This window comes from Myodes glareolus, chromosome 14, assembly GCF_982192425.1.
Source record: "Myodes glareolus chromosome 14, mMyoGla1.1, whole genome shotgun sequence".
Lineage (NCBI taxonomy): Eukaryota > Metazoa > Chordata > Mammalia > Rodentia > Cricetidae > Myodes > Myodes glareolus.
Window position 1 is genome coordinate 24,098,889 of NC_142039.1, and position 72,089 is coordinate 24,170,977.

The 72,089-nt window shown below is 38.9% G+C and overlaps 2 protein-coding genes across 11 annotated transcripts; both read right to left on the bottom strand.

The window, feature by feature from the left end:
- Nucleotides 1-1,416: 1,416 nt before the first annotated feature.
- Nucleotides 1,417-32,590, bottom strand: LOC125417261 (aldo-keto reductase family 1 member C15-like). Of its 8 annotated transcripts, XM_085699167.2 has the most exons (14): nt 32,571-32,588; nt 32,343-32,433; nt 31,851-31,960; nt 30,505-30,667; nt 24,166-24,250; nt 18,928-19,063; nt 14,624-14,791; nt 13,203-13,319; nt 12,328-12,405; nt 11,194-11,316; nt 8,509-8,618; nt 5,931-6,096; nt 3,886-3,968; nt 1,417-1,659 (listed from the first exon to the last, which is right to left on the bottom strand). In XM_085699167.2, exons 6-14 carry the CDS (start codon nt 19,006-19,008, stop codon nt 1,617-1,619), a joined length of 969 nt encoding a protein of 322 aa, XP_085555293.2. In that variant the 5' UTR covers nt 19,009-19,063; nt 24,166-24,250; nt 30,505-30,667; nt 31,851-31,960; nt 32,343-32,433; nt 32,571-32,588; the 3' UTR covers nt 1,417-1,616. The 8 variants fall into 8 exon arrangements, with proteins under 8 accessions (XP_085555293.2, XP_048316594.2, XP_085555290.2 ...); XM_048460637.3 differs by lacking the exons at nt 18,928-19,063; nt 24,166-24,250 and adding an exon at nt 29,139-29,262 and having other exon boundaries at nt 32,571-32,590; XM_085699164.2 differs by lacking the exon at nt 24,166-24,250 and having other exon boundaries at nt 32,571-32,589.
- Nucleotides 32,591-41,697: 9,107 nt separating this feature from the next.
- LOC125417263 (aldo-keto reductase family 1 member C15) lies at nt 41,698-58,611 on the bottom strand. Of its 3 annotated transcripts, none has more exons than XM_085699169.2 (10): nt 58,436-58,611; nt 55,286-55,453; nt 53,906-54,022; nt 53,020-53,097; nt 51,471-51,593; nt 49,566-49,675; nt 46,910-47,075; nt 44,684-44,766; nt 42,181-42,233; nt 41,698-41,938 (listed from the first exon to the last, which is right to left on the bottom strand). In XM_085699169.2, exons 1-10 carry the CDS (start codon nt 58,520-58,522, stop codon nt 41,907-41,909), a joined length of 1,017 nt encoding a protein of 338 aa, XP_085555295.2. In that variant the 5' UTR covers nt 58,523-58,611; the 3' UTR covers nt 41,698-41,906. The 3 variants fall into 3 exon arrangements, with proteins under 3 accessions (XP_085555295.2, XP_085555297.2, XP_085555296.2); XM_085699171.2 differs by lacking the exon at nt 58,436-58,611 and adding an exon at nt 58,143-58,260; XM_085699170.2 differs by lacking the exon at nt 42,181-42,233 and having other exon boundaries at nt 58,436-58,608.
- Nucleotides 58,612-72,089: the final 13,478 nt, after the last annotated feature.

Here is a 72,089-nt window from a genome sequence, read left to right on the forward strand (position 1 = left end):
TTGGTTGGTTAGTTAGTTGTTGTTTGTTTGTTTGTTTGGGTGGTCAGATGGTTGGTTGGTATGTTGTTTTTTGTTTTGTTTTTTTTTTTTTGGACACAAATTTGGATGAGTAGCAAAGGGGAAAGGATCTGGGAAGAGTTGAGGATAAGCATGCATTGCCTGAGATTTCTGTCCAGCCAGGCCCTGCTGCCATTCAGTCCTAAAGAAATACACAGAGGTCTGTGTTAATCATAAACTGGTTGGCCTCTTAGCTCAGGCCTGTTACTAACTCTTACAGCCTACATTAACCCATAATTCTTGTCTGTGTCAGCCACGTGGCTTGGCACCTTTGATCAGCAAGGCATTCTCGTGTTGCTTCCTCTGCATTTGGGTTACCACTGCAGACTCAGCCTTTCCTTTTCTAAGGATTCTGCAGTTTCTGCCTGGCTATTGGCCAATCATCATTTTATTAAACCAGTACAACTTACAAAACTTTACAGGGTACAAGACCATAGTCCCACAGCAAGTATGAACAAAATGCATACAAAATTCTCAAAGAACAGATTTTAAGAAAAAATAAATATAAAGAACAAAATAAGTAAATAGAAAACAACAAAGAAAACAAAAAACAAAAAAATAAATAAAACATCACAAAGTAAAATCTAAAAGAAAAAATGTAAGAGATCAAGAAGAATTAATTTCCAAAAGATGCTTATTGATTTCTTTTTTAAGTCTTATTTTTGCTTTTTAATCATGTGTATGTCTTTGGGGGACAGATAAGTGCACATAAATACATGTGCCTAAAGAGGCCAAACGATGGACTTAGATGTCCTGGGGGCAGAGTTACATGCAATTGTACAGTGCCAACATGTGTGCTAGGAACCACATTGCATAAACAGTACACTTTCTTACCCGCTGAGCCTTCTCCAATCGACCTCCTCCCCATTTCTCATTGAATACTTCAGGTTTTATTATGTTAGTAGCCTACTTTTTCCAGTAGACTTTTATACTAAAAATATTCTTTCTCTCTCTGCATCTCTCTCTCTCTTTTTCTCTCTCCTTCTCTCTCTCTCTTTCCTTTCTCTTCCCCTACTCCATTTATCTAAACAAAACTCCCCACTTAAAAATATTTAGATATAAACATAGTCTAAATTTTCCTAATTAAATATAATATAAAAAAGTGCCTGGAGAAAAAAAAGATATTCAACAAATTCTGCTAGGAAATAAAAGAATGTAATGCATTCCACTGCCAAACCTGTTTTGAGAACTAAGAAATAAGTTAATGAAACCTATTCTGTACAACCAGAAAAGTGCTCAAAATTCTTGAGTAAAATTTGATAATTTGAAAACAATATACTTTAAAAATATATGATTCGTGTCTTTAAATTTATTTTAATTTTGTAAATAACAATGAAATTACAAAAAAATCAAGAAAGCTACATCAAATAATTCTTTTTATTTTAGAAACTCTCTGTAATTTGTGTGTTATTTTTTAATCATCAGGAAAAACATTTGAGATTTTTGTAACATTTGACAAACACATGGATGCAAGAATCCTGCTTCTCAACCACTCCATCCAACACAGATACACATTGTCTGAAGAGAGGAAAGTTTCTGTAATGTTTAACAGCTTGTGCTCAGTATTCTTCTAAAAATGGATAGTAAGGGTGATCCACCGCACTGAAAGAGAAGAAGGAACACTGGTTGTTCATGAGTCACACTTCTGATAGACAAAATGAGGATAGTTTGATTTGAGAATCCATAAAATCTTCAGTGGACTCTGTCTTGCTAAATGCAATGGAATACATCAGCAATTAAGGCTGTGGATCAACTGATTTCATTATTTTCTTCTTAGAATTTTATTATAATTGTCTGTGTGCCAAGACATGCTTGTGGAGGTCAAAGGACACCTTTGATGTAGCTTGGAAAAGGACTGTCCCAGGGCAAATGTCATTGGACACCGAGAGGAGGAAGCTGAAAGAGATTGATGTTTTCCCTAGGACTTATTCATATCACCTTTGAGAGTTCATCTTCCACAAAGATTATTAAAAGTACACATTATACTGCTTTAGTATGAACAAAGTTAGAATAGGTTTTAGTGTAAACAAATTAAAATAGTCTTGATACATAGCTGTACATTCATTATTATTGAATTCTCTTTTATTTCTTTGGATTACAATAAATATTAATTAGAAAGTATTTTCATGGGCCTCTTACTATATCATGAACCATAGGTAATCTGTTCTCTGAGTCTAACGGGCAGGTGAACCCTGAAGACGTTTGTTTTGGCTGAATGTCAAACCGTATTCTTTAACATCAGTTCACAGTGATGCAACTTTGACCATTGAGGGGACAAGGTCACATGTATTCTGTGTTTCAGATGAATTCACTGTGTATCAAGGATGACCTTAAACTTCTCATCCTCCTGTTTCTATCTCCTAGGGGCTAAGAATAATGGTTTAGACCATCATTCCTGTTTTTAGGCTTGGGAAGTACAGAACCAACCAATCTATAGCCCCAGATTGGCCAGTTTTGAAATGGGGTTGTCCTGAGTCTCACTACATATCATGAACTTCAGAAGGAATTTCTCTATTCTGAGGTCCATAAGGATGCCTTTCTTTGTTGCAAACTTATTCTGAAAATCAGTTGTGTCTTCCGTAATGACACTGTATTAAAATACTCTCATGTGTTGTTTCAGCTCATTGAAAAGCTGGCTCTGGAAACAGAGTTGCCACTTCCTGCATTTAAAACCCAAAGTATTTTTGTCTCTATGTATCCTCCAAGGCCCCTTGTCTAGGGTTGGGATCCCCCCACCTCTGAAAAAACTCTGACAGGGAATGAAGAAAACAGTAAAACAGTCCAAGAATGAAAACATCATGCTTTTGAGAACATCGAGAGGTTTCCATAGTGTAAATTGCCTGCCATGGGAAAAGAACCTGGAAGTTCAGCCGTGGGAACTGTCTCATCTTCCCCTGTGACCTGCATATAATAATATACTGGCCTGCTGTGTGACCTCTGTTCCCATAGCACTTTGTGTACTCCCAAGAGGGGAATGCCTCCCACCTGCCAAGGAATGTCAAGGGTAAGGTGTGTCCCCTCCCCTTATTAGCTGTGCAGCTTTGTGTGCTCACAGACATTATTCAAAGAACCCCCTCCAGTCAAGAGATCTCCTGTCTCCTGAGCACTTCTATTGATAAGAAGTATTCTGAATGTTTTCCATCATTCCTCTCTCCCTCCTTTGAACTCTGAGCTTTCCATAATAAAGAAAACTTCACAGAATGCCAGTAAAGGCATTTTTGAGCAGCAGATCCTAGAGTCCCTGGTTCTGTTGAATCTTGAATTTAACCTCAATTCCTCACCACCAGTCATAGGTAGATCGTCGTATTCCCAGGTCTCTGCTGGATGTTATAAGCACCCATTTGGATAATGTTATCTCTCTCTTCTGGGGTTTGTTCTACTTGGAATCCTCACCCTCAGGGCTCACTCTTCTCTGCTCAAAACTGTCTATTAGGAAGTACCTCAACATCTCCAGTTGGATTTTGCTGGATGTTTTTAGCTTTCAGCTTATTAACACAACCTTTCTCCTGTCGTGTGCCCTTTTACCTAGACATCTCTCCTGAGTAGACCCTGTCCTCTGCTTGAGACCCTCTCTATTGAGAACTCAGACTGGTTGTTTTAAAGTTTCTGTCTCAGTAAACTTCTGGATATCTTGAGTGTACAATTTAATATGTTTGCAACCTTTCTATCTGTCACTACTTATTATATTATACTATTTATATATATAAATTCACTCATTCAAAAAGCAATGCTTAGCTAAACTGAACATTTCCTAGATCCTCTAGAACACCTTCATGGTTCACCTCCATGTTACAAAAAGCAAATAAACAATCTAGAGGCATTACGTACAATGACAATTTAATATATCGAAAATTTCTGTTGAGGCCATCAATCACTTTCATGTCCTCTGGGGTCAATTCAAAATCAAACACCTAGAAAGAAAGACAGATTCAGAAAAAATTAAAAATAATAAATAAATAAATAAGCCATTGAAACATCCCTCTACCTGGAAATATAAGGGTGATAGCACCAAGGGTGGCTTTAAGAGGAGAATTTTATTCACAATTGGTCTCCAGATGGCCTGGGTCTCAGAACTTTTGGCTGAATATGGCAGGCTCCTCCTTTCCCATTTCTTTCCTACTTTGAACCATTTCACAAAAGAAAGACTCAGCAACCCCTAATCTTAAGAAAGGCAAGGAAAAAGAATTCCCGAATTAATTTTCAAATTTAGATGAAATGATAGATTTAGTCTCAACAAAATTTTGAGCTTTTCTTCCTTTGCTATCCTGGAGTTTGATCCAGCTTTGAATTGACACTCATTCCCCGCCCTCTCCGAGCACAGATCATAATTTAACTCCTTTCCAAGACTTGATTGAGTTGAAGAAAATCTTCCCCTAGTCAACTGTTCAACCATAGCACTTGATCATCTCATTTTCTCAAACAGTATCAAACATTATTCTTTTTTATCAAAAGAACCTTTCTGATATTATATATACATACATACATATATATACGTACATACATAATTTATATTTATTTATATTATGTAAAATTAAATATATTTGTCTAATCATCTATATCTATTAAAAGTATCTGTGATGGTTAAAGTTAGTAGTCACCTTGACAGAATCTAGAACCATCAGTGAGAAGAGTCATAGGGCATGCCTGTGTAGGATCACCTTGGTTATGCTAATTGATATGAGAAGACCCATCCTGATTGTGGGTAGGATCATTCCGTGAGCAGAGGATCTTGGACTGCACACAGCAGAGAAGTGCTGAGCGTGCATTCAACCTTCTCTACATTTGACTGTGGATGCAATGTGACCAGCTCCTTCAGGCTCCTGCCACTATAATTTCCCTGCAATATTAGACTGTATTCTTGAAGTATGATTCAGAATAAACCCTCTCTACCTAGTGTTTCTTTTGCTGGGATATTTTATCACAGTAATAGGAAAAGAAACCAAGACGCTGTCCATCTATCTATCCACCAGAAGTCCTTCTGAAAAATACATTCTTTAAGTAATATGGCTGCCATATTGCAGGTGATAGTGCTTGTTGACACTTTGTTCCACCCCTGAGGTGCAGTGGTAGAAGAAGAAAAACAATTCCCTTAAGTTATCCTCTGGCCACACGCTGTGTGCTGGTGAGTGTGCCCTCAAACACAAATACATACAGAAATTAAATATAGGATAAATTTTTAACCATATGGAATTCTAAACAAAACAAATGAAAAACCACTTACTGATAGGAGAGACTAGCTAGTGCACATAAAGGAAAGCAGTAAAGGAATAACTTTTAATCATTGATTTCTTCATATGGTCAATCTATAAATTTATGTAGCTCCTTTTCTTCATAGAGAAACACCAATGATTAAAGGGGAAATGGCCATATATAACATCCCATACCTCAGAAAGCACGCCAGTATATAACTAAATAATTGTAAGTTAATGGGAAAACACACACAGACCCATGGCCAGAACTATGGAAGTTAAAAAAAATGTATTGGAATTGTGCAGTAAATTAGCCAGCAAGTAGTCATATTTGGATTTAATCTTAATACAAATTATAGTCCTTAGTACAAACAGGAATTTGAAAAGCATAGAATACAAAAAATAGAAATGAATTTATTTAAAGTTCTATGCCATCTGAAAAGACTCCCACAACCAACTAAAGAGATTGAGATACAATACAGCTTGTTAAAGAAATTGTAAAAGGCAAAACAAGTATGGAGAAAAACCAGGTTTTTACTGAAGGCATTTTTCTGCTGCCTTTTTAAGCTGCTGTCTGTATCACACAAGTGGTGGTGGGGGCAGCAATGCATGGGAGCAAATAAATAGCAAGTGTTCCCATTGCTCCCAAGGTCTCATTCTGGAGAAATATCCCTGGGCCTTTACCTCGAAGTTCTCTTTGATTCTCTTCTCATTGAAGCTCTTGGCCAAAACCACCACACCCCTCTGTAGCTGGTAGCGCAGGGCAACCTGGCCTGGAGTTCTGTTGTGTTTCTTGGCAATGGTCTTTAAGATAGGTTCCCCCAGGAGGTATGGGCTATCACTGCTTATCCTGAAAAAAATTCAGACATACACTCACATAGATAACAAATCTGGAATATGTTGCCCCCTTACCTATATTCTCAGACCTTTGAGAAGTATAATATAGTATAATTAAAGCAGAATTTTTTTAGTATTCACAGCAATTTATTTTTCATCGTAGCAATTATAAACAACTAAGTTATCCATCAGTAGATGGGAAGATAAATACTGTGTACGATAGGTATCCATATAGTAAAATATAGCAGAAATACAGAAACCCCCTTTTATCCTCAAAGGGTCTGGGAATAGCACTGATCCCAATGTGTACTATAAATATGTATACATATGAAATGATACTTTTTCCAACTTATGTTTGATGAATAAGTGGATCTTATATTCGTTGGTACACAAAGCTAGCATGAATTTCCCTTTTCTTCTTGACAGTTTCAGGATAGAAGATTCACTCTTAACACGGATCTTAAATTTCATGAAGCTGAGAACTTGCCCATTTTCAAATGAATTAAGTGTCTCTTTTTGCCCTATCCAAGTTTCAAGCACTCCTATTCTTATGCTTTTGAGACTTTATTAAGTAAATTAAAAGTTCCTTAAACGCAAGCCCTGCCATGCTATGATGGTTGTCCTGATAAACCAAACAGTGAACAAGTGACTAGCAAACATGGAGCAGATTTGAAGATACACTGAAAAAGGAAAATCCTTGTCCCAGACAGCATGTGATTTCATCAAGTTACTTAGAATAATATGATATTTCAAATTAAGAATTGCATATTTCTAGAATATTCCCATTGATAATTTCAAGCTACCATTAATTGATAACTAAAAGTATGGAAAGGAAAAGAAAAGAAAGAAAGGAAGGACAAGAAAGAGAGAAAAGACAGAGAGATGGAGAGGGAGGGAGAGGAAGGAAGGAAAGAATTCAGGAGAATTGTTAAAAATTTTAATGAGCTCAGGTAATTGTGATGACTCAGGCCACACAAGCATAGACATGTGAATTCCAGACAGGCACGGAGCGTAAGTCTGCAATCCTAGTGCTTGGGAGACTGAAACAGGAGGTCCCCGTTCATGAGTTTGAAGACAGTTTGCTCTATACAGCATGATCCTAATTCAATCCAGTACCCTTAACAAAAAATACAGCACTCCTATAAAAAAGGCAAAACTTCTCTAGAGCAAATGAACAGTACAAAATCTAATAGTCTGAGAAGTGGCGAAACTGTCTCAGAAGTAATAAGAACTTTAAAGGCATACAAAAACAATTTATTATTATTATTGATTAATGTCTGTTTTATTTTGTTTCACTTAAGAAAATCAAGGTTTTACAAATAAGGTTACACTCTATTAAAAGTTCAGGACCAGAGACAATGTCGTTGACAGTCATCAAAATGTCTTCTTTCTCATGCTCTGTCTTAGTTACGGTTTCTAGTGCAATGATAAAGCATCATGACAAACACAGCCTGGAAAGGAGAGGGCTCATCTCATCTTATACTTCCCCATCACAGTCCACCCTCAAAGGAGTTCACAGCAGGAGCTGAAGCAGAGGCCATGGGGGAAGGTGACCACTGCCTTGCTCAACTTGTTCTCTTATGTAGCTCCTGACCACAACGGTGACTCCACTCACACATCCAATTATTAATAAAGACAATACCACACAGCCTTGCTAATTTGCCAATCTTATGGAGACAATTTTTTTTTAGTTATAATTTCCTTCTCCTACCAGATAGGTCTAGGCATGTGTCAAGTGTGAAGTTAACCAAAAAGAACAAGAAAGAGAAGAAAAAAAAATATGCAAATCTATTGTTTCTGAGTTTACAAACAGAACTCAGAATTCACTGATAAATGTAATAGCAGTACTATTTTCATAAGCCTATGGAATTTTAACATATCAATGCACATACAACTATAAGTTCATGAATTCAGCTGCATATATCCTTTGAAAAATCTCTTATAACATCTTCGATACCCTGCAACTCAGTATCAACACTTGGAAAGACAGTTTTCTTCCGAGAATTCTCTTTTGGGTTTCTGTATAACATAGATGATATTATGAGAGAAGATGGTTCTAAGCCCCTCCTAAATTAAACATTAAATATTGTATAAATAAGGAAGTTTCTAGAAATGATATGAATGTGGGTTTTACATTCCACCTATGTTTCAAAATGACATGGCTAGGATATACGTGGTCTAATCTCTGTAAACTGGGCCTTAAAATCTATTTTTAGAACTATGCTTATTAGTGCTACAAACAGGTAGACAGATAAAGCAAGAATAAAAAACCACTAGAGAGAATGAAGTTCAACCCAGGTACATAGGAACTCCTGCACTGTTGAAATTGTTTCTTCATAGTTGAACTTTTCCACAAGGTTAAAAGTTAATGTTTGTCAACATGGAATTATTGACATAAGGAAATAAAGTCCAAAGGTCTCATTACCAGTTTGGGTCTCTGTGGGATCCCAGGGCACTGTGGGCAACTAGAACAATGTCTTTGGACTTGCAGAACTCCAGAAGTTTGCTCTGGTTGAGATACGGGTGACATTCTACCTGTAAATTTCCAAAACAAAATGGTATTAGAATGTATGAGCCAAAAAGGTCAAGATTTTAAAAGTACCTGAAGGGAAGATCTACTTGTATACTGACTTAAGTAGCAGCCTTGTAGAAGGACCAGATGTCCAAGGGGAACAAAGGAGGGGAGAAAGATAAAGAAGAGTGGCTGCCCTGGATGGGGAGAATTCATGCCTTTTAACCTTCAGGGACTCACATGACCTTGGTCTTCTGTTATCAAGCCTTTTGCTCTTATCCTCAATGTATAAGAAATTCAAAAGCAACCTACCAAACTATCACAATGATCAGTGACTAATTTCCCTATCATGTGGGGAACTTTAACAGGATAAATTGCTTGATTTCTTTTATAAACAGATCAAAAGAGAAAGAGAGTGAGAACAAAGGACAGCGAGAAGGGAAATGGAGAAGGAAGGATGGAAAGGGGATATGAACGCAAGAGCACATATCAACTGATTTCAAGAAAAACTTCATAGGCACACCACCCAGTGGCAATGTTTGGGCATTTTACCTCCCTACTTTGAATCAATTTGCTCAAAAAAAAAAAAAACAAACAAAAAAACAAAAAACCAACCAACCAAACAAACAAACAAAACCCCAGCTAGGTGTGGTATGGGGGGATAGCAGAGTAGTGGGATACTTGCCTTTTATTCCAGCACCCAAGAGAGAGAGGCAGGCAGATCTCTGTGAGTTCAAGGCCATTCTGGACCACAGAACAAGTTCAAAGATAGACTATAAAGCTACACAAGAATACCCTCTCTAAAGTAAACAGAGAACTCTCAAAAAATGAGTTTAAAATTGCTGAAAGGCACGTAAGGCAATGCTCAATATTCTTAGCTATCAGAGAAACACAAATCCAAACAACTCTGAGATTCCATCATATAAATGCGCAATGACCCATAAGAATGATAAGACCAAAAACATTGATGACAGCTTATGCTGAAGAGATTGCGGGGTAAATGGAACACTCCTCCATTGGTGGTAGGAGTGCAAACTGATAGAGCCTCAATGGAAATCAGTATGATGATTTCTCAAAATTAGGAAACAATCTACCTCAAGACCCAGCAATATCACTTTTAGGTATATACCCAAAGGATGCTCGATTATACCACAAGGATATGTGCTCAACTATGTTTATAAATGCATTATTTGTCATACCCAGAGACTGGAAACAATCTAAATGTCTATCAATCAAGAATGGACAAAGAAAATGTGGTACATTTATACAATGGAATACTACACAGCAGAAAAAAATAATGACATCTTGAAATTTGCAGGCAAATGAATGGATCTAGAAAGCATCAGATCCATTGATGGTTGATTGAAGTACACCCAGACCCAGAAGGACAAATATAACATGTACTCACTCATAAGTGGATTTTAGACATAAAGCAAAGAAAAGAAGCCTACAATTCACAACCTCAGAAAACCTAGACCACAATGAGGACTGAAAGAAAAACATACATGGATGTAATCTGCATAGAAAGTAGAAAAAGACAAGACCTCCTGAGTAAATTGGGAGTGTGGAAATTATGGGAGAGGTCTGAAGAGGGAGTGGGAAAGAAGAGAGGGGAGCAGAGAAAAATAAAGCTCAATAAAAAGAATAAAAAAACCTGTCTTAAAACAAATAATAAATAAATACAAAATAAAACAATGTGTAGCAGGGTATAGTGACAAACACTTAGCTACTAGGGAGAGTAAGGCAGCAAGATTAAAATTTCAAGGTCAACTAGATCATTCAGTGAGAGTCTACCTCAAAATTATTTATTAAAGACCACTAGCTAAAACTGAGTGTTAGAGCATTTGCCTACTGTGTGTGAGGCCTCTGGTTCACTCCCAAGTACTATGAAAATAAAAAGACGTGGTCATACTTTGACACTCAAGATTTTTAGTGATACCGATCTTTGTCGAAAGTGTAGGTGTTTAACAGTGTTCAAGTATTGTTAAATATTTTAAAATATGTATTTTTAAAATATGAGCTAAAACTATATGATGCCTGCCTCAAAACTTCAAATAGTATGTATATGACAAATTTGTAGAGAAGAGAAATTATTGCTTGAGTGTGTTGATGGGCGTACGTGAAGGAAGTTGTTCAAACACAATTCTCAGTGCATTTGTAGTTCTAAATTCTGCAAAGGTTAAAAGTCTTTGAAAGTTATTAAAATTTTTTTCATTCTAAATTTAGGAAAGAAACCACCACAAATTATCTAGGGTGTCACGAGTACAATACAGCAGCAAGATAATTTTGCTATGCTTCATTTCAATCAAGTTTTTTTTAGATTTTATATGATTTTCAGTACAGCACACATTGTGAGTGTTACTGAGCAATGAATGGTATTCCATCTAAGAGTTGTGATTTCAGTCAATCAAACTGCCTTTCCCCTGTCTTGTTCTTCCCACTCTAGCCAACCTGAGCCATCATGGATATTTCCTGTTTCAGGGAACATAGCTAGAACCTAAATAGCTGGTTTGAAACAGAGATTTGGGGAGTATCATGTAAGGAAGAAGTTTGTGAAGAACAGAAGGTAAGGCACGGCCCAGGTGAACTAGAGCTCACCTGATTGCAAACGGGCTTGTACTTTAGCCCTGGTTTGTTCAGAATCAATTCCAGCTGTTTGTGGTTGAAATTGGACACCCCGATGGACTTGGTTAAACCTAAGTCTTTACACTTCTCCAGTGCCTGAGAGGAAGAAAGTATGTAGTTAGTCCTGTTTGTACTCTGCCCTTTGGAGATTCTCCTTGTGCTTATTAGTACACTTACATAATAATTTCAGTTGTTTACATCATAACTTCATTTACTTACATAATTTTGGTTACAATTTCAAAACAAGTTTGACACTTGAATACAGCCTTACCTAAGGCACTCACCTTCAGGGAATACATATTTGTCTGCTCATTCAATTACATGCACATTGAGAACAGCAAGAACATATAAGTCTCCCCTTACCTTCCCCGCCATCTTCAGTGTCATTTGTTTTAATGCCAGCATTATAATGGTTCTTCAATAAATACCATCATAGTCAAAGACAAAGAATTCTAGGATCTTATGCTAGGTACAATGTATTGTTACTTTTTCTCTTTAATGTTGAAAAACTGTATACAGGATAGAGTATATAGTGGCAAGATTCATTTTCTATCACAGCCTGCTCTGTGCTAAGGCAGATTACACTTCTCCAAAGGCATGTTTATCTGTCCCAGAATAGTATTGTAACCTTTCTTGAGTCTCTTTCAGTTAATACCCTTTATATGGCTTATATTGTTAATGGAATCTAGGAGGCAAAGAAATGTCTATCTCAAATCATAGCTGAGATTAAAAATTAAACTCAGCCCCTCTCAACTCTTCCTCTACAGATGAGATTACAGAAAGACAGAGAAGGGATGGCAGTGGTTGTTGCTGTTGTATTTTTTTCTTTTCTCATGTATTATATCCCAGGCACATTTCCCCCCCTCCTCCCATACCTCCTCCTTGCCTCCTCTCTCACCCTTATCAACTCCTCATCTGTTGCCCTACAGGAATGAGCAGGCCTCCCAGAGATATCAACTGAACACAGAATAGTAAGGTACTATAGGACTAGGCATTATGATATGCCTTAGACTTGTCAGTTAATGAAACAAAATCCATCTTTTCTAATTCTGTATTAATTGCTACCTCTCTTGTCACACAGTGCTTATTGCCTACAGCGGTGCATACCTCCCATGTATCACAAATGTCCACTACATCTAAAATAATTTTTCCACTGGCATCCTTTGGCAGGAGTTCATCTCCAGGCTAGAATGCAGAGAGAAAAGCAAAGTTAACAAAACTTTCTCTAATAGTCAATTTCTAGTGACAAATGAGCTTCCTCATCCAACATTCACTCTGTGTGTGAGAGTGTGTGCACATACATGTGTGTACATATGTCTTTAAGGTGAGACTATGGAGAAAAAAGTGAAATTATCTAATAGATTATCCCAGAATATTTTACCCTTGATTGCCAACACTTTTCTTCCTTGGGACCCTCATGAAGCACTGAATCTCACCAACTATGAGGGCTCTTCCCATTGGAATTTCCATATCCCAATGACAGAATAGTGTAAAGGATGGGACTTTTGCTATTGATCATGAGCTTCTGTTCTACTTTATGATGACTCAATTCTGAGTCAATGAGTTTATCCGATGTGATCAGCAAACATGTACCATACTAAAAAAAAATGAAGCCATGAGACCCAAAGATGCCCAGATGTTGGTTAACCAAATATAGTCCTGTGTCCTAAAGTGAGAGATAGACATAGGCAAGAACATGCCATGAGGAGATGGAGACTCCCTCTGGAGTCCCAGAAGACTCCACAACCAGGTCATGCTGATGATAGAAGGGAGTGAAGTCATTGAACTTCAACCTTCCTGAAGACTGGAGGATGAGCATTTTAAGAAATCTTGCCTGTGTCCTCTCTCAGCTGTCATGCAGTATCTTAATCACTTATCCATTCTGTTCATCTCAGATTGATGTATCATGCACAGTAAAAACCCAGAAAAAAAATCTCATTGGTCTGAAATAACATATCTAGGGAATAAAAATATGAAATTACCTTCATAGCAATTGGTGCATGAATAAGGCAGAGATCTACATAATCCAGCCCAAGTTTCTTCAGTGATCTCTCCAGGCACTGATGAACCAACTCTGGTCTAAGGAAAGTCGACCAAATCTACAGTTTCCAAACAGAATTACACATTGTGGTGAAATGATTGAGATGTGTTCTGGTGGTCTCAGCTAAGCTAAGAGCATCTTGGGCTAAGTTTTTATGTTTTTTTATTAAAATTTTTTATACAATTTGTATCATGATTTTTGCCTCACCCAACTTTTCCCAGAAACTCTGCAGAACACTACTCTAATTTATGTTATTTATCATAGATCACATCCTCAATAGAATACTGAGATTTACTTGAATGATGACAATGTCAGGAGAATGAGCAGAATTTAGGAAACAATCAATTTCAGTGTTTTAAGAACTAGAAGTTTTGGTCTCAAAAGAGTCAATAAATGGTGAGTTGGATGTGGGACAAATAGAGAGAAGATATAGAAGCTATATAGCAAAACAATAAATCAGGGGGCTGAGAAACATCTTAGTAGAAAGCCCTATTTAGGTAGCCAGATGAAATTTCCCAGTTAAAAGTCCATCCAGGGCAGAGTGATGTATCCTCCTGGTGACGCTTCCAAGTAACTGAACAAACAGCAGTAAAGTTGACAGAGAATTTACTGTTCTTAGCCTATCCAGAACCAATTCTAGGAGATCCCATCTAAAAACAAGCTGTCACCAATGTAAACGTAAGTAGGAGACATCTGTAGAGACCTCAGCTCAGATGGAATCACACTGGAAGACTGCCTTCCCACCTGAGGAAACGTTACAAACATCAGTCCATCCAGTAGAGATTTCTCAATAAAACAATATTCTCAACCTAACTTGAGAATCTACTGAAGAATTATTTTCTTGTGGCCCAGAGAGGTCAGATTATCCAACAGAACTGTGTCCTTACTTCATATATAGACAATGTCTGATATTCAGAGATACTGAGTATCTGTATCCCACATTTACGATACTTTAGGGCCAAAACAAGAACTTTATTTTTTAATTTTTTATTTATAGTTTTGTGTGTGTGTGTGCTTGTATGTTAGAGAGAGAGAGAGAGAAAGAGAGAGAGAGAGAGAGAAAGAGAGAGAGAGAGAGAGCGAGCATGTAGATGGATACCACACATGTAGAAATAGGATAACAGCATATCAGGAATCATTTCTTTTCTACCATGTACTTGCCAGGGATAAGAGGTTAAGAGCCATGACAGACTGTATCTTTTTCCACTGAGTCATCTTGTTGGTCCTATTCTCTATGTTTCTATAATGTGTCTTTGCAATAAAGCTATGATTCAATCTGAGACCAAGGGGGTGGTGTCTTCTTCCTTATTAACATATTTCAGTTGACAGTGGCTTTCAGCCATTCTGGCCACAAGTGCTCACCTTGGTGGTGTAGAATAAATCCTCTCTCTTCACAGTTCCATCAGCCATCTTGTCTTGGAGAGCTGGTCCAACTTCTTCCTCATTTTGGTAGAAGTATGCAGCATCTATGTGACGGAAACCTACATCAATGGCTATTTTGGTGGCCTCATTTGCCTTGCTCTTTTGAATCTATAAGACAAGAGTAGGAAAAGTTGGAGGTGTTACAAATTCAGGAAATAAAAGTCGTTTATATATTCATCACATTTTTTTGTGAGTTGCAGCCAGCCCTATGGCTCACCTTGTTTGATGATACAACCTTGATAATAGATTTACAATCTATCTGGAGACACAGACTACAGAAGGATTAACTTCTAAATCTTGACTGAATAAATTAGTGATGTGGAATTCTTATAAAGCATGTCAATGCAAGTTTCATTCAATAAAGATTAGTTGGAAGAAACTAGCTAGCAGGAAAGCAGCATACAGGGAGAAAAATTCTAAGGCACTCAATATATAGGACAGGTGTGCATATATATAGATATTTGTGAAGTGATGAATGAAAATTAGTTCCTATTTCCCATTGCTCTCAATTATGCCCAAATAATTCTTCAGTTTACTCAAGATTCTTTTGTTCCCTTCATTTTGTAGGTCTCTGCATTCAGCATTTATGCAGTAAGCATTTTACTGAGTGCTGCCTTCTAGCCCAACACTATGTTAGGCTCTGGAGTACTAGGCATTTTTCCATGAACAAACTGGCTTCCCTTCCTCCATGAGGTTTCTGGAAGAAGTGAAGGAGACAGTCTTTACAAAAGAAAGTATGAGAAGTGGATGAGATAGCTCACACCTACAATCCTAGCACTTGGGAGATGGAGAGGCAGGAAATTCAGAAGGTCAAATTCATCCTCATCTACATAATAAGTCAGCACAAACTCCATGAGACCTTGTTTTAATCAACATTATTATCATCCTCCTCCTCATTACTCTCATCTTAACAGCTTTTCAACTATGCTTCAAATACTTCTATTTTGTTGTGAAAGCCACACAGAAATGGATGTATAGCATTTTCAGATTCCTATAATTCCCAGGATGAACTTTAAAGACAATTAGAAGCTTGATCATGAACACTAAACTGGTTAGTTATCAAGTAAGAGTGACAGAATTTACCAGGATTGCTTTAATATGCATATGCATAAATATATATTGTATACAATGTTGGTGAATTGTCATAGGCTGCTAAATCTCATTGAGAAGCTGACTCTGGAAGCAGATTTTCCTCTCCACTAACTTCAGACCCAAGCATGTTTATGTCAGTTTTCCTCGAAAACTCTATGCTCTGGGTCAGGTTGACCCTCTGGCTTTGTACCAGGGAAAATAAATTCTCAATCAGCTAACAGTATTGAAAACATGCCTTAAAAACAGAATATTAATCATTCCCAACAGAGGTGATTGTTATTTATCTTGTGATATGAGAAGGCTACAGCATGAGGAAGGGGAAGAGGAGGAGAGGCAGCAGAAACAGCAGAAGGAGATGGTGAAGGAGGAGAAGGAGGATGAGAAAGAGGAGGAAGAGAAGGAAGAGGAGGAGGGGGGAAGGAGGAGGAGGATGAGAAGAAGAAGAAGAAGAAGAAGAAGAAGAAGAAGAAGAAGAAGAAGAAGAAGAAGAAGAAGAAGAAGAAGAAGAAGAAGAAGAAGAAGAAGAAGGTTGTCCCACAGGAAGCTCATTCATAGGGGGAGAGAGTTAAATATGGAACTCCAATTTACTGCCTCAATTTTCCCAGTTAGTTCTTGCTGGATGCAGTGAGCATCCAAATTTGATGATGTCAACTCTTTCTGATGCTATTTTTTTCAGTTACTTGGAACCCTCACCCAAGGAGATACTTCACTCTGCCCAGGATGTACATTTAACTGGAAAATTCCGTCTGGTTACTTCAATGGGGTTTTTCAGCACCTGATTTATTGTTTTGCTATATATATCTTCTGCATTTCTCTGTTTGCCCCTCATAATTTCTACTTTCACTTTTCTTCCATATATTTAATAAATCACTCATTCATAACCAGAAGTATAGCCATCATAGATGATACTCCAGACAAGTAAAATGTGTGTTAGTCCTTTTTAGTTTAAATACTAGTTTATTGATTTTAATGCTTATTCTTACTGAAAAAAATTGATCCACTAATGTTGCATGCAGGAAGCTTACATGAGTATGTCCCTTGGTCTGCATCAGAACTAGGGAGATTGAAGGGTAGGATGCTAAGTTCATATCCAGAAATCCACAGTGAGAGTATCTAGATGTAGCAGATGCCCAGAGAGCTAACTACTCTTCTGACCAGTTATTGCTACCAGGAAAAGGACCACACCTTAGTAAGCTGCTGTCGGGCGCCAAAGTCAGGATAATAATATTTATAAAATTTCCTCAAATTTCAATCAGTGTATAATTTAATGATTTAATCAGATATCCTGTGTTTGTGTTGCCCCCAGAATACTTAGCTAGATAAACAAAATCACAAAGCGTACAATGGAACAGGCTTTTGTTCCAGCAGTGACCCCATAGGGAGGTCATTTATTGAGTAAGAATCACATTCAGAAAAAAAAAATTGTACTAGTTTGTAAAAGAAGCTTCTGTTTGTTCGTTTCTATTTCTCAATGGCATGTATTACATTTACTTTTACAAGTGAAAACATTATGAAAAGAATGATTTTGTTTTGTTTCCTAAGACACAGTGCTGTCTTTAACTACAGTAACAAATGTCAGTTAAAACAAACTGTTTCTGTTCAATACTAATACCTTGTCATTCTTCCACCAACATTGAATATACTGATCCCTGTCATTTGGAGACACTCCTTCCCAAGCCACCCAATGCTTCTATTACCTGTGACTAGCATTAGACACTTTCAATTCACTACAGTGACTTATTGGATGGGTACATAATGAGTTTGGTAAGAAGTGCGATCCCACTCCCCTTGTTACTTTATATTTTGCAAGTCTTCAACACTAACTTATCAATGGAATTATTGTGGATTCTCAGAGACATTTTTTAAAAGTTGGACTTATATTGTAAATGTTTATCTTTATGCTCATAGATTAGTGCATTTCTCGGTCTTCATCAAAGAAGATTTTTTTTTTTGCCATAGACAATGACTAATACCAGGACCCACAACTGTTTGTGACCAGAGAACAGGTGTTCATGAAGGGCTAAGGAATAAATGGGAATTCTATAGCTCAAGAATGAATAGCCTTTCTCAAGAGGCTAAGGGAATGACAAGGAAGAGGAGGAAGAAAGAGTGTAAGAAACAGAGATCATGAAATAAGAAAATTGCTGCACAACAGTATCTTCTGTATGGAATGGAACTGCTTGTATTCATGAGCTGATAGCAGCTGTCATTGTCTGCAGAAACCCTGCACAATATCAATCCAGTCAACACTGTAATGTGGACTGAAAATGGGTTGACAAGACCTTGTCTCCCTACCCCCCCTCCACACACACACACTCTGAAAAACTGCTACTGAAAGTTAATGACTTTTGGGAAATAGAAAATCCATTCACTTCAGACATGTGACCATAACTAGGCTGGCCATGTTCATGTGGATGACCTCATATATTCAAGTGCATATAGTCAGTATTAATGATTTTAGTGGGTTATTTAAAGAGAGAGAGAGAAGGAGGAGAAGGAGAATGAGAAGAAGAAGAGGAAGAGGAAGTTGGGAAAAGAAATGAAGTTGGGAAAGAGAAGTGAGAGTCTGAGAGTAGTTGAAAATATGGAATGAGTAGTGGATAAGATCGAAACATGTTGTGTACCTGTATGAAATTTTAAAACCTGTTCAAATAGTTGATATTCTTTAACAAATACATCTTCTTCCAAAAAACTCATACCAAAGCTGCAGTCCAATGTGCCTACTGTTAGCCATTTTCTCTTGTATCCATTGCCCACAGGGATTTCTAACCAAGACTAGAATGCAGAAGAAACCTGAGCTTTAGCTGATAAAAACTTAAAAATTCCTAAGAATACTTATATCAAGGATTCATTATACTTACAGATGTAAGTACTTAAATATATAGTAAGCATTGAGATTTGTCAGGAAACAATGTTAATAACAATAATGACATAATCTGCCTACAAAATCCTTAACCTCCAAATCTACAGACCTAACATCTTGGTATCTCACCAAGTACCAATACTCATCCTCAAACATGAACAGAAGTAAATTGTAAACAGGGAAAGGGAAGCCCAGGTGAATCATTCACCAGGTACAGGTCTCCTGCCTTCTGAATATACTTCCAGGATAGCTGATATCTAATGCTTTAGTTCCCAAGAGGCCCACTTACTTCATTTGGAGCAAACGTGCCAAATCCAAGCACTGGCATCAAGTTTCCATCATTCAGCTTCACTGAATGTTTGCAATCCATGGTGTCCACAGCCCAAGAAGTCTGACTCTTGTCTCTCCTTCTTCGGTAACCTGAACTAAATAAAAGGCAAAACTCCAACACTATTTATTTCTGTCAAGATAGGCAGGGCCAAGCAAAGGCTCCAAGGTTGGAGTTAGTCCATGGCCTTTCTTATAATCCCTTTGAAAGACCTGGATAAATCCAGATTCCCCTAACAGGAAAAAATAGAGCCAAAAATCTAAGCAGAGAGGGAAGAATCAGAAATCTAGGATTAGCCGGTTCAGTTTCAGGAACTAGCTGAAGATAAAGTTAAATTGTAATCGTGAGAATAATCTTGAGAAACAGGGAGCTGCCCCCTTGTGATTATCATTGATATTTTTGGAATTTTCTATGATGTCCTATCCACCCCTTTCGGTTTCCTGGGCTGTGGTTTCTTCCCTTAAAAACCCCTTCTCTCAGCTACTCGGGGTCGAACTCTTCCCCTGCGTGGGTTATGACTCTCGGCCCCAGGGCACTGGTTCCCATCTTCCCGTCAATTAAACCTCATGTGATTGCAGCAAGGATGGTCTCTCCTGAGTTACTGGGGGGGGGGGGGGGGTAGTGTTACCCCGAGACTTGAGTGAGAGTCTCCCCATATTGGGGGTCTTTCACCTTCATGTTTCTACAACAAACATACCCAGAAAGCTTATGTATTAAAAGATATTTGATTTTCAGCCCCTAAACAAAAAAGCTAGCTTTGACATTCTGCCCCTGATAATTACACCAGACTTACTTTATAAGATGCAGCTATCATCAGGGTGCTCATTTCTAAACATGAATTCTGATACAGAACCTTAGTTAATTTTCTCACCTTTTATTTGTTTTATAAATCTTAACAAAAATACTTGATAAATTTTCTCAAACAAAGCTTGATATCCGTACCCGATGTAATGTTCTGTCTCTTTAAGAGACAAGCCATGTCTACTCCCTTCCTGCTTGCAGACTCAGCCCCACTATCTGACTTCTTGTCCCTCTCTGGAAGAGGTAGCTTCTGCCTCTCTGCCCACTTCTCCCCTTCCCCCTTTCCTTTCTCTCTCTCTCTCTCTCTCTTCCTCTCCCCTTCTCCCCTTTTTTTTCCCCTCCATAACACCAAATAAATGTCCAATTTCACTCTGTATGGTCTGTCTATCTCTGTGTCTCCCACCTGCTGCCTATCTTTTCGTTGCCCTTGGGGACCAGCCACCTTCCCTGCCACGTGGTCTCTGGGACTGGCTGCTTTCGGGTCCCCAGCAGTCATAGAGACTCATAGCATCTGTGCCTCCCACCTGCCGCTTGCCCATATCACTTGCCAGGGACTAGCCAGCTGCCACATGGCTAGGGACCAGCCACCTTGGTTTGTGGACCTGCCATGTGGTCTCGACCCTGCAGGAAGCTGCTGGAACCCGCAGCAAATCCATTACACCCAAGCACACAGATAACAAAATTTCTTTGGAGTATTCACCTTCAACTTAGTTGTCTAATTTTCTTATTCCATGTGTTAAAGTTTCACTCAAAATTCAGATTTTCTCTATTTACTTCTTTAATAAGTTCTATGTCAGGGTCCAACCCCAACATAAACTATCTCTCTGGACCAGCATGAAGGCACAGGAATAATTGAGACACCCTCCACACAGCAATATCAGAAGGGTGTCTCAGGGTTCATTCAAATCCTGAAGATTACCTGCATTTATTTTCTAAACAGCATTTATCTCCCCAGGTAAACTGAGTGGAAGTTCATTAGCATCCTGTTTCCAGGGTAGCAGGACTAAAGTCACCTCTGAAGCCCTGTCACTAGCTTGGATTAACACCTCTTCCCAGGTGGTCCTCATAATTACAAAGAAGGAGCAGAACATCATCAGCATATCCTGACCTCAGGAGACAGCCAGAGTGAAAAGGATTTTCATACTTCAGTTGCTACTGACCCAGTTTATAAACAGTTCTCAAACATCATTGTTTACTAAAGAAAATCTACATGTTGTGCTCAACGTTTATTGTTGATATTTATTTTAGAAGATTGCTCTCAATCTCTCTATTTTTGTTTTCTTTCAGCAAATGACTCTCAGAATGCGTGAATTACTCTGTGAAAGGGGAATGGGAAAGGACAAAATTTAAGATTACAGCTAAAAATTAGTTTAGGGTATAAACTATAGATTATCTGAGAAATACAAGACAAGTAAGGTTGGTTCTCACATTAGTCTCTTAAAGGCAGGATAAGCAAACAGTGTAAGTACACAGGACTAACAGTCATTAAGTCTTAAGAGACCTCAAGATTTGTTATTAACCAAAGATAAATAAAAATTAGCCAAATGAGGTCCAGAAAAAATTCCACTCTCTTAGATTGTAAAAAATAGTTTCATAATAATCCACTGCTACAGTTAATAATCTCAGATACAAATACCGAATGCTTTCTTTCATTGGTGATTACATTCTATATTAAACCATTTCCATATGTGTCTATATCTATCTGTGGAATGATATTGAAGTAAAACATTCAGGAAGACAAAGGAGACTTATGAGAGAAAGAGCAATGAAAACAAGGAGAAAGGGAGTTTGTGGAAATAGTCTCAATACAAATATATGCATGCTGAAGAGCTTAATGTTGTAAAAACTAGTATTAAAAGCAAATAGACTAAGAGAAACAGCTTTCTTATACATAAGAGAAACCCTGAGTATCCAGTTCTTTCTTTGTTCATTGTGTCTACCTTGTACAGTAAGGAGTGTCATTTACCTATAGATTCTATTTAAAGTATACCTTGCTGTCCTCCTTCTCCTCCCTCTATCCTTCTCCCTTTTCCTAACAAGTGCTGAATTCTCCTGTCTACTTACCCTGTTGTTTAATCTAATCTTAATAAAACCTTCTTCACATTCTCCCCTTTGAGGCCTCATAGATTCTCTCATCAATAAAATCAAAAACTTACAAAAATGTGTTCTGTTTCCATAGTGCTAGAGATAACAGTGACAAAGGCATGTTATTGTCAGCCCTTAAAATCTCGTCAGACTCCCCAAACCACCTAAAGGTCTCTGGTCATTGTCCTAAACCTGTAGTCACCTTGTATTCCGTGAGTAAACACCTTTATGACAAAGAGGTAAACTCAACAACAAGTAACAGCAAGCCTCCCGGAATTATCTTCCTCCAAATGAGGGCTGTTATCTGTGCTGGTGTCTCACTGTAGATCAGCAATAGCCACAATGAACAGCATTCCATAAGTGATAACAATGATGATTCCTTCAAAGCCTCGCTGAAACAAAACTAATGTAATAATCAAACAGCCACACTTTGATCAAGACTATTTAAAACATCTACCTTTACCAACAGCCCCAGCTCTTCCTCTGTTTAAACCTAAAGCTTATGTCAGTACCCAGAAGCCAGATTTGGGGGTCACTGGACTGCTTTATCTATTGCTCTCCCCAGTGTCACTATAGTTAGCAAACCTACATCCTTTGCTTTGTGCTATTAATCATCTTTCACTGATGAATTGTGGTAGGTTTTTGGATATCCCACAACCAGGGTTTACCCTTGTTCTAGGTTCTGGGTAATAATAATACTATGAGTAAACCATTATCCTAAAAGGAGAGAGTAATGATGGAGGATGGAAATCAGAGTGGGATAATCAGTTAACTAACTAGATAAATAAAGAGAACAGAATCTAGTACACATTCCTGAATGTGTTAAAACCTTCTTTCAAATTCTATCAGGTCTCATAAGTGTCAGGAAGACCCTCCCAGAAATCAAGAATCCATAGGTACTTGACTCTACAAATGATCTTCATATTCCATGTCTATTCATTTTGCCCTGTGTTCTACAATTGTCCTACTGCCAGTTGTAGGCTGCTGCCTCTGGGGTCAACAGATGAACCTTGGCCAAGAGGCTGGATTTGTGTCCTCACTGAAACACGGCTTAAGGAACTGCTTGTTCTTCATTTGTCTCCTTATGATGCATAGAAGAAAATATTTTATTTCCTCTGTGTCTCCGAAAAGGTTCATGTCATTCCTGGGTGTCTGGACCCTAGAACTGACCTCTGGAAAGGTCCCCAGAAGCTTTTGAATAGAACATCTTGCTGATCACAGATTCTGAAGGTGCTGTTTATCACACAGTTGTTGCTGAATATTGTTGATTATTTTTAATTAGTATTATTTTCATTTTCTGTGTATAGGTGTTTTGTCTACACTGTACATGTGTGTACTACATGCATGTCTGGTACCTGACAAATCAGGTATCAGACATAACACATTGTCTTGGCGCTGCAGATATAATGTGAGGGTGCTGGGAATTGAACCAGTGTCCTCTGTAAGAGCAGCCAGGTCTCTTAATTGCTGAGTCAGGAGTGTTTGCATAGGTGATTTCTTCTCATTTTGTTTGGTTGTATACAGAGTCCTGACATAGTATCAGTCTGTACTCGTGTTCATGATCCTGTTGCCTCATCTGCCTGAGTCCTGGAATTGTAGGTGTAACAATACCATAATCATTAAAACAGTGTATTTTCTAGTTAATCTGCTTTATCCTGTCATTCTAGAGAATCTTCAGAAAGAGGGCAGTTTCCTACAGTGATGAGGAACATTTTTAACCTCCTATGCTGTCTATGCGGAGAGATGACATACTTAAATGGCCCCTGAATATGTTAACTAGAAAGCAGCAAGAAAATTGCTACAATAGGATCGAATCCAAATTCATAAACAAATACTCTATTAACAACTGTTCCTGTGTTTAAATTATGGTTGGTTTCATCTTACTCTGAGGGTTGTTCAGAAAAATCAGATTCATAGGCCGAGCAAAAAGAACTTTTTCAGGTGTGGTGATACAAGCCTATAATCCCAGAAATCATGGATCAAAGGAGGACCATCTCCTTAAGCTTCAAATTGATCTATCTTGTCTCAAAACAACAAAAGAAACAGAAAAAAAAGAAGGAAGGAAGACAGAAAAAATGAAGGAAGGAAGGAAAGAAGGAAGTAAGAAAGGAAGGGAGAAAGGAAGGAAGGAAGGAAGGAAGGAAGGAAGGATGGAAGGATGGAAGGAAGGAAGGGAGGGAGGGAGGAAGGGAGGAAGGAAAAGAAAGTCAGACTAAACAGAACTCATCAATTAAGAGCTTTGTTGCACAATCGTGAGGACAAGAGTTTAGATCCCAGCACTCATAAAACTAGTCATGTGTCCTGTGATCATACCTGTAAATCAATCTCCAAAGCGGCAGAGACAGAATTGCTAGAGCTCACTGTCTTCCAGCTTAGCAGAAAAAGATGTGGAAAGGAACTGGAAGGAATAGAGGGAAGAAAAATCAAAACAGAATATTTTGTATGAAAAACATTTATTTTCATTAAGAAGAAAAAAATTACAAGGCCTGGCATGATAGTTCTGCAGGTTCTAGGCACCCCAGTGTCCTGAATACAATGAACTGAGGAAGGATGCACAAACCCAAATTTTCATACAGAAAGGCTTACAGTTAAAGAGGATTAGAGTCCCTGATGGCAGTAGAAGCAGGGAGCTGTTGGGAGGTCTTTCAGTTTTCTTTCAACTCAGCAACAGGAAGGATGCCCTATTCAGAGAGGATTCTAGTTCTCTGCCTGCCCTTATTTGGAGGACGTCTCTAGACTCCTTGCCTGACTTAACTCAAGGATGATCCTTTGTCAGAGCCACCTTTATGTGGTGATTTCTGCCACAATCCTAGCTGCTGCAGGTGACACATTGCAGAATAGGGGCATGAGGATTAGAAAATGCTAAGTAGGGAGAACAAAGACCAGAAAGAATCACAGAGACATAGAATAGTTTCTGAGGGCCACTACAGTCTCTGCTGTATACTGAGTTCTGGGTACTAAGTTTGCCCGTGTTTAAATATCCATTCATTTTATGCCCTAATACAAAATGGGAGAAGAAGGCAACATACTACTTTAACATGAACAACTAGAACAGTTATTTGTTGCAGTACTTTAAGACATTAAGAAATTAATTCATGAAAAAAGTATTCTGTTGTTTAGACAGTGTTTCCAGTGTATCCAAAAGGAAGTCACTCTCACAGTCAAACCTCCTAAATCAAAAGGAGCAGAAATATTCTTGAATTCTCTGACATTTGGTCAGGGAGGAGTGGATCTACCTCCATCGACCATCTAAATGTGGTAAACACCAAGTAAGCACACCCTAGGTCAGGGTGTATAGCCACAGTTGCTGTTAACAACTTTGAGCTAGCTGAAAACTCTGACCTTCAGACAAGGTGGAATAGGTTCACATTTTTGGGCCTCCACAACCCTTAATGTTCTTCCTCTGCTGACCATATTGGTAATTAAGTAACATGCTCTAGCTATTTTCACAGGTTGGTGCTGCCACTAACCCAGCTATAATAGGAGTCTGCTGTTTAATCACTGATTCTCCAGTTACTGTCCCCAATCCTTTATATTTCACATACTTTAGAAGAAAGCTGAGTTGTCTCATTGAAATCACTTTCCTGAAGGTTATCGCCATTGTATCCACAGCCATCAGAGCCCTGTTACCAACTTCTGCTCCCTCCACCTTGGGGACCTATGTTCACAGGTATGTGAACAGATTCTCGGGGCTTGTGGGTATTCTGACATCACCAGCAAGTAATGGTATTTTTGCTGGCCATCCATCAGAGGACCTGCAAGTTTCTTTTGTCCTCCCTCTGGTTTACTTTTGATTCTCTCATGGGGAATTCCGTCTCTCCCCAGCTAAAGCATGATGTTCACAAGGTTGTAGCTCCAGCCTGTCCCAGTTGTGCTCACTTGGACGCATGCAGGGTAAAGCCTTTGCTTATCACGTGGGCAAGGGCAGAGCCTGTCTCCCTGCAAGTGCTGCAAAGACTGTGTCTTTGCCAACAAACAGCACAAGGGGTGGGACCACATAGCAGCTGCTGTGACCTTAGTTATAGAATAGACATGGTCACTGGTTACTGCTGCTGAGGCACGGGTCTGGGCAATCAAAAAATGAAAAGGAATTCTCTGCTTTTGATTCTTTTCTTTCACTCCAAAACCTGCTATTTCTCTCTGCTTTCTCTTCCTAAACTATATAAATCTCCTCTCCCTATGTTTGTTATAACACAGTAGTCAGGAGTGGAGAGGTACTTGCCCCTCCCTGCAATGTCTAGAGCTGCTGACCCTGTAGCATGTACTGGGAACAGTGCCTGCTGGATCTAGCGGCTAAGGAGGCCATATAGGTCCGTAGGTAATGAGTTATCTCAGTTGTTCACACTCAGTTACAGATTGAATTCAGGTTCTATACTTTTCCCACTGCTGTTGCCTCCCTCTCCTCTCCCAGGAGCTACAATTCTGTCTGTGGAAGCCTAAAAGACCTACTTTTCTCTACATCTTAAAATTATACTGTTAACTCCTATCTCAGGGATTATAAACTGACTATCAATCGTGATTTAAAAGCTATATGATTCATAACAACATGTCTTTCCTGTGGGAAACTTTTGTCTTCTTCTCAAGAAAGATATTGTAATAGTTTAGATAAAATGGCACAGTTCCCCGCAGGGCAGCCGGTCCCACCACCAGAGGTGACTGTGGGTCCTAGGTGGGTGGGAGGCACTGGGTGAGAGACCTCAGCAGGTCAGCTGGGTAGGTGGTACCACAAGGACCGTGGTGGGCTAGAGATGGATAGACAACATGCAAAAAAAAGTGGATATAGTTTATTCAGTGGGTTGTGGAAGAAAAGGGAAGGGGGAAAAGGAGAGAGAAAAAAAGAAAAGGGGGGGAGGAGAAGAGAGGAGGCTGCAGCTCCCTCTTCGGAAGAGAGATGGGACAGAGAGAAAAGGAAGATCTGATTGCCTCAGCAGAAGGGGGAGTTGGTGGGGCTTATCTCTTAAAGGGACAGTACAAGTCAGTAGTATTACATTCCCATTGTAATTTTTCAGCCACAAATAATGCTGCACTTCTGGGTTCTAAAGGCGAGCACGTGCAGATGGGCCCTTGGGCACAGAAATGGGCCCGATGTGACACACGTGCATGCATGGTTCTATCCACATATGACTCAGCTAAACCCTTGTGCTCGTGTGTGAGCCTGCCATCTTTGTCATCTGCATATGACATAGTCATGCCAACCCCTTGTGTGCATGCCCTAGGCAGCTTTTAAAAGCTGAACACACCATCTTTCTTTCTCTCTGCACATCAATTCCCAGGCTTGAATGCACTCCCTCTAATAAACTCCTACGTGAGTTTGTTGCATGTTCCATGTTTCCTTTTCACTCACACCCAGGTCATTTCACCTACTTCTTTCTAATAATAAAAAGGAGAGAAGTTACACACAACAGGTTAAAGAAAATTGGATGTTGGATTCTCAAGACTGCTTCCTGCTTATTTGTGGGTATCATCTTGTGGGAAAAGAACCTGAGAAACTTGGGTGCTGGTCACATCCTGGGGTAGCTGGTCTCTTTGCTTCTGTCCAGTGTTTGTAGTATGGAAATGTCTGGTGTCTCTTAGATCAATTTAAAACATGAGAATCATTGCTTTGTTAGTTTAGAGTAGATATGATAGTCTAACAATTATAACTTTTAACAGTAAGCATAGGTCCATTTAAGTTACATGTATGCACACACACACACACACACACACACACACACACACAGAGTGAGCAGGAATTGGGTGAAGTGGATGCTGTTGGTAGACCCTACCAAAGGCATGCCACTGCACAAAACACATATGTAATGGAATCAGCACTGGGGGACCAGGCAGAGAATACCTCAGTAAAGATGGTAAGACTTGGTTACCTGACCTGGCCCTCAGTTAAGATGGTGGTAAGGTCACCTGACCTTAATCAAAATGGTGGCAGTCACATGTTGTATGGAGAAACCATATTTTTTGAGCCATGGGAGTTTTAAATACAATAATAAGAGAGACCTAGAGGCATGACACACCCTGTCACCATGCTGCCAGGCCACAAGCCATGGCAGGGAACCAAGGCTGGAACTGAAAACAGCTGTCTCGCAGTTCCGATTAATCTTGTCAGTTTCCATGGGATCAACATTAATGGTGGCAGGGATAGAATAGAAAGAATGGGAGTGAGAGAAAAAGAGCATTTTCAGATGGGTGGGGAAGGGGCTGCCCAGAGAAAGGAAAGCAGAGTCGGCAGGACACTGGCAGAGCATTTAAGGTGGGTTGCTGATAATTTGAAGGTTTATATTCCATAGATGAAAACGTGAACACAGCGAACAAACACAGCAAGACCTGAAGAAGAATGTATTCTCTCTATAGGTGGGGACCAACTAGCCCTGGTCCAGGCGACTCAGAAGTCAAATGCTAAAGGCCATCCTGGATAGTCTCTCACAGTGGGGACCATTTTTCATGTGATTCAAAAGAAAAAAAGAAGAGAAAGGGAAAAATAACAACACAAAAAGCAAAAATAAATAAATAAATAAATAAAATAAAAAAATAAAACAAAACAAAAATTATCTGAGGGACTTCAGTCCCAAAGCAAAAGCACCACTTAGCATGTGCAGTTGTAAGACCCTCACCCCTTTTTCTCAAAGGGATTTCCTGGCAGAGTGTTTTAAAATCACAAAACCCAGACTAGCTTCATGTTCCCAGAGCTGACAGTGCCCCCCTCTCTTCTTGGAAATTCTAAAGCACAAGAGTCAGGACGCTTGACCGTCTGCTGATAAACCACAAGATGCCCCAACTCAGGGACAGCGTAACCTGACTCTAAAGACAAAACAAGGTGACAAATCAGGATGGGAAAAAGCAAAGACCTTCAAGAAATAAAAATAAAAATTGTGCCAAAACCTCTGATCACCCTGAAAAGCTTGTAGTTTTTGTTTTTAAAAAGCTAACCCCACAGAAGAACTCTAACTCCTGCCTGCCTCGCTGTGATGAGTGCTGGAGAGGAGTTCCATGCTAGCTAGCATTACGCTAAAAATAGCAATAAAACTTGCTGTTGCAGTCCGGACGTCTCTGTTTTCTGGGGGTCTCTCTGGGGGCCATAATCTGGGCACAATACAGTGTTAGCACGGGATGACTACACTGGGTGGTCCGATCATGATTTTAGGTATGGGAAGCAACCAGAGATGAATGTCAGTGAAGGGCTCAACTGTTGCAGAGAAGACTGTGGTTGGGGCCATTTCCCTCATTTCTAGGAGCCCCAGAGGATTGCTGGGAGTGTGAGAAATGGTTAAGCTGACTGGAAGGGGAAAACTCACCACCGAAGCCACTGGGGTCTGTAGAGGTTGATGCTCAGGCTCAGGCAGAAACCTGGTTCCTGAACCCATGGTTTCACTGTCCTCAGCTGGTCTGCCCCCAGATGGGAGGAAACGTGTAGAGAGCCTGGTGGAGTCACATATCAATGTTATTCTTTTTTAAGGATAAAAGGGTGGGGGACTGGTCCCATGAGGGGTAGTGGCAGGTGAGATACACCAAATGTAATGGTTTAGATAAAATGCTACAGTTCCCCTGAGGGGTGGCAGTGGGCCACTGTGGGTGGTTTATGACAGTGGTGGATTAGAGACAGTGGCAGGCCACAAGGGGCAGCCAGTACCACCACTCAAGGCCTCTGTGGGTCCCAGGTGGGTCAGAGGCAGCAGATGAGAGATCTTGGTGGGTCAGCTGGGCAGCCAGTCCCACAAGGAGTAGGTGAGAGACAGAGACAGACAGGCATGCCATGCAGAGAGAGTTTGGATATAATTTATTTAGTAAAAGGGAAGGAAAGGGAAGAGAGACAGGGAGAGAGAGGCGAGGGGAGAGGAGAGGAGGCCGTAGCTACCTCTTCCAAAGAGAGACAGGGCCGAGGGGACAGAAGGAAAGCACACAGGCTGGAAGCTGAAGGAAGATCCATTTGCCCTGGCAGAAGGTGGGGGAGTGGGTGGGGCAGGACAGACCATTACAGATATATCATTAGAAAGCTTGTCTGTTTTTACATTCTGGTATGCTCAGCAAAAATTTAGATGTTTTTTGGTGTTCTGTTTTATTAAAAAAAAAAACTGTTTTCTAGAATTTGGGTCTAGGTCTCCCATTCTCTAGATTCAACCATGTTTAAAAGATCCCCCCCCCCATGCCCTGTGTCAGGTTAATTCTCCTGGCACAGAAAGCAAAGTACAACAGCCAAAAAACTAAACTTGTCTTGTATAAATATTCTACACCTCAAGATTTTAAGTTTATTTTATTGGATTTGGTTAAAAATCTGGTAAAACTATTTTTCAAAAAGTTTAGCTTAAAACTAGTAACACATGGTTGGTAGTTAAAAATCTATACATAAGTAATCTTAAAGAGACAACATGCCATGATCCCACTCTGGCATGTGGCTTGCTGCCATCTCTAGGTAACCTTGTGACTGGTCACCATCTTTGCTAGGGTTGGACAAGATGGATATCATATGACTTCATCACCATATAATTAAAAGGGATCACCACATGAGGAGAGCCTACAAAGAAGAAAACAACAGGTCTCCAAGATATGTATATGAAGATAGATTTTTGTATGATATTTCCTGTCTTGTCCTAAAAACAAGTCCAGAAATAAATCACAGATATTATATATTACATAATCTATACTATTAAAGTTTGATTTTACCTCATGTAAGTTATTGTTGTGCCCAGGGCTGGAGAGATGGATCAGTTGTTAAGAGCACTGGTTCTGAGTCCAATACCGAGCTATCAAATGGTGGCTCAAAATCATCCATAAGGAGAGGTCTTGTGCCCTCTTCTGGCCTTCAGGCAGACATACAGGCAGAATACTGTATACATAATAAATATATAAATCTTTTTTTAAAAAGCAAAAAAAGCAAACCTCATTTTTGAAGGACCATAAACTTTGTAGGTTTTATCTTCTATTTTTATTTTAATTATTTCCACAGAATGACCATTATTTTCATTTATGATTATTACCCACACTTGAGTCTAAATTTGGGGTTTTTGTTTGATAGCACAGTCAAGTTAAACAGCACAACAAAGTTTGAAAATCTCCTGCTGAATAATGCTGACTTCAGAAGCAGCTGTTAAGATAAAAGACTGACCACAAGACGAAGACAACCCAGCAACTAAATGCTGCTGTTTCTCTTCTTAAGGAGACAGACAGAACTTAAAAGGTGTTGTCCAGAGCACAATATTTTACTTGGTGCAAAAATGTTTACATCTAAAATTTTATGTGTTTGTTTTGATTTCGATTTTAGATAGGATCGTATTCCACAATAGTTTAATTTGAGCAGTTATTTGCTGATGGTCAACAAGTAAGTGGGAAAAGAAATTGCAAATACCAGAGAGATGGCCCAGTGGTTAAGAGTGAGTACTGCTCTTGCAGAAGACTGATGTTCAGTTCCCAGGGCCCACAGAAGGGCGCTCACAACCTGTAACTCTAGTTTCCAGAGAATCCAATGTCTCTGTCCTCTACTGACCTCTACAGGTCAGAGTGCCTTCATGGACACATATGCTCCCACCCAACCCCCCACATACTTAAAGATAAAATAATTTCAAAACAGAAACTAATGAAATAAAAATTGTAAAGCAAAATACATATTAACAAATAAAATTTAAGTGTAAACTGAAGAATTTAAAGGTTAAAACCTTTGCTTGATTCCAACAACTTAGCCTGCTGTAGTTTGATCCAACCTGCAAGAAACATTAAAATCATCTCAAAAAAGTAAAATCTGGCTGTATCCAATGACAGAGAGAACTCTGCCAAGGGAAAGCTAGAATATGGAGAAAGGTCTCTAGCATGAATAAAGAAAATAAACTTTTATTGGTAAAAAATTTAAATTTTATAAAACATTTAATTTGCAAAAAATACTCAATATATATTAAGAAACCTTTAAGAATATTTAGTATTTTAAAGCTATAAAACATCTTAAGTTCATAAAAGGTTTTATTAATATACAATCTTGATAATAAAAGCTTTCATAACAGCAAATATCCATTTCTTACCCCAAAGCTTCATCTTCCTTCTCAGTTCTCTTCCTGTGTAAAATTCAGGCCACAGGCCTCACTCTTCCAGAGCTTCTACTATATCCAGACACAGTTTACCTTTTACCAGACTCAGAAAAGAGATAAACTCACAAAACAGATTTCAATGTAACTTTTTACTATCCCTTTTCTTAGAGGAACTCACTCAACAGTGACTGCCCTCAGTAGTCAACAGCCATGTCTCCTGGTAAACGCCTAGATATTAAAAAGGTGTAAAGTTTAAACCTTAAGCTGTGATGGTCTGAGAAAATGTTTTAAGATCTATGAAGATGTATAAATGCAAGTTATAAAGGTCTGACGACGTGAAAGCTAAAATTGTGATTTAAATGTTTTGGATTTCTTGCCCCTTCCATGCTATTATTACACTAAGATTTCAAATTTTCAGAGTTTTAACATTAGTCAATGGAATTCTGAAAAACTATTAATTTAGCTCTTGAAATACAGACTACTTACTGTTTTGTCGCAAGCTCACGATTTTAAGTTTCCTTTGGTTGTAGAAGGAGCAGTGGGCTGCATTCTCGCCCAGATCCTGGCTAGTTTACCCCTGAAATAATTACATGGAAACTGTATTCATTTAAACACTGCCTGGCCCATTATATCTAACCTCTTATTGACTAACTCTTACATATTTATTCAACCCATTTCTAATAATCTGTATGTCACCACAAGGTTGTGGCTTACCGGGAAAGATTCAGCATGTCTGACCTGGTGATTGGATCCATGGCGTCTGCCTCACTTCCCTTCTTCCCAGCATTCTGTCTGTCTACTCCGCCTCCCTATGTTCTGACCTATCAGGCCAAGCAGCTTCTTTATTAATTAACCAATGAAAGCAGCACATAGAAAGAAGACCCACCTACATCATTTGGTTACCCTCTAAATATAGACCTACAGGTGTTTCTCATCTAAATACAGAACTAAAGAAATTTCTGTCCAGTCTCTATCTCACCTCATTTCTACTTGATTGACAGTCACCATCCAGGGACCTGCAATTTACAAACTGCTGGGCTCTGGACTTGCTGAAAACTAACATGAACCAGTTTATGGGATGTGAATGTTCCCTGTCCCTTCACCTGGAACAGTTAATCAGACATTTCTGATGAATGCCCTACTGCCCAGACTTTAACTAGCCCTTCAACCTTCCTGGGCCTTGGCAACCTATATTATTATTTTCTGTCACTACCCTTATTTTGTGTCTTGCTAGTTGTACCACTATGTTAGGGTCAGATGCCCCAACATAAACTGCTTTCCTTTCTCTGGACTTGTGTGGAGGCGCAGGAATAATTGAGACACAGTTCACACAGCAATATTGGAAGGGAGTCTCAGGTTTCATTCAAATCCTGAAGATCACCCTTGTTTATTATCCAAACACCTTTTATCCCCCAAGGTAAACTCAGGTGGAAGCTCATTAACATTCTGTTTCTGGGAGTAGCAGGACTACAGTCACTTCCACAGCTCAGTCACTAGCTTAGAATTCACAGCTCTTCTCAGGAGATCGACATAATTACAAAAGAAAAGGAGCAACATATCCTGAACTTTTGTTAGGGTAGCTACAGCCTGTTTGGCAGGGTAAGAGATTGCTCAGAATACCAACCATGGCCGGAAAACTTGGTTGTCACACCATGTAGAAATATGGGCCTACAATGTTTTTGTGATCATCTGTATTTATGCCAGTCTTGTAAGGAGCCGGCAGGACATTGCCATTAGGAAATGGGCTGGCGGTCCTGCAGCTTGGAGGTAAACAAATCCTTTTGAAGTTGCCGCGTGGGGCTGAGCACCCCTGCCTGCATTTGCACAACTGAGCCTTTGTCCGGGCCAATCCCGAGGCCCCGAGCACCAGCAGAATGGTATTCACCAATCAGGACAGTATCCGAGCCCCTCCACCCTAGAAAAGCAGCTGTCGCTTGGTTTTTCCCCTCTCTCTCGCTCCCTGAGCTCTCTCTCTCTCTCTCTCTCTCTCTCTCTCTCTCTCTCTCTCTCTCTCTCTCTCTCTCGCTCTCTCTCTCTGTCTCTCTCTCTCTCCCTCTCATTCCCTGCTTTCCCTTCAACCGAGAGGCTCCAATAAAGTGTGATTTGCGAAGAATCCTCGATTTCGTGGTCGTTCTTGCTTGCTGGTCAAGCAACGCGCCACACAGTCTGACTAAACTGCTTTCACTCTATTTTTGTGAGTTAGGGTGTCCCACTGTATCTGGAACTCAGTGATTCAGCTTAACTTGCAGTCCAGTGAGCTCCACAGATCCCCATGACTTTGTTTCCCTCAGCACTGGGTTTACACGTGTGTGCCACCATGCCATACTCTCCTTTTACGTGAGAACTGGAGGTCTGAACTAAGATCCTGAGACTTATTAACAAACACTTTATTGATTGAGACATCTTCCCAGCGTACACCTTAAATTCTTTAATAAAGGAACTGTCATATCTTTATCCAAATCTCACAGTAAAGGCAGTACTTTTAGATTTAATTTCAATCATATACTTTGTTAAGCAAGTGATCTTTGGTTAAAAGGGCTGATTCTCCAAATGAATAATATCCAGTATGATGTTCACCATTTAAGGAAGATATATTCCTAGGGTAGGGTTTTTCTCTGCCTGCATTTAGTTCTCTCAGACAAAGAATATGGATATACACAAAGACTAACATAAGATACTGTTCTCTGTTCAAATCCCTATTACTAACTTGGTGTTGTGTGGTATCTGAGATCTTTGCTGTCACAGGCTTTTGTGTCCTAGCTGGGGTCAAAGAAGAATGTCTATGTAATTTTGTTTATTTTGCTTAGTAACCCCACTATGTAAGTTGAGTGTGACTTCCAAGCAAACATTTGAACCCAATGTGAGCTTGGCATTTATCAATGCCAGTACGTAACCAGGATTGCATGGGTACAAACAGGTTTTTTTGGATGTGAAAGTCTTGTTATCTGTTAGGAATTTTTCCTAACACGAGATCTTTGCTGATGCAAAAATCCCAATCAAGCCAAATTACAACAAGCCAAATTTAAAAAAAATATCCAGGTTTAAAGGGATTTCTGTGCTCACAGGTGGCCCTGAGTAGGAACCAGGAGTCCCCTAATGTAACCACCTTGGGGAGAGGAGAGAGACCACATGCTTCTCCTCTGGGAGTTCACTTAAATACTCTGTGGGAGTGGTCCTGATCTCCCCCTTCCCTCCACCCACGGGGGGCATCAGGACCTGGCACGCTGGTATTTGGAGTCAAGACCAATACAACTCCCAAACCTAGGGGCTGGAATGGATGCAAAGGCCTAGAGGCTATGCCCCCAACTTAACACTACTAATCAGGAAAGACCCCAAAAAAGTAGATTTTGGCTCATTGTCTCAAATGTGGGACAAATATAAGCAAACAATGAGTCTGTGGAGAGTCTTAGTTTTTTGTGACATCTACAATATTTCTGTAGAATTCCTGATGTTTTATAGAATAAAAAGTGGAAATTCAAGAATCAGGAGACTAGGCTCTTGCCTAGTGGTCTGAGGGTGACTTTGAAAGACCTAACTCTTTCTGATCTAGTAAACTTCCAGCTAGGCTCACTCTCAGTTAGCTTTCAGAATGTGCATCTCTAAATGCCTCTTTTGGTTGTTCCTCTAGATTCCCAATAGCACGTCACTGGAGGCCGCCAACCTAGCTATAGATGTTGGGTACTGCCATATTGATACTGCTTTTGCATATCACTTGGAAGAGGAGGTAGGGCAGGATTAAAGCTGGCATTGTAAAGAGAGAAGACTTGTTCATCACTACAAAGGTAGAGTTTTTATAGCATGCAAGTGTGCAAATTATTAAAATATAAGGAAGTAAAAATTATATTACTTGACCAGAACTTGGTTAAAGGTGTCGGTTCTATAAATGGGTGAGAGAAAGTAAATTACTTTCTCTATGAAAAATAATTCAGTTTTTGAATGTTGTTAGTGGTATGTGTTTTATTCCTTGAGTAATTGTCTTTCATTGTTCAATGAGCTACCAATTACAAAGAATATATAACCAAGTTCACATTGTGAAGTATGAGTTAAGTAAATTCTGGATTAACGAGAATGATTATAATTTTCCTTCATTCACAAAAAATAGTTCAGTATTAGGATAAACAAACATTCATGATTAAACATAACTTCTAATCCTCAACTTCTGCAATTTTGATGCACTTGCTTTCAACCAGAACTCATCCAGCCTAGTTTGGAATAATCACTGAAAAGAGTTCAACCGCACTATGTTGATCTTTACCTTATACATTACCCAGTACCATTGAAGGTAGGTGATTTTATCGTCAAATGTACATATTTTTTTCATGGGGCATGAATATCATTTTTATGGATGGTTGAGACAATTTTACGTTATAATTTCATATAGTTTTTTGTTATTAAACTTCAAAGTAGGTTTCACAGAGGGCTTACTGGATTATGAAATGAGTTATCCAAGGCATATTCAGAATCACATACTAGAAGTAACTTCCAGAAAAATCTTGTATTTACACATCTTTAACATTTATTTGTATTACTGGATGTTTGCTTGGGTCTTATCCCAATTTTCTCCCTTGGTGGCAAGCATGGTCGCTAGAGAGTTTCAGCTTCAGGGTCATTGATACTTTATGGCTTCTCTGCATCTTTTCTTATCACAATATATCTTTCATAAAGTTCTGATTGGCCATCCTTGCTTCACATACCTGCCCTTGGGCCCACAGGCATTCATATTTATTATTTATCCTGGGACAGAATTGATATAAATTTTTGCTGGCGTTCAAGGCCATGCAATGACTGGGCTTCTCTGTGAGTATAAAACATTTTCCTTTTTTCCAAAAAAAGGAGTAGACCAAAAAAAAAAAAAATACAAGTCCACTAGTCCACTAGTAGGGCTCAGTTTGTTGTTTGGAAATACTGTTTAGGTGCAGGTGTCCATGTACATGTGTGTGTGTGCATCTGGGTGTTTGTGTGGCAACAGTTAAAGCAAAAGAACACATGAATTTCAAATACAGCAAGGGCATACATGTGAGGCACTGGAGTGAGGAGTGGGATTAATTAAATTAATTAAATAGTGTAATTCTATTTTAATTTCAAAAATAAAATAAGAAAATATTTATTTATTCATATAATTGACATAAGAGAACAATGCAAAACTAGGCTCGTAAAGATAATTTTTACAACTCTACATGTGTATCACTTTGTAAACACACTGTATAGGATCATGCCTCACTTTATGGAAGCTTACTCTCTTATGTCTAAGATATTCTTTACATTTTTTTGAAAAATATTTGTTTAATGTGTATTACTATTTTGCTTGTGTGTATATCTCTGTACTAGTGTCTGTGGAGGGCAGAAGAGGACATTGGACCCCAGGGGACTTAATTTCAAAAGGTTGTGACCATTATGAAGGTGCTGGAAATTGAACCCAGGTCCTTTGAAAGAGAAGCTGCTGTTGTTATGGTGTTTTTTTTTTTTCTTTACTCTTTGAACTCTCTTGGGAGGCCTGCCATCCAGCTCCCAAATAAATCACACACACAGAGGCTTATTATTACTTATGAATGCCTGGCTTTAATGTGGCTTGTTTCTAGCTAGCTTTTAACCGCTCACTTCTTTCCCCTCTACCTTTTGCCTCTGGGATTTTTCCTTTTCTTATTTCTGTAATCTTACTTTCACTTTTCCTCTGCAACAGGCTGGGTGTCTATGTGCCTGACCCCTAGCGTCCTCCTCTCCTTGTTCCATCTTGCTCCCTTGATGCTTGCTCATTCTATGTATATTCTCTGCCTGACAGCCCTGCCTATCCTTTCTCCTGCCTCACTACTGGTCATTCAGTTCTTTATTAGATCACCAGGTGTTTTAGACAGGCAAAGAATCATAGCTTCACAGAGTTAAAGAGATGTAGCATAAAAAAGTAAAGCATCTTTACATCATTAAACAAATGTTCCACAGCATAAACAAATGTAACACACTTTCAAATAACATTCTACAAAAGAAACCATTGAATAATCACTGATCTATCTCTCCAACTCCTTCAAGACATTCTTAAAAGCATTACTATAGGTGAGACGTGTTTTGTGAGATTTCTTTAACAAACACTTCTCTTTCAGCCAGGGGATAATGATTTTCCAGTAGATGAACAAGGGAAATTATTATTGGACACAGTGGATTTCTGTGCCACATGGGAGGTGAGTACTTTTCAAAAGAAAAATAAATCAAGCAGAGAGGGAGGGAGAATCAGCTCACTTTCCCATAGCTCCTGACACAATATCCAGAGTACAAATCTAAGTTGTGATAATGAAAGGAGTGATCCAAGTAATGGGTAACATAAGACAGGATTACAGCAGCCTTTAAAACATATCACAGAGGTGGTTTCCAACTTGATACATGAGACAAAATCTTAAGGATTCACTAGGGTCTGGAAAATATAATCAATGCTACTGGTCTGGCTTTAATAGCATTACTGTTTTTCAAGGTATTGTAAGCCATACCTACATTTAGCTGAGGAGCTATTGATAGCTGATGACTGGTTAGCTTTCATTAAGTGTGTGGCACCTGGTAAGTGAGTCATGCTGAGCATATGAGCAGCACAAACTGAACTCCTTTTTAAAAGTAAGAATAAAAAGAACACATGAGGTTGGGAGGTGTTGAAATAGATCTAGGAGGAGTTAGGGGAAATGGAGGAGTCAAATATGATAACAATATAATAATCATTGTGACACTCCCAAAAAATTAATAAAAAGTATTAAGTTATAAGAAAGAAAATAGAGCATAGTTGCTCATACCTTTAATTCAGTACTCAGAAAGTAGAAGCAAACAGAACTCTGTGAATTTGAGGCCAGCCAGGTCTACATAGTGAGTTCAAGAACAGGCAAAGCTTTGTAGAGAGGCCCTGTTTCAAAATGAGAAGGAAGAAAAGAAGAAAGGAATGAAGGAGGGGGAAAAAGAAGAAAGGAAGGAAGAAGAGAGGGAGGGTGCTGTGGGAGCACATTCTGCTCCTTCATCCAATAACCTTTGAGATACCATACCACTTGGGTGTGGTCTCTTATACTGTAAAAGCAACAGTAATTATATGCCAGCTCTTGCTTCTGGCTCCAGATTCTGGTTCCTAGACTCTGTTCCTGTTCACTCATAGAACTGTTTGTCTAGGACAGTGATCTGTAAGGTTTTTCTTTTAAATAAATAACCCCTTTATTATTCATAATTCTGAACTGGTGTGTGATTGTTTTGTGACTTATATCATCAGGAGGGTAGGAAAGAAAGAAAGAAAGGAAGGAAGGAAGGGAGGAAGGAAAGAAAGAAGAAAATAGCATCTAACATTCCCACTCTGCTACCATTATCCATTCTTCCCACTCCTCAATTTGCTTCAAATAACTGTCAATAATATGGAAGGTCGAGATTATTATATTACTTACAAATGCATAAACTAGCTAGATATGTTTTGTACATGGCGGTAGATACTCTGAAACTTCTGGGTTAGGGATATGAGAATTTGTTACTCATGACAATATCTGTAGCCAAAGTAAGGTCACTTTTGCATCAGTTCCTGCATTTCTAGTTTACAGAACATAAAGTGAAACAATTCAATGGCACATGAACATTCAATAGGTTGAATAAAAAAAGAAAAACTTTGAGTAATGGGAATACATATTATTTACAGTAAGCATGGCTGACTCTTTGACAAGGAGATTGGCTGTTTACTTTATTAGACATGATTCACATTTCTTTGCAGAGAGATACTGTCTCGATACATCAAGACTGTTCAATATGCAAACTTGTTGAATAAATGTAGAATGAAGCACAGTCAGTTTCTCCACTTGTCACATGTAAAAACAATCCTAGCAGGTAGATATTCCTCCTATGTTCCTACCCCTAGGCATAGAACACATGTCAATTGTTACTGTTAGAAGAGAATATGACAGTTTCTTCTAAGTGTGTATTCCTTTATATGCTGACCATATTCCAGTGAAAGACCACACACCCAGAATTATTTTGGCAGCACAAACTAATTTTGAGAGGCTTTTGAAAAAGGAATGGCGGGCTGCGTTCCCACCTGGATCCCGGCTAGCTTATCCCCAAAATAATTACTCAGAAACTGTATTCATTTAAACACTGCCTGGCCCATTGTCTCCAGCCCCTTATTGGCTAGCTCTCACATATCAATTGACACATTTCTAATAATGTGGGTAGCACCACGGGGTCATGGCTTATCGGGAAGATTCTAACCCACGTCCATCTTGGAGAGGAGAGTCATAGCATCTGACTGACTCTGCTTCTTCCTCCCAGCATCCTGTTCTGCCTACTCTGCCTATCTAAGCTGCTGTCCTATCAAAAGCCGAGGCAGTTTCTTTATTAACCAATGAAAGTAACACATAGACAGATGATCCTCCTACATCAGGCTTTGGTTTTTGTTATTTGGTTGGTTGTTTTTTTGGTTTGTTGGTTGATTGGTTGCTTAGTTAGTTGTTTGTTTGTTTGGGTGGTGAGTTGATTGGTTGGTTGCTATGATTTTTTTTCGGACACAACATTGGATGGGTAGGAAAGGAGAATGGATCTGGGAAGAGTTGAGTATAAGTATGCATTGCCTGAGATTTCTGTTCCACCTGGTCCTGCAGCCATTCAATCCCAAAGAAATACACAGAGGTCTACGTTAATCATAAACTGGTTGGCCTATTAGCTCAGGCCTCTTATTAACTCTTACAGCCTACCTTAACCCATAATTCTTGTCTGTGTCAGCAATGTGGCTTGGCACCTTTGATCAGCAAGGCATTCTCATGTTGCTTCCTCTGCATCTGGGTTAGGACTGCAGACTCAGCCTTTCCTCTTCCAAGAATTCTGCTATTTTTGCCTGGCTACTGGACAATCATCATTTTATTAAACCAGTACAACTTACAAAACTTTACAGGGTACAAGACCATTGTCCCACAGCAAGTATGAACACAATGCATACAAAATTCTCATAGAACTGATTTTTTAAAAAATAAAGAACAGAATAAATAAGTAAATAGAAAACAACAAAGAAAAAATAAAAACAAAAACACAAATAAACAAAACATCAAAAAGTAAAATTTAAAAAAAAATGTAAGAGATCAAGAAGAATTAGTTTCTAAAAGATGCTTATTGATTTCTTTTTTAGTCTTATTTTTGCCTTTTAATTATGTGTATGTCCTGGGTGGGGCAGGTAAGTGCACATGATTACGTGTGCCCAAAGAGGCCAAAAGATGGACTTAGATATCCTGGAGGCAAAGTTACATGCAATTGTGCAGTGCCAACACGTGTGCTAGAACCCACATTGCAAGAACAGTACACCCTCTTACCCTCTGAGCCTTCTCCAGTCCACCCCTCCCCATTTCTCATTGAATACTTCAGGTTTTAATTTGTTAGTAGCCTACTTTTTCCAGCAGACTTTTATACTCAAAATGTTCTTTCTCTATATATATCTCTCTATCTTTCTCTTTTTCTCTCTCCTTCTCTCTCTCCCTTGTCTTCCGCTACTCCATTTATCTCAACAAAACTCCTCACTTAAAAATATTTATATGTAAACTTAGCCTAAATTTTCCTAATTTAATATAATACAAAGCAATGTCTGGAAGAAAAAAAAGATAATCAACAAAATTTTGTTAGGGAATAAAAGAAAGTAATACATTCCACTGCCAAACCTGCTTTGGTAACTAAGAAATCAAATAAGTTAGTGAGACCTATTCTTTACAACCAGAAAAGTGCTCTAAAATTCTTGAATATAGTTTGATAATTTGAAAACTATATATTTAAAAGTGTATGATTCATGTATTAAAATTGATTTTAATTTTGTAAATAACAATGCAGTCATGAAATTATATAAAAATCAAGAAAGATATATCAAATATTTCTTTTTATTTTATAAATTCTCTGTAATTTGTCTGTTATTTTTTAATCATCAGGAAAAACCCTTGAGATTTTTGTAACATTTGACAAACACATGGAGGCAGGAATCCTGCTTCTCGACCACTCTACCAAATACAGATACACATTGTTTGGAGGAAGGAGAGTCTCTGTAATGTTTAACAGCTCATACTCAGTATTCTTCTAAAAATGGATAATAAGGGTGATCCTCCGCACTGAAAGAGAAGAAGGAACACTGATTGTTCATGAGTCACACTTCTGATAGACAAAATGAGGACAGTCATGATTTGAGAACTCAGGAAAACTTCTGTGGACCCTGTCTTGCTAAATGCAATGGAATACATCAGTGATTAAGGTTGTGGGTCAATTGATTTAATTATTTTCTTCTTAGAATTTTATTATGATTGTCTGTGTGCCAAAACATGCTTGTGGAGGTCAAAGGACACCTTTGACGTACCTTGAAAAAGGACTGTCCCAGGGCAAATGTCAATGGACACTGAGAGAAGGAAGCTGAAAGAGAATTATGTTTTCCCTAGGACTTATTCATATCACCTTTGACAGCTCATCTTCCACAAAGATTATTCAAAGTACACATTATACTGCTTTAGGATGAACAAAGTTAGAATAGGTTTTAGTGTAAACAAGTTAAAATAGTCTTGATGTATAACTGTACATTCTTTATTACTGAATTCTCTTTTATTTCTTTGGACTACAATAAACATTAATAAGAAAGTATTTTCATGGGCCTCTTACTTTATCATGAGCCATAGGTAATCTGTTCTCTGAGTCTAATGGGCAGGTGAGCCCTGAAGGCATTTATTTTAGCCAAAGGGCATAGCATGTTCTTTAATATCAGTTCACAGTGATGCAACTTTGACCATTGGAGGGACAAGGTCACATGTATTCTATATTTTAGTTGAACTCACACTGTATCAAGAGTGACCTTAAACTTCTCATCCTCCTGTTTCTATCACCCAGGGGATGAGAATAATGGTTTAGATTATCATGTCTGTTTTTATGAGGTGCTTGGGAAGTGCTGAACCAACGAATCTACAGCCCCTGATTGGTCAGTTTTGAAATGGGGTTGTTTTGAGTCTCATTGCATATCATAAACTTCAGAAGGAATTTCACTCTTTTGAGGTCCATAGAGAAGCCTTTGTTAAAATCCTATTCTGAAAACCAGGCATGTCCTCTGTAATGACACTGTATTAAAATACTTTCTTGTGCTGTTTCTGTAATGTTCTGTCTCTTTAAGAGACAAGCCATGCCCATTCCCTTCCTGCTTGCATCCTTGGTCTTCTCTTCCCATCTTTCTCTGAGGAAGAAGCAGCCTCTGCCTCTCCCAACTTCTCCCCTCCCCCTTCTCTGTCTCTGTCTCTCTCTCTCTCTGTCTCTCTTACCCTTCCTCCCCCTTTCTGTCCTTCTCCCTTCCCTTCCATAACCTTTAAATAAATATCCAACCCCACTCTGTATAGTGTGCCTATCCGTCTGTCTGCTGCCACCAGGATCCCACTGCATGTATTGCCCCCCGCCGCCACATGGCCAGGGACCAGCCATATAGAGTCCTGCCACATGTCTCATGTACAGTCCCTGCCTTGGACTGGCTTCTCCCACTGGCCACTTCTGGTACCCACTGTCTGCCGCCACTGGGATCCTGCAGCAAACTGCTGGGGACTCGCAGCAACCCCATTACAGTTTCAGCTCACTGAAAAGCTGACTCTGGAAGCAGAGTAGCTGCTTCCTGCAGTTAAGACCCAAAGTATTTTTGTCTCAATGTATCCTTCAAGGCCCCTTGTCTAGGGTTGGAATCCCCCACCCCCAAAAAATCTCTGACAGGGAATGAAGAAACCAGTAAAACAGCCCAAGAATGAAAACATCATGCTTTTGAGAACATCGAGAGGTTTCCATAGTGTAAACTGCCTGCCATGGGAAAGAGAAGCCGGAAGTTCAGCCGTGGGAACTGCCTCATCTTCCCCTGTGACCTGCATATAATAATATACGGGCCTGCTGTATGAACTCTGTTCCCATAGCGCTTTGTTTACTCCCACCTGCCAAGGAATGCCAAGGGTAAGGTGTGTCCCCTCCCCTTATTAGCTGTGCAGCTTTGTGTGCTCAAAGACATTATTCAAAGAACCCCCTCCAGTCAAGAGATCTCCTGTCTCCTGAGCACTTCTATTGATAAGAAGTAGTCTGAATGTTTTCCATCATTCCTCTCTCCCTCCTTTGAACTCTGAGCTTTCCAAAATAAAGAAAACTTCACAGAATGCCAGTAAAGGCATTCTTGAGCAGCAGATCCTAGAGTCCCTGGTTCTGTTGAATCTTGAATTTGACTTCAATTCCTTACCACCAGTCACTAGTAGATCTTCGTATTCCCAGGTCCCTGCTGGATGTTCTAAGCATCCACTTGGTTAATGTTATCTTTCTCTTCTGGGGTTTGTTCTACTTGGAATCCTCACACTCAGGGCTCACTTTTCTCTGCTCAAAACTGTCTATTAGGAAGTACCTCAACTTCCCCTGCTGGATTTTGCTGGATGTTGGTAAGCATCCAGTTTAGTAACACAACCTTTCTGCTGTCAAGTGCCCTTTTACCTAGGCGTCTCCCCTGAGTAGACCCTGTCCTCTGCTTGAGACCCTCTCTATTGAGATCTCAGGCTGGTTGTTTTAAAGTTGCTGTCTCAGTCAACTTCTGGATATTTTGAGTGCACAATTTAATTATTCTTGCCACCTATCTATCACTACTTATTTTTTTACTTTGATATGTGTGTGTGCGTGTGTGTGTGTATAACTCACTCATTCAAAAGCAAATGCTTAACTAAACTGATCATTCTTCTCTGGATCCTCTAGAACATCTTCATGCTTCACCTCCATGCTACAAAAACCAAATAACCTATAAAATAGTCTAACGGCATTACTTAACAAAAACCAAATAACCTATAAAATAGTCTAACGGCATTACTTACAATGACATACTATCATATCGAAAATTTCTGTTGAGGCCATCAATTACTTTCATGTCCTCTGGGGTCAATTCAAAATCAAACACCTAGAAAGAAAGACAGATTCAGAAAAAATAAAAATAATAAATAAATAAGCTGTTGAAGCATCCCTATACCTGGAAATATAAGGGTGATAACACCAAGGGTGGCTTTAAGAGAAGAATTTTATTCACCATTGACCTCCACATGGCTCAGGTCTCAGAACTTTTGGCTGACTATGGCAGGACCCTCTTTTCCCATTTCTTTCCAATTTGATTCATTTCACAAAGGAAAGACTCATTAATTAACCTCCAATCTTAACAAAGGCGGGAAAAAAAGAGCTCCTGAATTAATTTTCAAATATAGATGAAATACTAGAATTAGTCTCACCAAAATTTGTTGAACTTTTCTTTATTTGCTACCCTAGAGTTTGATTCAGCTTTAAATAGACACCCCTAAGTCACAGGGCATAATCAAACTCCTCTCCAAGACTTTATTGAATTGAAGAAAATCTTCCCCTGATGAATTGTTCATCCATATCACATGATCATTTCATGTTCTCAAACATTGTCAGACATTATTCTTTTTTATCAAAATAACTTTCCTTGTATTATGTATAAATAATTTACATTTATTTATATTATATAAATTTAAATATATCTGTCTAGTCATCTCTATAAATTAAAGGTATCTGTGATGGTTAAAGTTTAGGGTTAAATTGATAGAATCTAGAACCATCAGTGAGATGAGTCATAGGGCACGCCTGTAGAGAATCACCTTGGTTATGCTAATTGATATGAGAAGACCCATCCTTGTTGTGGGTAGGATCATTCCCTGAGCAGGAGATCTGGGACTGCAAAACGCAGAGATGTGCTGAGCATGCATTCAACGTTCTCTACATTTGACTGTGGATATAATGTGACCAGCCCCTCAGGCTCCTGCCACTAAAATTTCCCTGTGATAGTAGACTGTAATCAATCTGAAGTGTGATTCAGAATAAACCCTCTCTACCTAGTGTTGCTTTTGCTGGGATATTTTATCACAGTAATAGGAAAAGAAACCATGACTCTGTCCTTCCATCTATCCACCAGAAGTCCTTCTGAAAAATACATTCTTTAAGTAATATGGCTGCCATATTGCAGTGATAATACTTGCTGACACATTTCTCCATCCCTGAGGTCCAGTGGTAGAAGGAGAGAAACAATTCCCACAAGTTATCCTCTGGTCACCTACTGTGTGCTGGTGAGTGTGCCCTCAAACACCAATACATACAGAAACTAAATATAGGGTAAATTTTAACTTTATGGGATTCTAAACAAAGCAAATGAAAAACCACTGACTGCTAGGAGAGACTAGCTAGTGCACATATGAAAAAACATTTAAGGAATAACTTTATTTCTTTATTTTTTTTAGAAGATTTACTTATTTATTATGTATTCAACATTCTGCCTCCATGTATGCCTGCAGGTCAGAAGAGGGCACCAGATCTCATTACAGATGGCTATGAGCCACCATATGGTTGCTGGGAATTGAACTCAGAACCTCTGGAAGAGCAGCCAGCACTCTTAAATTCTGAACCATCTCTGCAGCCCCTATGGAATAACTTTAATCATTGATTTCTTAATATGGTAAATCTATAAATCTATCTAGCTCCTTTTCTTCATAAAGAAACACCAACGATTAAAGGAAAAATGGCCATATATAACATCCCATACCTCAGAAAGCACACCAGCATATAACTAAATAATTAAAAGTTAATGAAAAACACACACACATACTCATGGCCAGAACTATGGAATTTAAAAAATAAAGCAAAAATGTATTGGAAATGTGCAGTGAGTTAACCAACCAGCAGTTGTATTAGGATTTAATCATAATCCAAACTGTAGTCCTTAGTACAAACAGGAGTTTGAAAAGCATAGAATACAAAGAATAGAAATGAAGTTATTTAAAGTTCTATGCCATCTGAAAAGACTTCCACAACCAATTGAAGTAATGGAGATACAATACAGCTTGTTAAAGAAATTGTAAAAGACAAAGCTAGTATAAAGGAAAATCAGGCTTTTGCCCAAGGTTTTCTCTGCTGCCCTTTCAAGCTGCTGTCTGTAGCACATGGCAGCAATGCATGGAAGCAAATAAATAGGAACTGTTTCCATGTGAGGGAAATTGCCCCCCAGGTCTCATTCTGGAGAAATGTCCCTGGGCCTTTACCTCGAAGTTCTCTTTGATTCTCTTCTCATTGAAGCTCTTGGCCAAAACCACCACACCCCTCTGTAGCTGGTAGCGCAGGGCAACCTGGCCTGGAGATCTGTTGTGTTTCTTGGCAATGGTCTTTAAGATAGGTTCCTCCAGAAGGTATGGGCTATCACTGCTTACCCTGAAAAAAATGCAGATGTACACTCACAAAGATAACAAATATGGACTATGTTGACCCCTTACCTATATTCCCAGACCTTTGAGAAGTACAATATAGTATAATTAAAGCAGAATTTTGTTAGTATTCACAGCAATTTATTTTTCATTGTAGCAATTGTAAACAACTAAGTTACCCATAAATAGATGGGAAAATAAATACTGTGTAGTATAGATATCCATTTAATAGGATATAACAGAAATACAGATACTCCCTTTTATCCTCTGAGGGTGTGGGAATAGCACTGATCCCAATGTATACTATAAATATGTATATATATGTATATAAAATGATACTTTTTTCAACTTATGTTTGATGAATAATTAAATCTTATATTTGATGGTATTCAAAGCTAGCATGAATTTTCCTTTTCTTCTTGACAGTTTCAGGATAGAAGATTCACTCTTTTCATGGATCTTAGAAATCTCAGTGTATAAATTTTCTCTTTCATTAAGCTGAGAACTTGCCCATTTTCAAATGAAGTAAGTGCCTCTCTTTGCCCTATCCAAGTTTCAAGCACTTCTATTCTCATGTTTTTGAACCTTTATTAAATAAAATAAGGGTTCTTTAAATATAAGCCCTGCCATGTTATGATGGTTGTCCTGATAAATGAAACAACAAATAAATGACTAGCAATCATGGAGTAGATTTTGTGAGGACACACTGAAAAAGGATATTCCTTGTCCCAGACAGCATGTGATTTCATTAAGTTACTTAGAATAATCATGCAATTTCAAATTAAGAATTGCATATTGCCAGAATTTTTCTATTGATAATTTCAAGCTACCATTAATTGATAACTAAAAGTATGGGAAGGATGGGAAAAGAAAGGAAGGAAGGAAGGGAAAGAGAAAAAGAAAGAAAGACAGACAGAAAGACAGAGAGACGGAGATGGAGAGGAAGGAAGGAAAGAATTCAGGAGCATTGCTATAAAATTTAATGAGCTCAGGTAATTGTGATGACACAGGCCACACAAGCATAGATATGTGAATTCCAGATAGCCATGAGAGCATAAGTCTGCAATCCTAGCACTTGGGAGACTAAAAAAAAGGTCCTCATCCATGAGTTTGAAGACAGTCCGCTCTACATTGCATGACCCTAATTCAATCCATTCCCCTCACCCAGAAGCACAGCATTCCTACAGAACAGGCAAAACTTCTCTAGAGCAAATAAACAGTATAAAAACCAATAGACTGAGACATGGCAAAAAACTGTCTAAGAAGTAATAAGAACTTAAAAAGCATACAAAATCCATTTATTATTATTATTGATTAATTTCTATTTAATTTGTTTCAGTTAAGAAAATCAAGTTTTTACATTAAAGGCTACACTCTTAAAAGCTTGGGTCAAGAGACAATGTCTTTCACAGTCATCAAAATGTCTTCTTTCTCATGCTCTGTCTTAGTTACAGTTTTCATTGCTATGATAAAGCATCATGACAAACACAGCCTGGGAAGGAGAGGGCTCATCTCATCTTACACTTCCCCATCACAGTCCATCCTCAAAGGGGTTCACAGCAGGAGCTGAAGCAGAGGCCATGGAGGAAGGTGGCCCCTGCCTTGCTCAACTTGCTGTCTTATATAGTTCAGCACCACAATGGTGGCCCCACCCACAGTGGACTGGGCCCTCATACATCAATTTTTAATAAAGACAATACCACACAGTCTTGCCAATTGGCCAATCTTAAGGAGACTTTTTTTTAGTTATGATTCCTCCGTTTTACCATAGAAGTCTAATCATTGTCAAGCTAACCAAAAAACAAACAAACAAACAAAACAAAACAAAAAAACCATCAACCAGTGTGGGCATATGCAAATCTTCTCTGAATCTACAAACAGAACTAAGAATTCACTGATAAATGTATTAGCAGTACTAGCTTCATAAACCTATGGAATTTTAACCTATCAATGTACATAAAACTATAAGTTCATAAATTCAGCTTCATATAAACTTTTAAAAATCTCTTATAACATGTTAGATACCCTGCAAGTCAATATCAACACTTGGAAAGACAGTCATATTTTCTTCTGGGAATTCCCTTTTGGGTTTCTGTATAATTTCAGCTGATTTTATGAGGGAAGATGGTTCTAAGCCCCTCCTAAATTAAACATTAAATATTGTATAAATAAGGAAGTTTCTAGAAAGGATGTGAATGTGGGTTTTACATTCCACCTACGTTTCAAAATGGCCTGGCTAGGATATACATAGTCTAATCTCTGTAAACTGGGCCTTAAAATCTATTTTTAGAACTATGCTTATTAGTGCTGCAAACAGGTAGACAGATAAAGCAAGAATAAAAGACCACTAGTGAGCCTGTAGTTCAATCCTGGTGCAGAGAAACTCCTGCACTGTTGAAATTGTTTCTTCACAGTTGAACTTTCCCACAAGGTTAAAAGTTAGTTTGTCAACATGGAATTGTTGACGTAAGGAAATAAAGTCCAAAGGTCTCATTACCAGTTTGGGTCTCTGTGGGATCCCAGGGCACTGTAGGCAACTAGAACAATGTCTTTGGACTTGCAGAACTCCAGGAGTTTGCTCTGGTTGAGATATGGGTGACATTCTACCTGTAAAATTCCAAAACAAAACGGTGTTAGAGTGTATGAGCCAACAAGGTAATGCAGATTTTAAAAGTGCCTTAAGGGCAGATCTACTTGTATATTTATTTAAGTAAAATATGTTTCAAATTTTTCCTGAAGTACTTTCTTCTGTACTTTTATTAGTATTTTAATATTAAAATCAACCATTTCCAACCTCACCAAACAAATTTCAGTAAAATACAAATACAAGACCTGCAAGTTATAAAAGTGTCAGGACAAATACAAGTTATCAAAATTCTCTCTCATGCTGCCTTCCATAGTCTTAAAAATACTTTTAATTGTGCAAAAATATCTGTCACAGTCATTCTGACATAAATATGCTACTGTTTATACAAGTATATGTCTAAAACTTCTGTTTTCACAAACCCAAAGAATTCTTGTGAGTTCCAGGGAGCCAAATGGAAGGATCCACCTTAAACAGGTCCGATACATCCCCCTCAATTCCATAGTCCTAAATTTTTTTCCTTAATCTTTGTCCTCTGTTCTACCAATACCTTAAACAGGTGTAAGAGACACCAGATTTTCCATACTACAAACACCAGACAGGAGCAAGGAGACCAGCTATGCCAGGATGTGGCCAGCACCCAGCCTTCTCAGGTTCCCCTCAAAGACGGTGCCCACAAATAAGCAGGAAAAAGTCTTGAGAATCCACCACCCCAATTCCTTTCTCCTGTGGTGTCTAACCTCCCACCTTTTTATTATAAAAAAGAGATGGGAATGTAGTGGTCTGTCCTGTCTCTTTAAGAGACAAGCCATGCCCACTCCCTTCCCTGAGTCAGACTGATCTTCAGCTTCCAGCCTGAGTTCTCTCTCTTTTCAACTTCCCTCATGGAGAGGCACCTTCTGTCTCTCTCTTCTCTCTCTCCACTCCTCTTCTTCCCTTCTCCCTCCAGAACCCACTAAATAAATATCCAACCTCACTCGGCATGGCATGCCTATCCATGTCTCTGTTTCTTGCCCGCCACCATATGTCTCCCTGCCCTGAACCAGCCACCACTTTAAGACCTGCAGCTGTCCCTGCCTGGGACTGGCTGCTCTCAGGGCCTACTGCCACTGCCACATGGCCCACTGCCACTGCTTGGGGACTTGCAGCGTTTCTGCTGCCTGCCACCACCAGGGATCCTGCAGCATTTTAAATAATCCATTACACTATAATTGTTAATTATTTTAAACTATGTATTTTTAAAATATGTGCTGAAACGATATAATGCCTGCCTCAAAACTTCAAATAGTATGTATATGACAAATTTGTATAGAAGAGAAATTTTTGCTTGAGTGTGTTGATAGGCACAAGTGAAGGAAGTTGTAGTTACACAATTCTCAGTGCATTTGTGGCTCTAAATTCTGCAAAGGTTAAAAGTCTTTAAATGTTATTAATAAATATTTTCATTCTAAATTTAGGAAAGAAACCACCACAAATTATCTAGGGTGCCACGAAAACAATAGAGCAGCAAGATAATTTTGCTGTGCTTCAATTCAATCAGGTTTTTTTTTAAGATTTTAAATGATTTCAGTACAGCACACATTGTGTTACTGAGCAGTTGTATTCCAAGAGTTGTGATTTTAGTCAATCAAACTGCCTTTCCCCTGTCTTGTTCTTCCCACTCTAGTCAACCTGGGCCATCATGGATATTTCCCGTTTCAGTGAACATAGCTATAACCTAAATAGCTGGTTTGAAACAGAGATTTGGGGAGTATCATGTAAGGAAGAAGTTTGTGAAGAACAGAAGGTAAGGCATGGCTAGGGTGAACTAGAGCTCACCTGATTGCAAACGGGCTTGTATTTTAGCCCTGGTTTGTTCAGAATCAATTCCAGCTGTTTGTGGTTGAAATTGGACACCCCAATGGACTTGGTTAAACCTAAGTCTTTACACTTCTCCAGTGCCTGGGAGGAAGAAAGTATGTAGTTAGTCCTGTTTGTACTCTGCCCTTTGGAGATTCTCTTTGTACTTATTTGTACACTTACATAATAATTCCAGTTGCTTACATCATAATTTCATTTACTTACATAATTTTGGTTGCAATTTCAAAATAATTTTGACACTTGAATACAGCCTTGCCTAAGGCACTCACCTTCAGGGAATACATATTTGTCTGCTCATTCATTTACATGCACATTGAAAACAGCAAGTACATATAAGTCTCCCCTTACCTTCCCCACAATCTTCAGTGGCATCTGTTGTGATGCCAGGATTATAATGGCTCTTCAGTAAATACATTATATACAAAGACAAAAAAATTCTAGAATCTTGTGCTAGTTAAAATGTATTGTTACTTTTCTTTTTAATGTTGGCAAACTGTATACAGGATAATGTAACATGAAGGCCGGCTTGTTGGGGTTTCTGTCCCACCCAGTACCCTACAGCCAGCAAGCCCCAAAGAAAATCACAGAGTCTACATTAGGTTATAAACTGATTGGCCCTTAGCTCTGGCTACTTATTAGCTCTTATAACATATATTACCCCATTATCCTTATCTATGTTAGCCACACGGCTCAGTAACTTTTTCAGCTGGGCAGGTTACATGCTGTCTCTTCGGTGGTCAGCACAGGAATGGCTCAGGGAGCTTTCTCCTCCCGAGCCTTCTCCTATTCTCATTGCCCCGCCTCTACTTCCTGTCTGGTTGACCCGCCTATACTTCCTGCCTGGCCAATCAGCGTTTTATTAAAATACATGATTGACAGAATACAGACAATTCTCCCACACCAGGATAAGGTATATAGAGGCAGGTTTTATTCTCTATCACAGCCTGCTCTGTGCTAAGGCAGATTGTACTTCTCCAAAGACGTCTTTATCTGTCCTGGAATAGTATTGTAACCCTTCTTGAGTGGTTTTCAGTTGATCCCCTTCATATAGCTTATATTATTAATGGGATCTAGAAAGCAAAGAAATGTCTACCTCAAATCATAATTAAGATTAAAAATTAAACTTCAGTCTCTCTCAACTCCTCTTCTACAGATGAGATTACAGAAAGACAGAGAAGGGATGGTGGTGGTTGTTGCTGTTGTGCTTTTTTCTTCTCTCATGTATTATATTCCAGGCACAGTTCCCCACCACCACCACCACTCTTCCCAATATCCTCTCTCTCCAATACCTACTCCTCATCTGTTGCCCTACAGAAATGAGCAGACCTCCCAGAGATATCAACTGAACACAGAATAGTAAGCTGCTATAAGACTAGGCATTATGATATGCCTTAGGCCTGTCAGTTAATGAAATAAAATCCATCTCTTCTATTAATCCATCTCTTCATTCTGTATTAATTTGTTCCTCTCACACCACACAGTGCTTATTGCCTACAGCAGTACATACCTCCCATGTATCACAAATGTCCACAACGTCTAAAATAATTTTTCCACTGGCATCCTTTGGCACAAGTTCCTCTCCAGGCTAGAATGCAGAGAGAAAAGCAAAGGTAACACAACTTTCTCTAATTGTCAGTTTTGAGTGGCAAATGAGCTTCCTCATCCAACATTCACTCTGTGTGTGAGAGTGTGTGCACATACACGTGTGCACTTGTGTCTTTAAGGGGAGACTCTGGAGAAAGAAAAGTGAAATTATCTAATAGATTATACCGGAATATCTTCCATCATATACAAAGACACTTTTCTCCCCCCAGGACCCTCATGAAGCACTGAATCTCACCAACTATGATGGCTCTTCCTGTTGGAATTTCCATGTCCCAGTGACAGAATAGTGTAAAGAATGGTACTTTCGCTATTAATCATGAGCTTCTGTTCCACTTTATGATGACTCAATTCTGAGTTAAAGAGTCTTTCTGATGTGATCAGCAAACATGTACCATGATAAGAAAATGAAACCATGAGGCCCAAAGGAGCCCAAGTCCAATTGCCCATTACCCAAATTCAAATCTCTGTGTCCTAGAGTGAGAGACAGACATAGGCAAGAACATGCCCTGAGGAGATGGAGACTCCACCTGGAGTCTTAGAAGTCTCCACAACCTGGGGTACTCTGGTCTATAGAAGGCAGTGAAGTCCTTGAATTTCAACTCTCCTAAAGACTGAGGATGAGCATTTTAAGAAGTCTTGCCCCTGTGGTCTCTCAGAGGTCAAGCAGAGTCATAATCATTTATCTATTCTGTTCATCTCAGATCAATGTGTCACAGTGAATAAAAACCCAGAAAAACATCTCATTGGCCTGAGATAACACAACTATGGAATAAAAATCCAAAACTTACCTTCATAGCAATTGGTTCATGAATAAGGCAGAGATCTACATAATCCAGGCCAAGTTTCTTCAGTGATCTCTCCAGACACTGACGAACCAACTCTGGTCTAAGGAAAGTCGACCAAATCTACAGTTTCCAAACAGAATCACACATTGTGGTGAAATGATTGAGATGTGATATGGTAGTCTTAGCTAAGATAAGAGCATCTGGGGCTACGTTTTTATGTATTTTTATTAAAATTTTTATACAATTTGTATCATAGTTTCCCCCATCCAAATTTTCCCAAATCTGACCATAACCACATTTAATTTTGTCTGTTTATCATAGATCACATTCTCAATAGAATACTGAGATTTACTTGAGTGATAACAATGTCAGGTGAATGAGTAGCATTTAGAAAACAATCAATTTCAGTGTTTTAAGAACTAGAAGTTTTGGTCTCAAAAGAGTCAATAAATGGTGAGTTGGATGTGGGACAAATAGAGAGAAAATATAGAAGATGCATAGCAAAACATTAAATCAGGAGGCCGAGCAACATCTAGTAGAAAACCCCACTCCATTGAGGTAGCCAGATGGAATTTCCAAGTTAAAAGTCCATCCAGGGTAGAGTGATGTATCCTCTTGGTTGAGGCTTCAAGAAACTGAACAAACATTAGTAAAGTATACAAAGAATTTACTGTTCTTAGCAAATCCAGAACCAATTCTAAGAGATCCCATCTAAAACAAGCTGTCACCAATGTAAACATAAGTAGGAAACATTTGTAGAGACATCAGCTGAGATGGAATCACACTGGAAGGCTACCTTCCCACCTAAGAAAACATTACAAATATCAGACCATTCAGTGAAGATTTCAGAAGAGGATTTTCCCTTTCATGAAGAGTATTCTCAACCTCACTTGGGAATCAACTGAAGAATTAGTTACTCGGGACCCAGAGAGGAGAGATTATCCAACAGAACTGCATTCTTACTTTATATCTAGACAATGTCTAATATTCAGAGATACTGAGTAGCTACCACATTGAATACACTTCTAGCAAAACAAGATTTTTCTTTTTTAATCTTTTATCATTATTTTGGTGTGTGCAAATGTGTGTGTGTTGAGAGAGAGACCACCAATGCCTGTGCATGGGTTCCAGACACATAAAGGTAAGATATCAAGAATCATTTTTCTTCTATCACACCCTTGCCAGGGATAAAAGGTTACCAGGCATGACAATCTACATCTTTTTCTACTGAGTCATTCTGTTGGTCCTGTTCACTATTTCCCTATAATGTGTCTTTGCTATAAATCCATGATTCAATCTGAGACCCAGGGTGTGGTGTTTCCTTCCCCAGTAACATATCTGTGCTGGCAGTGACTTCTAGCCATTCTGTCCACAAGTGCTCACCTTGGTGGTGTAGAATAAATCCTCTCTCTTCACAGTTCCATCAGCCATCTTGTCTCGGAGGGCCTGTCCAACTTCTTCCTCATTTTGGTAGAAGTATGCAGCATCTATGTGACGGAAACCTACATCAATGGCTATTTTGGTGGCCTCATTAGCCTTACTCTTTGGAATCTATAAGACAAGAGTAGGAAAAGTTGGAGATGTGGTCAACTCAGGATGGAAAAGCCATTTATATCTCCATCACATTAATTTCCGAGTTGCTGTCAGACCTATGGTTGATCTTGTTTGATGATACAAACTTGATAATAGATTTACAGTCTATCTGGAGATACAGACTATGAAAGGTTAACTTCTAAACCTTGACTGAATAAATTAGTGATGTGGAATTCTTATGAAGCATGTCAATGTAAGTTTCATTCAATAAGATTAGTTGGAAGGAACTAGCTAGCAGGAAAACAGCACCAGAAGAAAAATTCTAAGGCACAGAGAAGAAAGAGGATGAGGAAAAGGAGAATGAGAAGAAGAAAGTTGTTCCACAGAAAGCTCATTCATAGGGAGAGAGAGCTAAATAAGGAAGTCCAGTTTACTGCTTCAGTTTCCCCAGTTAGTTCTTGCTGGATGCAGTGAGCATCCAATTTGATGATGTCAACTCTTTCTCCTGTTATTTGTTCAGTTACTTGATACCCTCACCCAAGGAGATACTTCACTCTGCCCAGGATGTACTTTTAACTGGAAAATTCCATCTGGTTACCTCAATGGGGTTCTCACAGCTAGTTTCTATTAGAAGTTTTTCAGTCCCTGATTTAATGTTTTGCTATATATCTTCTGCCCCTCTCTGATTGCCCCTCATAATTTATTCTTTTATTTCCTTGCATATATTTAATAAATAACTAATTCAAAACCAAAAGTATAGCCATCATAGATGATACTCTGAACCAAATGTGTATTTATCCTTTCTAGTTTAAATACTAGTTTATTGATTTTAATACTTATCCTTACTGACAAAAATTGATCCACTAATGTTGCATGCAGGAAGCTTACATGAGTCTGTCCCTTGGTCTGCATCAGAACTAGGGAGATTGAAGGGTAGGATGCTAAGTTCATATCCAGAAATCCACAGTGAGAGTATCTAGATGTAGCAGATGCCCAGAGAGCTGATAACTACTCTTCTGACCAGTTATTGTTATCAGGACAAGGACCACACCTTAATAACTGCTGCTGAGGGACAAAGTCAGGATAAAAATATTTTCAAAATTTCCTCAAATTTCAATCAGTATATAATTTAATGATTTAATCAGATATCCTGTGTTTGTTTTGCCCCCAGAATACTTAGATAGACAAACACTACCACAAAGCATACAATGGAATAGGCTTTGGTTACAGCAGTGACCCCATAGGGAGGTCATTTATTGAATAAGAATCACGTTCAGAATAAAAACTTCTACTAGATTGTAAAAGAAGCTTTTGTTTTTTTTTCTACTTCTCAATGATATGTATCACATCTACTTTTATAGGTGAAACCATTATGGAATAATGATTTTGTTCTGTTCCCTAAGATACAATTTTATCTTTAGGAACAGTAATAAATGTCAGTTAAAACAAACTGGTTCTGTTCAATACTAATACTAATAATGTTGGTGGTCATTCTTCCACCAACATGGAGTATATTAATCCCTGTCATTTGGAGACACTCCTTCCCAAGCCACCCAGTGCTTCTATTACCTGTGTTAGACACTTTCAGTTCACTACAGTGACTTATTGGATGGGTACATAATGTGTTCGGTAAGAAGTGTGATCCCATCTCCATTGCTACTTTATATTTTGCAAGTTTTCAACACTAACTTATGAATAGAATGTGGATTCTCAGTGACATTTTATAAAAGTTCTAAATGTTTATCTTTATGCCTATCAATTAGTGCATCTCTCTGTCTTCAACAAAGAAGCTTCTTTTTGCCATAGACAATGACTAACTCCAGGACCCACAACTGTTTAGTCCAGAGAACAGGTGTCTATAGAGGGCTCACCCATAAATCGGAATTCTATTGCTCACCCTTTCTTCAAGAGGCTCAGGGAACATCATGTAAGAGGAGGAAGAAAGAGTGTAAGAACCAGGGAACACAAAACAGAAAACTGCTATACAGCAATGTCTTCTGGATGGGATGGAACGGTTTGCATTCATGAGCTGACAGCAGCTGTTGTTGTCTGAAGAAAGCCTCCACAATATCAATTCAGTCAACACTGCAGCATGCACAGAGGATGGACTGACAAGAACTTGTCCCTATACCCTCAGAAAAACTGCTACTGACAGTTAATGACTTCTGGGAAATAGAAAATCCACTTACTTCAATCAAGCATATGGCCACAAGTAGGTTGGCTATGTTCTAGAGGACAGCCTCATATTCAAGTACATACAGTCAGTATTAATGATTTTAGTGAGTTATTTAAAGAGAGAAGAAGGAGGAGGAAAAGGAGGAGAAAAAGAAGAAGGAGGAGGAAAAGGAGGAGAAGGAGAAGGAGGAGAAGAAATTGGGAAGAAGAAATGGAGTTGGGAATGTGAAGTAAGAGTCTGAGAGGAGTTGGAGGTGTGGAATGAGTGGTGCATAAGATTGAAATACCTTGTGTACCTGTATGAAAATTTAAAACCTGTTCAAATAGTTGAAATTTTTTAATAAATACATCTTCTTCCAAAAAACTCACAGCAAAGCTGCCGTCTGATACCCCAACTGTTAGCTATTTTCTCCTGTATCCATTGCACATATAAATTTCTAACCAAGAGTAAAATGCAGGAGAAGCATGAGCTTTAGATGATAAAAATCTAAAAATTAGTAAGAATACTTACATCAAGTTTCAATATACTTACAGACATAAGTACTTAAATATATAGCAAGCATTGAGATTTGTCAGGAAACAATGTTAGTAACAATAATGACACATAATCCACCTACAAAATCTTTAACCTCCAAATCTCCAGACCTAACATCTTGGCATCTCACCACGTACCAATACGCATCCCCAATCACGAACAGAAGTAAATTGTAAATAGGGAAAGGGAAGCCCAGGTGAATCATCCACCAGGTGCAGGTCTCCTGCCCTCTGAACGCACTTCCAGGATAGCTGATATCTAATGCTTTAGTTCCCGAGAGGCCCACTTACTTCATCCGGAGCAAATGTGCCAAATCCAAGCACTGGCATCAAGTTTCCATCATTCAGATTCACTGAACGACTATGTTTGTGATCCATGGTGTCCACAGCCCAAGAAGTCTGACTCTTGTCTCTCCTTCCTCAGTAACCTGAGCCGAATAAAAGGCAAGGTTTATTTCTGTCAAGAAAGGCGGGGCCAAGATTGCAAAGGCTTCAAAGTTGGAGTGAGTCCATGGGCTTTCTTATAATCCCGTCAGGTCTCTACAGCAAACACACCCAGAAAGCTTATGTATTAAAAGACCTTGGATTTTTAGCTCCTAAACAGAAAAGCCTGGTGTGACATTCTGTCCCTGATAATAACAACAGACTTACTTTATAAGATGCAGCTATCATCAGGGTGTTCATTTCTAAACATGAATTCTGATATAGAACCATAGTTAATTTCTTCACCCTGTATTTGTTTTATAAATCTTAACAAAAATATTTTATAAATCTTCTCAAACAAAGCTTGACATCTGTGCCCAAGCACACAGACAGTAAAATTCCTTTGGAATATTCACCTTTAATTTAGTTATCTAATTTTCTTCTTCCATATGTTAAGATTTCACTCAAAATTCAGATTCTCTCTGTTTTGCTTGTTTAATAAGTTCTATTCAAGAAAAACTAGGTTTATATCACAGATGAATCTCTGGAATCTTGCCTTTGTTTAAACAGCTGTTTTCTTCTGTAATATCCTGTTCTTTTCCAGCTCAGTCACTACCAACCTCATGAATTTTGTTTATTAAGCTCAGCATATGTGCTTGAGTTTTGGGTTCTTCATGGCTCCTACATCACCATTAAATAAGATTCATCGTGCCATCCTCTGTCACCTTACATTGTTCTAATATCTATTAATGCAGCTCAAAAAACATGTTGGCAAATTACACTCTAAATTAATTCAGAAAGTCAGCTATTATTACAAAACCCTAAGTAGCATTTTGCTCACAGATACGCCACACTTCCTCATTTGAAATACTACAGCTGGTATTCCAATAGCACTATAATTTATCTTGTAATTTACAGTCCATCCTCATCTCTTGGCAGGGTCAGAATTTTGCCTGAATTCATTAATTCTTTCATTGTATATTATCCCTCTTAGGAATATTCCTTAAAGACACGGCTCTCTGCTGATGCAAATAATCCAAATCAGACCAAATTAAAACATATCAAGGTTTAATTGGACGTCTGCACTCTAGGGTGGCCACGAGTGGGAAAACAGAAAGCTATCATGAATACCAAAAAGGGAGAAGGATAAGCAAGCCATGTAAGTACACACGGCTAAGAGTCATTAAGTCTTGAGAGACCACAAGATTTGTTATTAACCAAAGTTAAATAACAAATTAACCAAATGAGGTCCAGAAAAATTTCCACTCTCTTAGATTGTAAAAAATAGTTTCATAATATTCCATTAATACACTTAATAATCTCAGAGGAAAAATACTGAATGTTTTCTTTCATTGATGATTACATTCTATATTAAACCATTTCCATATGTGTCTATATCTATCTGTGGAATGATATTGAAGTAAAACATTCAGGAAGACAAAGGAGACTTATGAGAGAAAGAGCAATGAAAACAAGGAGAAGGGGAGTTTGTGGAAATAGTCTCAATACAAATATATGCATGCTGAAGAGCTTAATGTTGTAAAAAATAGTATTAAAAGCAAATAGACTAAGAGAAACAGCTTTCTTATACATAAGAGAAACCCGTGAGTATCCAGTTCTTTCTTTGTTCATTGTGTCTACCTTGTACTGTAAGGAGTGTCATTTACCTAAAGATTCTATTTAAAGTATACCTTGCTGTCCTCCTTCTCCTCCCTCTATCCTTCTCCCTTTTCCTAACAAGTGCTGAATTCTCCTGTCCACTTACCCTGTTGTTTAATCTAACCTTAATAAAACCATCTTCAGATTCTCCCCTTTGAGGCCTCATAGATTCTCTCATCAATAAAATAAAAAAACTTACAAAAATGTGCTCTGTTTCCATAGTGCCAGAGATAACAGTGACAAAGGCATGTTATTGTCAGCCCTTAAAATCTCTTCAGACTTCCCCAAATCACCTAAATGTCTCTGGTCATTGACCTAAACCTGTAGTCACCTTGTATTCCGTGAGTAAACACCTTTATGACAAAGAGGTAAACTCAACAACAAATCACAGCAAGCCTCTCGGAATTATCTTCCTCCAAATGAGGGCTGTTATCTGTGCTGGTGTCTCACTGTCAATCATCAATAGCCACAATGAACAGCATTCCACAAGTGATAACAATGATGATTCCTTCAAAGCTTCGCTGAACCAAAACTAATGTAATAATCAAACAACCACACTTTGATCAAGACAGCTTAAAACATCTGCCTCTGACTAACTGCCCCAGCTCTTCCTCTGTTTAAACCTAAAGCTTATGTCAGTACCCAGAAGCCAGATTTGGGGTCACTAGACTAGTTTATCTATTGCTCTCCCCAGTATGACTATAGTTAGTAAGCTACATCCTTTGCTTTGTGCTATAAATCATCTTTCACTGATGAATTGTGGTAGGTTTTTGGATATCCCACAGCCAGGGTTTGCCCTTGCCCTAGGTTCTTGGTAATAATAATGCTATGAGTAAACCCTTATCCTAAAGAATGGGAAAGAGTAGGGATGGAGGATGGAAATAATCAGTTAACTAACTAGAGATATAAAGTGAACAGAATCTAGTACACATTCCTGAATGTGTTAAAACCTTCTTTCAAATTCTATATGGACTCTTAATTGCCTCCCAGAAATCCAGAATCCACAGATACTTGACCCTACAAATGATCTTCATATTCTAAGTCTATTCATTTTACCCTGTGTTCTACAATTGTCCTACTGCCAGTTGTAGGCTGCTGCCTCTGGGGTCAACAGACAAATTTTGGCCAAGAGGCTGGATTTGTGTCCTCACTGAAAGACGTGTTAAGGAACTGCTTGTTCATCGTTTGTCTCCTGGTAAGCTCTCCTTTATTCTGCCAAATTTCTAGGCCCATAGCAAATTTAAGATGCATAAGAAGAAAACATTTTTACTTCCCCCCATGTCTCCAAGAAGGTTCATACCATTCCTGTGTGTCAGTACCCTAGAACTGACCTCTGAACAGGTCCCCAGAAGATATTGAATAGGATGTCCTGCTCATCACAGATGCTGAAGGTGCTGTTTATCACACAGTTGTTGCTGGAAATTATTGGTTATTTATAATTAATACTATTTTCATTTTCTGTATATGGGTGTTTTTTCTGTAATGTATGTCTGTGTGCCACATGCATGCCTGGTTCCTGAGAATTCTAGAAGATGGTATCGGACACATTGTCCTGGAATTACAGATGTAATGTGAGGGTGCTGGGAATTGAACCAGTGTCCTCTGTAAGAGCAGCCAGGTCTCTTAACTGCTGAGCAAGGAGTGTTTGCACAGGTGCTTTCTTCTCATTTTGTTTGGTTGTGTACAGAGTCTTGACACAATAGCCAGTCTGCTCTTGAATTCATGATCCTATTGCCTCATCAGCCTGAGTGTTGGTATCATAGGTATAAGAATACCAAAACCATTATAACAATGTATTTTCCTTTTAATTTGTTTTATCCTCTTTTTCTAGAAAATCTTCAGAAAGAAAAAGGGATGGTTTCCTACATAGATGATAAGTATTTTTAACCTCCTATGCTGTCTATGAAGCAAAGATGACATTCTCAAATGGACCCTTGAATATGATATCTAGAAAGCAGTGATAAAATGATCACAATAGAATAGAATCCAAACTCATGAACATGTACTGTACTAGTAACTTTTTCCTGTGTTTCAATTATGGTTGGTTTCACTTTACTTTGAGGGTTGTTCAGAAAAATCAGATTCATAGGCCAAGCAAAAGGAACTTTGTCAGGTGTGGTGACACAAGCCTATAAACCCAGAAGTCATAGATTGAAGGAGGACCATCACCCCAAGCTTCAAGCTTAGTCTATCTTGTCTAAAAACAACAAAAGAAATAGAAAGAAAGAAGGAAGGAAGGAAGGAAGCAAGGAAGCAAGCAAGCAAGGAAAAAAGGAAGGAATGAAGGAAGTAAAAAAAGGAAGAAAAAGAAAGTCAGATTGAATAGAACTCATCAATTAAGAGCATTGTTGCACAATCATGAGGACCAGAGTCTAGATCCCAGCACTCATAAAATTAGTCATGTGTCCTGTGCACACCTACCTGTAAATCAATGTCCATAGGGGGCAGAGACAGAATTGCTAGAGCTCACTGTCTTCCAGCTTAGCAGAAAGGAATGTGGAAAGGAACTGGAAGGAATATAGGAATGGAAAATCACAACCAGGATATTTTGAATGAAAAACATGTGTCTTCATTAAAAAGAAAAAATTACAGGGCCTGGCATGATGGTTCTGCAGGTAAAGGTGCTTCTAGGCACCCTAGAGTCTTGAATTCTGTCCCTGGGATTTATGAAGTGAAAGAGGACAACTAAGTCTAAAACTTACCCCTGAACTCTGCATCCCAGGACCACATTCATACATGCATGCACACACAAGTAAATGACAAAACTGATTCCAAAATTACAAGACAAGAAAGACACTGAACCCTTCATCCATCCAGATACAGTCCACAGACATGTATTGTCAGGATAAATGACAACTGGTCTTCACACGAGACTCCACCAAATCTGTTTATGATACAGTATTTCAGAGTTCACATCTCAATTTACTGGTCATTTGCTCTTTAATTACCTTCATCTGAAAGAAAACCAACTGCTCTGGGAAAGCAGCAAATAAAGGTTAGAAGCAGTTACAGCTCAGAGCAAGGCAGTCATGGAACTAGAAACCCTTATATTTACATTTTAAAGGCTTAGCAGCTCTCACACCCTAAAGAAAATAACCCTGGGTTGTAATTATTCTGCCATAGGGGCTAGCTTTTTTTTTTTTTTAAACATTCTCTGTTGTTGTCTTGGTTTCTTGTTAGCCTCTGCACTTTTCTGTGAATACCCAGACCTCGAAACAGGCGCTTTCCTGACTCGAGTCCATGAGAATGGATGACTGTCCTAAGGGTTTAAACACACAGACACAAAGAGACCTGCTCATTCACCAAAGAGCAAATGGCAACTTTATTAAACTCAAGTCGGGTATATATATATATATATATATATATATATATATATATATATATATATATATATATATATTAGTGGGCAAAGGGGACAAAAGGGCAAGGCCCCCTCCCATCAGGAGCAGTGGGAGAGGATGACAGGCACCTGGAGCCTAAGGCCAGAATCAGCTGTGGGTGTGGCAGGTGTATAGGGCCCTCAGCTGGAACCTTGTTTACAGGTGAAATTACCATAACAAAAGAGAGTCAAGTTCTTTCTAAGCTATACCCTCAGGCTAGTGCAGAGCAGAGAGGCCAGGGAGCCAGAGGTCAAACAGCCCTGCAAATCGCCAGAAGAAAAGGGGGAAAGACCTGGTACCTACAGTTTCTATTATTTTATTTGGGAAGTAAGTGCAAGGAATTAAACCCAACATGGTAGGCCAGGGATCAGTTACTGAACTATACTTCCAGTCTTCTAATTCTTCCTGTGAGAAGATCCACACACACGTACAATGGGCTGAGGAAGGACGCACAAACACAAGTTTTCATCCAGCAAGGCTATAAGGAAAGGGAGGTAAAATTCTGAAGTCCACTTTCACTTGCTTGCTGCACAGAGCTTGTTTCTGTTTTGTTTTGTTTCCCTTTGCTTTCTCTTGTTTTTTGCTGCTTGGTATATTAGTTACTTACTTTTCTATTATTGTGATAAAATATCCTCATAAATGAAACATATAAAAGGAAGCGATTTTTTTTTTGAGCTTACAGTTAAAGAGGGTTAGAGTCCCTGATGGCAGCAGAAGCAGGGAGCTGTTGGGAGTTCCTGCTGGTCAGAGGTTACAGTCTTCCCCTGTCTTGTAGTTTTCTCTCAACTCAGCAACAGGAAGGATGCCCTATTCAGAGAGGTTTCTTGCTCTCTACCTGCCTTTATTTGGAGGATGTCTCTAAACTCCGTGACTGACTTATCTCAAGGATGACCCTTTGTAGAGGCACCTTTTTGTGGTGACTTCTGCCACAATCATAGCTGCTGCAGGGGACACATTGCAGGGTAGGAGGCATGAGGATTAGAAAATGCTAAGTAGAAGGAACAAAGATAAGAAAGACTTACAGAGACATAGACTAGTATCTGAGGGCTGCTCAGTCTCTCCTGTATACTGAGTTCTGAGTACTAAGTTTGCCCATGTTTAATTTTCCATACACATTTATACCCTAATACAAAATGGGAGAAGAAGGCAACACACTGCTTTAACATAACATAAAGAACAACAATAACAGTTACTTGTTTCAGTACTTTGAGACATCAAGCCATTAAATCATGAGAAAAGCATTCTGTTATATAGGCGTTGAACCCACCCTAGTACAAGTATGCTGAAGGCAGCCACTCCCTCAGTTAAACTTCGTAATTCAAAAAAAAGAGAAGAACTATGCTTGAATTCTCTGACCTTTGGTCAGGGAGGAGTGGATCTACCTCCATTGACTATCTTGACTTTGAAAACACCAAGTAACTGCACCCTAGGTCAGAGTGTATAGCCACAGTTGCTGTCAACAACTTTGAACAAGCTGAAACTCTCTGACCTTCAGATGGAATAGGTTCACATTTTTGGGCCTCCTCAACCCTTAATGTTCTTCCTCTGCTGACCATATGGTAATTAAGTAACATGCTCTAGCTATTTTCATGGGTTGGTGCTGCCACTAACCCAGCTGTAATAGGAGTCTGCTGTTTAATCAGTAATTCCCAAGTTACTGTTGCCAGCTTTTGTTCCCTCCACCTCAGGGACCTATGGCCAATGATCCCGGAAGAAGGAGACCCATCACTGTTACCTGTGAACAAGAGTCCCCAGGATTCTTAGGGCTTGTGGGTATTCTCCCTGACATTACCTGCGGGTAATGATATTTTTTGCCTGGCCATCCGTCCCAGGACCTGCAAGTTTCTTTTGTCCTGCCTCTGGTTTACTTTTGATTCTCTCATGGGGAATTCTGTCTCTCCCCAGATAAAGCATGGTGTTCACAAGGTTGTAGCTCCAGCCTGTCCCAGTTGTGCTCACTTGAATGCATACAGGGCAAAGCCTTTGTCTATCACGTGGGCAAGGGCAGAGCCTGTCTCCCTGCCAGTGCTGCAAAGGTTGTGTCTCTGCCAACACACAGCACAAGGGGTGGGACCACATAGCAGCTGCTGTGGCCTTAGTTAATAGCATAGGCAGTGTCACTGGTTGCTACTGCTGAGGCATGGGTCTGAGCAATCAAAAAAATGAAAAGAGATTCTCTGCTTTTGACTCTTATTTTTCTCCAAAACCTGCTATTTCTCTCTGCTCTCTCTTCCTAAACTACATAAATCTCCTCTCCCTACCTTTGTTTCAACATGGAGTCAGAAGTGTAGAGGTATCTGCCCCTTCCTGCAATGTCTCAAGCTGCCGCCCCTACAGCATGCACACAAATATTCCTGGCAGCAGTGCCTGCTGGATCCATGTTCCAAGGGAGCCAGAAAGGTCCAGAGGTAATGAATTATCTCAGTTGTTCACACTGAATTGTAAGGATCTAAGAAAAGTATTTTGAGATACATGGATGTATACAATTTGTAAAGGTATACAAATGGCTTAAGGTATATAAAAATGTTTTGGATTTCTTGCCTCTTCTATGCTATTGTTACACTAAAATTTCAAAATTTCAGAGCATTAACATTAGTCAATGGAATTCTGGCAAGGTATTAATTTAGCTATTGAAATACAGACTACTTGTTGTGCCACAAGCTCACAATTTTAAGTTTTCTTTGGTTGTCTTCTAAATATAGACCTACAGGTGTTTCTCATCTAAATACAGAACTAAAGACATTTCTGTCCTGTCTCTATCTCACCTGGTTCCCACTTGGCTGACAATCACCATCCAGGGACCTGCAATCTACAAACTGCTGGGCTCTGGACTTGCTGAAAACTAACATGAACCAGTTAATGTGATATGAATGTTCCCTGTCCCTTCACCTGAAATAGTTAATCAGATATTTCTGATGAATGCCCTACTGCCCAGACTTTAACTAGCTCTTCAGCTTTCCTGGGCCTTAACAACCTATACCCCAGCTCAGTTGGAAGCAGTTACTACCTTTTAATTATTGGTAAACAGAGTCAAGTCAAAAGAAAACTCCCTGACATAGACGACCAAATGACTACCTATAATGCCAATTGATATACAAAAAATGGGATCATATTTATTAATAGGTAAATTTATAAATTAAAATGGTTCTATAATATGATAGAACACTTGGCCTGTTTTTTGAAGAACAAAGAGATATTATACATCACAGGGCCTTTGACCCTTCTGCCTTCTGTCAATTACTATTGACTTTTACATCACTGATATTATGACTAGATGATAATTCTTATCTCAGTACCATTAAACTAATGGTTATGAGATCCTAATATAAAATGGCACCCATCATAGAGTCAAGGATTTGACACAGGATACAAATTAACTGATCAACCCAAAATTAACCTGTGAGCAACACCAGCCTAAGGACTAGGTATTTTCCTGGGATTCCCAAAAATTGTAGCTCTTAAAAATAGCAATAAAGTCTCAAAAAAAGGTATATTAGCCTATCGATTTTATTCATATAAACCAAAACAACACATCTTTAGGACACATGGCTGAAGAGTTTCCAGATGGTGGTCCTGACCAAATTCCATCTTGGTCAGTATCAAACTTTTTAAACTAATTTTTAACTTTACTTCCTCATAGAAACTCCCCTGGCAGGCTTTTGCACCCCCGTTGTGATTATCCCACAGGTCTATCTACATAAGGATTAAGAATCAGCACTGCTGCTATCCAGAGACAGAGATAGTCCTTCCATTGCTGTAGGAACTGAACTTGTCATCTCCCTTGGATCTGCAGGGGCTGCAGTAACTGCCATCATTCCAGCACATCATCTGGCTGGAGACATAAGAGACAGAGTCAACCAGGCAATGGCGTCCACAAATAATGGCCTTGAATCCCTCCATTGATAGCTCTCTTGGTGGGGTTGTGCTCCAATACAGAACATTGGATCTAATAACTGATGGACATGAGGGTACTTGCTTGGTATTGGGGGAAGAAACTTGCTTCTATGTAGATGAATCGAATATGGTTGAAACTAAAGTCAATAACCCTCAAAACAATTTCCTTAAAGACTTGCTCTCAAAATTCCAGCCTGTAGAATCGCTTAGCTTTTTTAATGACCCCGTGTTTTCCTGCCCCCTACCCTTTATCAGTTCTTTGATTACGCTATGTTTTATTTTGCTCCCTGCCTTATTCAGTTCCTCTGGCAGCAGACTACCAAAATTGCTACAAATTTCCACCAATCAGTCCATGGTTCTCTTCCAGGCCGTGGACCATTCAACACAGATGACAGGTTCTCCATTATAAAATAAAACAGGGGGTATAGGTTGGAAGGTCCTGCTAAGTCTACAAAGTCCAGACTGCTTTCTCCATGCTTGGCAACAGGAAGGACTCCCTCCCAGTGAGACACCCTGCTCTCTACCTTCCCTTACTTGGAGGATGTCTCTAGGCTTCCTGCATGATTTATCTCAAGGATGGCCCTTGATATAGTTCCCTGTAAATGCTTTTCCCTTACTGAGCACAAGGAACTTAAGTAACTAGTTTGTTTCACAGGACTGTGCTGCAATTAACCCAGTTCTAATGATAGGTGCACGATGTTTAATTCAAATTAGGTGATTTCTCAGCTTTAGATCACCACTTCTTTTTTCCCCATATTTAGAATAAAGCTGAGTTTTTGAAGTCATATCCCCAAGGTCCTTCCTTTTCTGTTATATCCACAGCTGAACCCTGTTCTCCATTTCTGATGGCACCACTCTCGGTAGTGTTGGCTAATAATAGCTCAGGAGGAAAGAGATGCATAGCTCACATTTTTAACTATACGCAAGAAGACAGCAAAGTAGGGATGGCTTTGAAACCTCCAAGGCTACCCCTAATATTCTATATCCTCATGAAGGTCACTTCTCTTAGACTTCCCCAAACAGTGTCACCTCCTGGGAAACAAGTGTTCAAATGCAAGGGTCTATGAAAGATATTCTCATTCAAACCCCACAGGTGGTTGGTAGATTTTTTTTAATTTTGTTATATTTGGCTTTTGTTTTTTTTAAAGATTTATTTATTTATTATGTATACAACATTCTGCCCTGTTTTTTAATGCTATCATAAAAAACACTTTAGCAACAGTTTTAACAAAGGTTCAACTATAATTAGCTTGCAATTTCTAAACTTTAACTGGGGCAGAAAGTCATCCAGCAGACTAATGCTATCAATGACTACAGATAATTCTGGCTGAAAAATTAATAAGTGCCCTTAAGATGGAGGACATGGTGCAGGACTATGTATGTTGTCATAAGAAATAAGTATATTCATATTCTAGCTTTTTGTCTGCAAAGTGAAGTCCCTGCAGTCTGGGAGGTAAAGAGGGGGGGCTTACCCTCCTTGCCTTATTCTTGGCCTTCACACTCTCAATGAAGGTGTCAATGTGTTCAGCCTCTAGAGTGGTTATCTTGTCAGCCAAATGTTCCCAAAGATCTGTATTTTGATCTGTGAAGAGACATGATGAAATCATAAATTGCCCACCGAGTCATACTATTTAGACAGCATCATACACCCACCTTTGATTTATTTGTTGTTGCTGCTATTGTTGTTTGAGACAGAGTAACCCACTGTAGGCCAGACTAGCCTCAAACACCCATTATCTTCCTTTCTTACTCTTTCATGTGCTGATATCGACACACTGCAAGATGGCATCCTGATAAAATCTAGTACCTTCACCCATTCTTCCACTTACTTCACAGACCTTGCCTGACAACAAGGCAATCATTATTTCTCAACAGAAGGCCTTAAGAAGAGCATTTATAGTTGACATGGTCTCCTTCCTGAGGTGAATATTTAGCTGATAGCTTAAACATGAAGAATAGATGATTTCGTGGATTTACCCCAGAGATTGATAAGAAAATAATAGAACTTTAAAATGCCAAATAAATAGTTTTCTGCCTGACAGTACTAGGACCTTGAGGTGTCTCATTGATCTGCCTTCATTCTCAACCAGTCTGAAAACTTAATTATATCGTGAAAGCCAGGAATAAATTCTGTGATTGCTGAAACAAAAATGAATAAAGCCTGACACAAGCTAATGTAGGCAGTTTTTCTTAAAACTATAGGTTCTCACTGTGTGGTACAGGATGATCTCTAAATTGAGATCGTTCTGCTTTCTGAGTGCTGGCAATAGATCTATGTACCAGAATAATCCTACTTTAGGATACTATAGAATAAAATATATCCTATTTTAATCAACAATGTGTTATTGTAATAAGGAAAAGATAGTACTGAATAAAGATCCATGGTCATTGCAGAGGAAATTCAAAGATGGGCATAGAATTGATTTAGCTGGAAGAGTGGTGGGGAATATCTAGAATCAACAAAGCGAAAATGACAAGAGAGCAGAATGGTTATTAAGGAAATCATTTCAGGTCTCCATAACTAGCACTGATCCAGGTTTAGCTCTGAACTTCACAAGGAGGCTCAAAAACAAGGGTCCTGTTTCCAGATGTGGGCTGGGCAAACTGATCTCTTCCCATAGCCCTACCTTTCTCAAGCAAGCACTTTAAGGTGGCCTTAAAGATGGCAATGGTCTTTCTCCACTATGCCAATCCGCCTGAGAGCAATGATTGTACTGCCAATGGCAGTAAAATACATGAAAACATGAACCCGAACATGAACCACTTCTTCGGTATGTGTGTGTGTGAGGGGGTTCCCACTTCCTTTCCTCCTTCCATCCATATCCTCCCACTGTAGAACCATATGAAAAAAGTTAGGAAAAAATCATCCATTTGTTGGATCAGAGATCTCAAGATCTAACATTGCCTAAAAAAAACTATCATGGGTTCCTAGATGATTATCAATCCAATCAAATTGACAATTAAGCTTTCCAGGAATAAAAAACCACTGGTTATTAATATCTCATAATATCAGTGGACTCAATTCACCTATAAAACGTCACAGGCTAAGAGAACGGATACGAAAACAGAATCCAGCCTTCTGCTGTATATTACTACTATCTTTAGCCACATAAAATGATAGCAATCTATATTAAATGCTCCATTCTCTTCTGATAGTCTATGAGGGGGAAAGCAAGGAGTGCATAAGAAATGAAAAAGAATTTAAAATACTCTGAATCAAGGGAATGGGAAAATATCAAATTAAACATACTTGGAGGCTTGGATGCAGCTCAGTTGTGTAGAAAGCATGCCTCATGCAACCCAAATAACGTAAAGGATGTTACACCAAATAAATAGGGATAGTTGCATACACATATCATTTCAGCACTTGAGAGTCAGAGGTAGAAGGATCAGAAGTTCAAGATCATTATCAGCCATAGTTCAAGACCAGCCTAGGATACAAGATATGTGCGTATATGTATATATGTATATATGTAAATATAAACTTGAAAAAATTTTGAATGCAAAAGCTTTTACAATTAGGATTCATTATCATATATGTCATACATCAAGTATTGCTATACCCATATTCACTGTATTATATAACTATAAAATAAATGATTTAGAAATATATTCCCTGCTATGATTTGAATATGTCTTCCATATGTGTCATATTAGAAACTAAATCTCCCCTGCAATGGCATTAGGAAATAGAACCTCTTAGGAAGAATTTACACCATAAGAGCTCCATTCACATGTATAGATCCATGTTACCTATAATGAGCCAACAACAAAGACCTCTTTATTCTGCTCTTCCACTAGGTGAAAAACAGTGTTACCCACCTCTAAGTGATGCAAGGTTCAAGACACAATCCTGGAAGTAGAGAGACCAGGCCCTCACTAGACACTAACCCTGCTAACACCTTGTTCTTGGACTTTCCAGCCTTTGAATAGGAAACATCTATCCAGCTTGTTATACGTGACTCAAGCTGCAGTGTTCCTTTACAGCCCCACGTGACTGACTGAAACACTCCACCAGGTGGTGAAGGCTTTTATCCTCGAGGAGCCGCAGAGAACTTGGATGCAGTGGAGGCATTTTCTTTCAGATACTGCTTTTGTTTAGGAAATCAGGACAGAGGTTACAAGCACAAACACGTGCACATGTGTGTGCACACACATCCTAGAGTAGACTTACGTGTCTCTCAGCCTGAAAACCACCCATGACCTCAGAAATCCCTAAGGAAGGATAATGATCATTCTCAACCCAGTTTTTCAGGAGGTGGTGGGAAGGAGGTACAGAGCTCCAACCAGACCTTCCCAGAGTCTGTCAGCCAGAACAGAGCAGAGGTACATTTAGGTCCTGACCTCCCAGCTCCCAGTCTCACATTCCAGCTCTAATATTCTGAAATTGATAACTTTAGCAACAACTTTGGTTCTTCTTCCTGTGGTCCCTAGTTCCTTCAGATTTGCATAATGAAAGGGAAGGTATTTGACAACATGGTCAGCTCCCATCTTTGTGTTGTGTAGCTTTTATTTCATAATTCACATGCAATTATTGAATAACTGACATAGATGCTTGGGGACACTGAGATAGGTTGATTTTGTTGTTA

Excerpts from the sequence above, each read along its gene's own strand:
- LOC125417263 (XM_085699169.2), bottom strand. The coding sequence starts at position 58,522 with ATGGATCACAAACATAGTCGTTCAGTGAATCTGAATGATGGAAACTTG. Across the intron at positions 42,234-44,683 it reads CGATATGATAGTATGTCATT|CTTCCTTCTCTCAGTGTCCA; the intron begins GTAAGTAATGCC and ends ATTCTCTTTCAG. Across the intron at positions 41,939-42,180 it reads TGGGACAGTCCTTTTTCAAG|TGCGGAGGATCACCCTTATT; the intron begins GTACGTCAAAGG and ends CTTCTCTTTCAG.
- LOC125417261 (XM_085699164.2), bottom strand. Across the intron at positions 8,619-11,193 it reads ACAAGCCCGTTTGCAATCAG|GTAGAATGTCACCCGTATCT; the intron begins GTGAGCTCTAGT and ends GGAAATTTACAG. Across the intron at positions 6,097-8,508 it reads TCCCACAGAGACCCAAACTG|GATAAGCAGTGATAGCCCAT; the intron begins GTAATGAGACCT and ends AATTTTTTTCAG.